The 72,089-nt window shown below is 43.6% G+C and overlaps 1 protein-coding gene across 3 annotated transcripts; it reads right to left on the bottom strand.

The window, feature by feature from the left end:
• Positions 1-40,018: 40,018 nt before the first annotated feature.
• Positions 40,019-67,975, bottom strand: TRAM1 (translocation associated membrane protein 1). Of its 3 annotated transcripts, XM_040994490.1 has the most exons (12): positions 67,806-67,969; positions 67,663-67,722; positions 58,303-58,366; positions 56,432-56,553; positions 56,190-56,306; positions 54,958-55,016; positions 52,312-52,396; positions 45,678-45,748; positions 45,455-45,559; positions 44,434-44,577; positions 43,988-44,148; positions 40,019-41,545 (listed from the first exon to the last, which is right to left on the bottom strand). In XM_040994490.1, exons 2-12 carry the CDS (start codon positions 67,690-67,692, stop codon positions 41,472-41,474), a joined length of 1,032 nt encoding a protein of 343 aa, XP_040850424.1. In that variant the 5' UTR covers positions 67,693-67,722; positions 67,806-67,969; the 3' UTR covers positions 40,019-41,471. The 3 variants fall into 3 exon arrangements, with proteins under 3 accessions (XP_040850424.1, XP_040850404.1, XP_040850414.1); XM_040994470.1 differs by having other exon boundaries at positions 67,663-67,975; XM_040994480.1 differs by having other exon boundaries at positions 56,432-56,550; positions 67,663-67,968.
• Positions 67,976-72,089: the final 4,114 nt, after the last annotated feature.

Here is a 72,089-nt window from a genome sequence, read left to right as displayed (position 1 = left end):
TAGCCAGCCCTGCCTATAGGATTTTGATATGGCATCTCAATCCGATGGATTCATAAGAGCCAGACTGGAGGAGAGAGTGGAGAAGTGAGTGGGGGGATGACAAGAGACTGCTCTGTCATGCAAAAGTGCAGGCAGGTAGCTTGTGGACACCCCCTAGAAGGAGTTGCTTCAGCCAGCTCAACACTATCCGCTGTTGAATGCTGAAGTTGGCAAAGCTAATTGTCAGCCTTCTTCAGAGAGACGACATTTTAGTCGCATAAGGCATCTTGGCGGGAAAAATGGTACATTTATTGTACAGTAAAAGGGAAGTGGTAATATGAGGCACTGTTGAACTCACCTATTCCACTATTGTAGGATAAGAACCCACTCCCATCACAAATCATTTTTTAAAAAGAGAGAATAAAAAATATCAAGCATTGGGCCTGGCAGCGTGGCCTAGCGGCTAGAGTCCTCACCTTGAACACACTGAGATCCTATATGGGCGCCAGTTCTAATCCCGGCAGCTCCATTTCCCATCCAGCTCCCTGCTTGTGGCCTGGGAAAGCAGTCGAGGACGGCCCAAAGCTTTGGGACCCTGCACCCACATGGGAGACCTGGAAGGAGTTCCTGGATCCTGGCTTCGGATCGGCATAGCATCGGCTGTTGCGGTCACTTGGGGAGTGAATCATCGGATGGAAGATCTTCCCCTCTGTCTCTCCTCCTCTCTGTATATCTGACTTTGTAATAAAAATAAATAAATCTTTTTAAAAATGTATTTTTTATTTTTGAATTCTGAATTATGTGGTACAATTTTGTATAGGCTGGGATTCCCAGCTCCCCAAACTTCCACCCCCCCGACAAAGTTTCCCCATTTTACTAGAATAGTGTAGTCCTTCATAAGGAATCATAATTCTATTAGTCTCTTATTTTTTAAATCTTAAAAAAAAATACCTACGATGGCTGGGACTGGGCTAGGCTGAAGCTAGGAGCCAGGAATCAGTGTAGGTCTCCCATGTGGTGGCAGGAATCCAATCACTGGTCATTACTGCTGCCTCCCAGTCTTCCTCCAGAAGGAAGCTGGAGTCAGACGGCAGAGCAGATTACTAAACCTGGGAACTTGGATGTTTGCCTCGGAGGTCCTAACTGATGGCCCACTGCTAGGCCAAACACAAGCCCGTAATTTCTTTTTAAAAATCAATTAATTTATTTAAAAGGCAGGATTTGCAAGCAGAAAGAAGGAGAGAAAGAGAGCGAGAGAGAGATTTTTCATTCAGTGATTCACTTCCAAGCTGGAGTTAGGCAAATCTGAAGCCAGGAGCTTCATTGGGACTCCCATGGTGAGGTGCATGGGTCCAAGCCCTTGGCTCATCCTCCATTGCTTTCCCAGGCCATTAGCAGAGAGCTGGACCAGAACTGGAGTAGCCAGGATTTGAACTGGTGCTTTCAGCAGATGCAGGTGTCACAGGTAGCACTTTTACCTGCTAGACCACAATGCCAACTCTTTGCCCCCAATTTCTTTTTGTGTGTCAAAGCAAATGTTGCTTAAAACCCTCATGTGGTACATGTTAAACCTCACCTGGTACCTTAAGAAATTCGTTTATTTGAAAATCAGAGTGACAGAGAGAGAGTGACAGAGATTTTCCATCGACTAGTTCATGCTCCAGAAGGCCACAAGGCCGGGATTGGGCCAGGCAGGTATCCGATGTGGGTGCAGGAACAAATGCACTTGGGGCATCATCTCCTGCTTTCTGAGGTGCAGGAACAAGCAGCTGGTTCACAGTGCAGGAGTCGGGCCTCAAGCTGGTGCTCCTGTATAAGATGCTGGTGCTGTGAGTGGCAGCCTAACCCACTTTATCACATCACCAGCCCCACTTCCTGCCTTGTCAGATGAGAGAGCTGTAGGTTGATCACTGCTATGCCATAATCTGAAATTTGAAATCTGAAATGTTTCAAAGTCTGAAATGTTTTGATCACTAAGATGAGGCCAAAAATGGACAATTCTACACTCTGAAATTCTGTGTCATGTACAAACTTATTAAAAATACTACACTAAATAACTTTCAGTCTATGTGTATGTAGTATTAAGAAGTATAAATGAATTTTGTGTTTAGATCTGGTATCTCCATGATACTTCATTATATACATGCAAATAAACTCAAATCTGATAAACTTCATGATTTGAAACACTTCTGTCCCCAATTATTCCATTATTAGTTATATTCGACCTGTATTACTCACAGAGAATAGTACTGACGTTGCCTCATAACTTACTGGCAGTGACCAGTGCAAAGTTTAGGCATCATATCACAAAAGCACCCCTTCGCTTCTAAATCCCATTTGTGGATTTGTGAACTCTGTGTGTGTGTGTGTGTGTGTGTGTGTGTGTGTGGCCAAAACACAGGCTGAGGACTGTTAAGACAGATTGCTGGTTGTAATGGTTCATTCCAGACACTGAACTGTTGGCTGGTCTGGTTTTCGTTGAAGCATTCTTTGACATTTGACTATCACCCCCATACAAATGTGTTCTTTTGAATTCCTTACTTTCCCCTGCATGATTTCTGTCCATACATGGGGAAGGCAGCATTATTCCTAATGGACTCTTGATTTGTTCTTCAGAGCCCTGGTTTTTAGCGAGTGCACAAAAACACTATTCATCCACATCACTCCCTTACTCTAAACCTTCTTTGTTAAGTTAAATTCTACCGGGCTGGGCAGAATAAACATGGAAGGGAAAAAATCATTGTAGCGTTGCTTCTAAGAATCCAGCACCAAACATTTCTCAAAGGTTTGTTTAAATAAGAAATGTGTTCAGAGAGAGCCATTTTTCACAGCGATAATGGCCTTGATCACAGAGGGCACACGTCTGAGGGCTTCTCAGTGCGGGAACAGGAGGCTGCCAGGGACACCTTCCTCCGGGGAGAGCCAATGGGAGGCTTCTTGATTCTGAGAGCTCGGGGACTTTTAGCTTTCCTAAGGGGAGCTGTAGCTTTTTCAGACTCGGTGTATGTCCATGCTCAAGGAGATCAGAGAAAAACAGTAGGAAGTGAAAATTTGCTATAAGACTTCAGGCAGCTACTTTGGCAAAAATCATGCTAGTCAAAGATTTTCAGTCAAGTGGGTCCTAATTTCCAAGTCTTCCATTTCTGGCTTGATCCCCTAAAGCAGCTCAGCATTGAGGGCTGCCCGGGGAAGTGGGGGCCCCAGCACCATTTTGAGCAGTAACCCTGTAGTCACTGTCAGTCCTCCTTTCTCCCCTCGTGACTGCCCATTCCCATGGCTTCCTCTCCCTCTCAGACCTCTGTGCACAGCCACCTTACTGCCAGTCATGACTCAGATTTTAACCTCATCTTGGTCTTTAATATCGTGTGTGTATGCTTTATTGAAGCATTCACAGGTTACCTACAGAATGATTAATTTCTTAGAATTTTTGTATTTCTTTTATTTGAAAGGCAAATTTTTACAGATAGGAGAGACAAAGAGAGAGGTCTTCCATCTGCTGGTTCACTTCCCAAATGACCGCAATGAACAAACCTGAGCTGAACTGAAGCCAGGATTCAGGAGCCTCCTCAAGGTCTCCAATGTAGGTGTGGGGTCTTAAGGCTCAGGGCAATCCTCTGATGCTTTTCCAGGCCACAAGCAGGGAGCTGGATGGGAAGCGGAGCAGCTGAGACATGAATCAGTGTGCATATGGGATGTCAGCACTTACAGGTGGAGGATTAATCAGTTGAGCCATCATGTCAGTCCCAACTTGTAGGATGTTCAGAGCTGACATTACATCATCCATCTATCCATTCATTTATGTACTATAGACATACTTGTGATTTGAGCCAAACTGTCTCAGCCCCTCAAGTAGCTTCTATTGTAGCAAAATAGAGATGCAGAAAGGTCTTTGTAAGTCACTCAAAGTCAGTCATGGAGATGTAAGAAGGATAGTTAGAAGCCAAGACCATCTATTCAGGAGGCCGCTGAGACGGCTTCACAAACTGAGCTACCAGAGGGTCATATTGAGAGCACAGGGATTTGGCTCGGGTCTTTGGATACAAGGAGGGTGCCAGGTTCATGAGCCCCAGGAGCAAGGCATCCAGTGGGGCTCAGCTAGGCTGGTCCACGTCCTTGGGCTGCCTACAAGTGAGAAAGGTGGAACAGTAGATGCAGACCCTGATGCATATGGAGAAGATGGCAGCTCCTTGGATATTATTGCAGAGGAAGGAGAACTGAACAGAGTGGACAACTATCCCAGTCAAATGATAACAGCAAAGATCTGGGTGAACAGAGACTTGAGGTCAACTATGTCAGCCAATGGACATTGGGAGGACTGCCTCACCCTTGGATAGGTGAAATAGACAGCATTTCAGAACCATACAAACCACTTGGGCAGAACCTTTGGACCATACACTACATCATGGCCCTGGGTTGATATTGGTTGGTGGTTCCCCATCCCTGGGTACTGGGATATTTGGGAGGCTGGGTGTGGCTTCCCCCTTCCCCAGAGACAACAAGAAGAAGCAGAACATTCAGAAGCATTGATATTCCCCACTCCTCTTTCACCCTTCTCTTCCCACCCTGATCAACCATGTAATCATCATCATTAAAAAAGGCTGATTGTAGCAATGAGGTGTACCGTGAACTGGTTAGCCACTGCCCAGAGTCCAGAAATGTAACAGTTAAAGGAAAGGCCTTGAATGCCATGCAAAGAAACTTCCATTTTAAAACTGGAGGCAACGGACAATCGATGAAGTTTTCTTAGCAGATCATTCTGGCACTGAGGCTGTGGATGGGGTGGCAGGAGGAAGCAATGAGGTGTAAGTCAGAGCCATCTAGAAAGCCTATTGCAGTAGTCCCGGCAGCTGAAGATGGAGGCCTGAGCCATGCGCTGCCTCTGAAAGCAGTGAGTAGGGTTCAAAGACCAATGGGGTAGGGAGAATGCCGAACCTAACATGAATCCTAACAAGTTTGCTTGGCTTCGTTGGTTGGAATTGTGCTGGCACCATTCATCTTTGGGAAATCAGCAGAGGAGGGCTGATTGAAATAGTAAGTTCAGTTTTGTGCCCCTTGGATTTGCACTGTCAAGAACAGAGTTGTGATGTGTTCCACACTGAAGGCAATAACTAGTTGACTCAAAGGGTTTAGGAAACGCCTAAGCATTTATTTTACTTACTTAATTTATTTGAAAATAAGAGAGCTGCCAGTGTGTCTGTGATCCTGATGCTCATGTCAGGATGCTGGTTCAAGTCCTGGTTGCTCTGCTTCTGATCGTGCTTCCTGTGAATACGCCTGGGAAAGCAATAGAAGATGACCAAGTGCTTGAACTCTAGGCAGGCCTAGATGGAGTTCTGGACTCCTGGTTTCATTCAGCCTAGCCAAGATCTGCCTATGGAGGCCATTTGGGAATGAAATCAGCAGATCAGCAGATGGAAGAACTGTGTCTCTGTTGTTTCCTCTCTTCTCTTTTTCTGTCCCTTTGATTTCCAAGTTAAAACAGCAAAAAAAAAAAAAAAAAAAAAAAAAAAAAAGGGGGGGGGCTTGGTTTTTTGTTTTTGTTTTTTTAAAGAGAGAATTCCATCTGCTGACTCATTCCTCAATGCTTATAAGAAACAAGGCAGGCTTAACCCCAGGCCAACAGCCTGACACTCAATTTCAGATTTCCCAATTAGGTAGCTGGGACTCCACCGCCATGCATGACCTGCTGCTATCTGGCTGTGTGTTAACAGTAAGCTGGAATCGAAAATAGAGTTAGATTTAATCCTCAGTGTTGGAGATAGCATCTCAAGTAATTGCTATGCCAAATGCCCATTCCCAAATTCACGCTTCAAAAAAAACTTTTATGTATCTATTTATTTATCTGAAAGGGAGAGACATAGAGAAAGGTCTTTCAATCGGTGTTTCATGCCCCAGCTAACCCCAATAGCCAAGGGTGGGCCAGACTGTAGACACGCTCCAGGAGTTTGATCCAGGTCACCTGCCTGGGTGGCAGGGGCCCAAGCACCTAGGCCATCTTCTGCTGATTTTCACCGATCATTAGCAAGCAGGCAGACAGGAAGTGGAGTAGCTGGGACTTGAAGTGGCACGACATGGGATGCTGATGGTGCAGGTTATGGATTTGCCTGCTATGCCATAACAGCAACCTCTAGGGTTCTTGTTGCTACCAAGCTCTTCAGGGGATTCTGGGAAGCAGCTAACACTGAGTACTGCTAACAGCTGTCCTCCACCAGCCCTGCCCTACCCCGGCTGCCCTATCACAGATTAGGGCCTGATTCCCACGGGCTGGGATGATGCTTCTGCTGTCTGAGAGCCCGTTTGAGTCAGGCTGATTCCTAGGCCACCATGCTGCCTTGTTTGTGGGAAGCACTGCTCCACCAGAACCCTTTGTTAAAGACACAGGAGAGGGTGTGCACTTCCTGTGTGTGTGTGTGTGTTTCCCTTTTGTGTTTGTAATCGATTCAAATCTCTGCGACTGTAAACCTGGCTGAGTTGTTGATTGGTAGATTGCAAGCGAGATCTCCCAAGTTTATGAAACTGGCTTTGAAATAATTCTATTTTATATAGCATTCTCATGAGTGAAGAGAAAATGTGTTTTCACTGGATGAATCTATCATTTTGTCTACCGGCTTTTTGCAGAATCTGATCTTTAGCTTAATATCTTTTTATAAATTAATTCATGTTTTATTGAAAAGGCAGATTTAGAGAGAGCAGGAGAGACAGAAAGGAAGCTCTTCTGTCTCTTGGTTCACTCCCCAAGTGGCTGCAATGGATGGAGTTGAACCGACCCGAAGCCAGAAGCCAGGAGCTTCTTCCAGGTTTCCTGCATGGGTGCAGGGCCCCAAGGCCTTGGGTCATGCTTGATTGCTTTCCCAGGCCACAAGCAGGGAACTGGATGGGAAGTGGGGCTGCTGGGATTGGAACTGGTGTAATATGTACGATCCCAGCATGTGCAAGGTGAGAACTTTAGCAGTGAGGCTACCTCACCGGTCCCCAAAATGTCCTAGTTTTATATAAAAGATGCTAACTGCAAGAAAAATGGTCAAAATCTTTCAATTTTTCTTGAAGAATTTCTGAGTGGGTGATCACTAGATATTGGGAATTAGAATCTCATTGGCTGTGGGAGATGTGACTGACTAACGATTATCAAGGTTTCTCTGCAGTTCATTTGTTGTTCAGTGCATATGTCCTCTTGGGATTAATCACATAAGCAATAAGCATATGCAATGTATGTAAGTGTTCAACAGAACTAACATGCGAAGGCTCTTTACTTTCCCTGCTTTCTTCCCTTGCCCCACAAACTGTGACACCTTGTGTTGAGATGGTCATGTCTCCCAAGTTGGCAGAAATTCTGCTAGTCTGGGCCATGGAGGGACTATTATGGTCACTGAGAAAACCAAAATACAAACACGGTAAACAACCCTAAGCTATAGGATTTTTAAATTAATTTATTCGAGTAGGAGAGAGATTCCACTTGCTGATTCTCCCCCAGCTGCTCCCAGCAGCTCGGTTAGGCAGCTCAGCGGCTGAGAGGCAGGTTCTCAATGCAGGGCTCTCACGGAAACTGCAGGAACAAAGCCTGAGCCATCACCTGCAGTTTCCCAACATGCATGTTATCAGAAGTCAAGAGCAGAGCTTGAACGTGAACCAGGCACTCTGGTACAGAATGCAGGCATCCCATCCAGATTCTTAACCTAGAGATCAAACTATTGTTTTAAGCCACTGAGATTTTGTTACCACAGTGTAATTTAGCTTAATCTTACTAATGCCTTGACCAATGAGAAAAAAAAAAATGCATAGGAAGCAGCTGAGAACACAACCCCAGAGGTGTTACAAAAGGGAAAGCTTTTCAAGGTTTGTTGTCATCATAGCAGGCAATGCTGGTCAACTGGAATAATGGGAGATAGACTGGACAGCGTTCAGTTGGAAATTTTTGGTAGAAACATTCAGTGTTGCGCTCTTGCAATTGAAAAGGGAACATGTTTAAAGGCAAGGTGCCAATCACTCAAAGGCAGTTGGCTGGAAAATTGAAAGGATAGCTTTAGTGGATAGTCAGTTGACCGGGAGGAATTGTCACAATCCTGTAATTCCACTGATTGAAAAAAATGCAAGCAGAGAAGTGGGGCAAATGAAAAGCATGTCTGTGTCATGAGGTAATGGTTACACTGCTCTCTGCAGTGACCAGAGCTGTAAGAGCGGGCTGTGGCTGGCTCCAGGCTCCAGAGTTCAATGGGAATTGGGAGAATGTGGAGAGAGCTCAGAGGAAAAGAACAGCCATTCAGTGACCTGCAGACAAGGGCTGAAGAAGTGAGGATTGCTACAGGGCTGACTTAAGGATGATCGGCCTTGCACTTCACTTCTGGAGGATGATAGCTGTTGATTCTCTGTTACAAAGGGCACAAAAAGAAAAGGCTGATTAAAGCTCAACTGAGCAAGAATTCCCTGGACCTTGGGCTTGTGTGATGCCAGATCGGGCTGGCAGTTCCTCTCTGGAGGACTTTGCAAGTCTCAGGGTTCCTTGTAATGCACTGGATTTGCTGGGTGTTTCCTGAAGTGAAGAGATGGAAGGTCTCTGTCTTCTGTCCTGACCCGGATGATGGATTGTGTCCACTGTGGAACACATGCCATGCTGTACCAACATTTTGCCCAATTCCCAACATGCTGCTGGTAGCTGCATCTCTTTCTCTTCCTTTCCTCTCAAGGAAAACAAATCAATCCATAAACAGATGAGGGCTAGGCAGGGAGCAGGAGCACCTTAAGTCCTCTCTCAAAGGAAGGTAAATGTTTTATGAAGTGTCAGTTTTTTTAGAATATTCTTTGTAAAAATAACTTGTGCCACGATCATTCAAATTTACTTAACAAGTATTTTGTGTGTGTGTGTATGAGTGTGTGTGTGTGGTATATACAAGTGTTGGGGAGTGTGTCAGGCTAAGTGAACATGCATTTTTTAAAAGATTTATTTATTTTTACTGGAAAGTCAGACATAAGGAGAGGAAGAGAGACAGAGAGGAAGATCTTTCATCTGATGATTGATTCTGCAAGTGGCTGCAACGGCCAGAGCTCAGCCAATCCAAAACCAGGAGCCAGGAGCTTCCTCTAAGTCTCCCATACAGGTGCAGGGTCCCAAGCCAGGGCCATCCCTGACTGCTTTCCTAGGCCATAAGCGAGGGGCTGGATGGCAAGTAGAGCAGCCAGGACACAAACTGGTGCCCATATGGGATCATGGTACATGCAAGGCGACAACTCTAATGACTAGGCTATCACGCCAGGCTCTAAATGAACATGCATTACAGTTCCACGTGACAAATGCTGTTCTATGAGAAAGATGATATTGCTGAGACCACGAGGAAGGGTGGATGAGCACAACGCGAGATGTATTAGATGGGCAGAACAAAGTTGACCCATAGAAGAGGCAGGGCCATCAGGCTGGAGGGGGCAGGGCTGCGCAGGTCCAGGGGCTAGAAGCACAGTCAGGGATCAAAAAGTGAAAAATTTGCTGAATGCAGCCTTGAGTCCGAGTGGGTGAGTGGGTGATGGTCAGAGACGAGGCTGGTATGCAGAAGGAAGCACATTTGGAGTCCCACTGTCTGTGTTTCTGTGTTGGCCAGCTTGGGTTCCAGCCCGGAAGCACAGTGAGGCCAGGAACTTTATTTATTTATTTGTTTAATGTGGGGAGAGATCTCAGCTTTAGGTTTTAGCAAGATCACTCTAGCTGCAGTGTGGAAAACTGGTTAGAAAGACTGAAATGACTCTGTCTCAAGTCGGAATCTACCTAACCTGGCCTGAATTTGAATTTATGGTCCTCATGATTAAAAGTTGGTGATGGGTTAGTCACCCTCACTGGAACTCAGTTTTGTCATCTGTAAGACAGCAACAGTTGGCTCCATCGGGCAGAGGGACTCTGAGGACACGTTTCAATGCTTCTCAGGAGCTGATAATCTGGCACGGCTATGCAGCAGGCCTTGGTCCCTTGTCTATGAGTTCATAGTCTATTAGCAAATGATAAATGCACTTGACATGCCGCAGAATCAAACACCCATTCTTTTCATTTGAGAGTGATTATTAAATGGGCAGTTTCTACAATCCCTTAAAAAGTGTAGAGAGCAGACTAGATTTTCCTTCAGTCCTTTAATCATCTTTGTGGTCTTCACAGAACCCTTTACAATTTTTCAAAATTCCACTTCAATTGTAGAGACCACAGCTAGATTAGTCACTGCAGAGAACTCATTATAATTAGATCAACACTGTGCAGTCACTTAGGCGGCTGGCTGGCTCCGCCATGTAGCCTGGTCAGCTGGTCCCCACCGACAAATAGGTTGTGTTCCAAGAGTCCCTTAGTAAGTTGGTGTTTGGAACACAGAAAGCCTCTCCCATAGAAACAGAATTATAGATGGTGGCTTGTTTCCCAGGCTGGTGTTAAAAAAAAATCTATTTAATGCACATACAGCTGAATCAAGGCCTAGCAATCATAATAGCCCCCCTGCCACTCCTGCCTCAAACCGTTGCCTTGCCTAAACTCCAGTAGCCTAACCCATACTAAGGAGTCCCTCTGATGTGCAGGCCTGAGCCCTGAGCCCTCCTTAGGAGGTGAGATCTGGGCTGTCGGTCTTAAATTGAGGCTCACGTGCAGCACAATTATGAAGAAGACTTCATTACAACGGGCCTTTGCCTGCAACGGTGGTGGTTGTTATATAAGCAAGGAATCCGAAGCCTAAGATAAATGTGGCACACTGGATGCCTTACTGAAATCTCCCTGGATTATCTTTAACCGGCATGATATTCTTGCGAGAGAAATCGTCGTCATCTTAGACTTCACAGCTTCGGCGGCGCCTTAAGGAGATGATAGCCCAGGATGAGGCAGGTAGGAAGTGTCAGAGCTAACATGGAGCTCCGTCTTCTGGCTTGCAAAGCTGAACTCTTTCTGCTGCACAACACTGCCTCCCAGTGGAGCGCGCGCGACACACACCTAGCTTCACCCTTGATTGGATAGTTTCCCAGAGAAGTAACAAGTTCTCCTTTCACACATCTAACAAAGAATCTTTGAGTGCTTCGCAGGAGCCAGGCCTTGGGAGCACAAAATCAAATCAGAGTTGGAGTTCTTGCAGCGTGGTGGGGAAAAGGAACAAGCACATCAGCGATGGAATCTAATGACATGAGACTGTTCTGATTTTAAAAAGTTAGTATCTCAGGAATCCACAAGGGATATGTGTTCAAGGATTAGGGTGATGGTGGTTGATAGGGAAGGCTTCGTGCAGGAAGTGACAAGTTGTGAAGGATAAGTTGTAGCAACTTATAAAGCTGTGTGACACAGGACCAAAGGATGCTATGCAGAAGCAACAGCGTGCTCGAACCCATGAGAATAAAACGTATTAGGGGACGGAAGTCTGTCTGGCTGTCTGCATCTCAGATGGGAGTGGCAGGGTCGGGTACCTGGCTGGAGCTCCTGACTCCAGCTTCCTTCTGTGCAGACCCTGCGAGGCAGTGGTCACGTCTCAAAGTCGTGAGTTCCTGCCAATAAGCAGGAGATCTGGCTTGAGCTCTGGACCCTTGGCTGTTGCCAGCATCAGGAGCGTGGACCAGGAGATGGGACGCCTCTCTGCCTCTCTCTCTCTCTGCTTTCAAATTAAAAACAAAAGTTAGACATTTTTTCATCCATCTGCTTTTGTTAGCGTGTTGTAGAAGCAGAGAAGTGGCTAATCTGCACAGATGAGTGAAAACGAGACTGCAAGATAGCTTCAACTTGCATCTCTTTGATGGTGACATTCTTTATTTAAAATGAACACTTGGCTTTTTTATGGTAAATTATCTGAATTTATCATAGATTTTTCTTTTTATGGTATTGCTCACTTAACAACTGATCTGTAAGAAATCTCAATCCATTAGTTCGAGTTTTTAACAAAAATCCTCTTCTAAAGAGTTTTCTCAACTCTATTTAGAAAAAAACATTTTCTATAAGGATACATTAAAAAATCACTGAAAATGAAACTCAAAGATTATTTGATGCAAAAATGTTTGAAATCCTGGCATACAAAGAATCTTGCAAATTTTACTGAAAATACACATTGTGAAACAAATATGTATGGGTTTTGCACCAGGCACAATGGCCTAGTGGCTAAAGTTCTTGCCTTGAACACACCGGGATCCCATATGGGCGCCGGTTCTAATCCCGGTAGCTCCACTTCCCATCCAGCTCCCTGCTTGTGGCCTGGGAAAGCAGCAGAGGACGGCCCAAAGCCTTGGGACCATGCACCCGCGTGGGAGACCTGGAAGAAATTCCAGGCTCCTAGCTTTGGATTGGCACAGCATCAGCCGTTGTGGTCACTTGGGGAGTGAATCATCGGACAGAAGATCTTTCTCTCTATATATCTGACTTTGTAATAAAAATAAATAAAATAAAAAATATGTATGTATGGGTTTTACAAACCTTTTACACCCAAATAAAATTACCATTAAAAATGTATTTATCTGTTAGAGAAGCCAAGGAACAGAAATAGAAATGAATACATAAGTAGATAGATTAATAGATAGATACAGAGAGACAGACAGAGGGAGCATGTGTAAACCCTACAACACAACACAGGCTGAAAATAAAATTGAAACACACTGGCGCAAAGCTAGCAACCTAAAGGGACAAGAGCTCAGGTGACTTTAAAGATAAAACAGAGAGCCTAGTGCGATAGCCTAGAGGCTAAATGCTTTCGCTTTGCATCAGCCAGGGCCCCATTGGGTGACTAGTTCATGTCCTGGCAACTCCGCTTCCCATCCAGCTCCCAGCTTGTGGCCTGGGAAAGCAGCTGAGGATGGCCCAAAGCCTTGGGACCCTGCACCTGTGTGGGTTTCCTGGAAGAGGCTCCTGGATCTTGGCTTTGAATTGGTTCAGTTTTGGCCATGGCAGCCCCTTGGAGAGTGAATCAGCAGTCAGAAATCTTCCTTTCTGTCTCTCCTCCTCTCATAAATCTGTCCAATAAAAACAGACAAACAGATCACCCAAGCCCTGGCAGCCTCCTCACCCATACCTCCTAGGACTGTCAGCCCACAGGTCCTGCAGGTCTGTCCAGCCTTGCCACCAAGCAGCCACAGGTCATCACACTTCCCCTACTGTCCTTCAATCCCCCCAACCCCCTTGAAACCCTCACTCCCAGCTTCCATGTTACAGAGTGCCACACACCCTCTGCCTCATTCCTGAAGGTTTGCCGCCCTTTCTCAGCCACTAGGCGTGAGACTGCCTTCCTTCATCATGGATGCTTCCAGCCCCTTCCTCTTCCATCACCTATCCACTCAGCCCATCTTCACCTCACGTCATCAGATTGTCACCTACCTTCTACAACACCCTGTGGATGAGATCATCAGCTGCTCCAGGGTCTCTCCCTTCATGCTGCAATCATTTTAGCATCTGGCTCATTTCCCTCCCCTCTCACGTTCCCTCCCCTCCCAGGCCTCTCAGTGCCCTGGACTTTGCTCGTCACCTCCCCTACCTCAGCTACCTTACGGGGTCATTCTCTAGATGTCACTCTGCCAACATCCCTCCGCAATCTCAGGTCCTGGTTCTCTGCATTCTGGGCCAGACTTCCTATCTTTCTGGCTCCTTTTTCCTATAACTGCACTCCAAAGGACGTACCTGCCTGTCACGGTCCCTTACTCCACACATGGCCTGTGTTTTTCTTCCTACTGAAATGGAATTCCATGGTGGGATGTTTTTCTTAAAAAAGGCTTTTATTTTAAAAACAGAGTTACAGAAAGGAAGCAGAGAGAGAGAGAGAATCTTTCATCTTCTGATTCACTCCCCAAATAGCTGCAATGGCTGCAGCTGGGTCAATCTGAAGCCAGGTGCTTCCTCTGGGTCTCCCATATGGCAACCTCGGCCCCAAGCACTTTAGCCACCTTCTGTTTCTCTCCCAGGCCATAAGCAGGGAGCTGGATTGGAAGTGGAGCAGCAGGGACTTGAACCAGTGCCCATATGGGATGCCGGTACTGTAGGCAGAAGCTTAGCCAACCATGCCATGGCAGACCTCAAGATGAAATACTTTTAAATACTCCCTTCTGTGCACTCTGAATTTCTTTGCCTCTTTCTTGCTTCATATACCATAGGTGTAAGAATGCCTTGTGTGTTCGTATCTGGCTTCTTCAGCATGGTTTTTGAGATTTTGTGTTGCTGTTGTTGAGTATAGCAGTTGTCTGCTTATTTTCATTGTTGTGTAACCCCTTCTAGTGTGGTTATCCTACAGTTCATTTCTCCATTGTTCTGATAAACATTTGAGTTGCTTCTTGCTGTGACAGTTCTTGCCCTTTTCTTCTGGCGCGTGTTTGCAGGCATTCCTGCCTGGGCGAAGTGACTGAGTCCATGCATTCTCAGCTTTAATAGGTCACGTTAAAGTGCTTCACAAAAGTTGTGCCAACTTATACCCTCACTTACAGTATACAAAAGTCCCAGTCTCTATTATCTTCCCTGTTGTGTGTACACTGCCAGTGTTTTTCATTTTAACCATTCTTGTGTGGTTATAATTACACTGACATTTTAATTTAATTTCTCTGATGATTAAGGAGGTAAAATCATTTTTTCATCTAAGTTTTTCTTAAAATTTACCCATGATGGAAACACACAGACAGACAGACAGACAGACAGACAGACACACACACACACACACACACACACACACACACACACACACACAGAAATAAATTCTCTGCTGGACTCAATACAGCCACATAGGTCATCCTTAGCACAGCTACTGTGCTCAAAATCGAACTCAACCCAGTCATTACTACAAATTGTTGAAAATATCTATCCTGAAGAGAAAGCAAATTAGGAGAATGATCTAAACAATTCCTCAAAACCACACATTTATAAATATTGTCACATTTAAATCCTTGAATGTTGGGGTTCGTGCAGTGGATGTGAGGGACACGAAGGTGTGAAGAGTATTGTTCCATTGCAGGCAGGGCCGCAAGGAACTTCCCGCTGTTTGGCAGGGCCCACGGATGTCTCTACAGCCACCTGAATGCAGCTCCACCTTTGCATGGACACCCACTTGATCATGACATAAAAAGTCTGAGCCAGAGTTGGACTGTTTCTGTATAAATAAAGTGGACAGCTTTCCCGCATTGTCCATTGTGATCATGAATTCGTAGTGGTCCATTTCTTTCCTCTTTACGCCTCATCCACGCACCCTTCTCGAGTTCCGAACTCAGCTGGAGCTGGACTCTGGCACTTGAAAGGTATGAGTTCTCCATCAATGGAAATGCAATTTTCTGTTGGAAACAGAGAAGTCACAACAACACTTTACCAAATGCTTTACAGTTTCGAAGCTGGGCTGTCTCTGGTGTACAGGCTGAAGCCACTGCCTGTGCCCCAGCATCCCATATGGACATGGTTGCTCCACTTTCAATCTAGCTCCCTGCTAATGACCTGGGAAAGGAGCAGAAAATGGTTCAAGTTTTTGGCCCATGCACCCAGACGGGAGACCCAGAAGAAGCTCTTGGCTTCTAGTTTAGTATAGACCCAGCTCTGGCCATTGCAGTCATTTGGGGAGTGAACCAGTGGACGGAAGATCTCTCTCTCTAACTCTGCCTTTCAAATTAAAAAAATAACAATTACTGTTTTAAAGATTTCAAAGTTGTACTATTTTGGATTCATGCTTAAATAGTACTCTTGTTACAATAATGACTGCAAATTGGGTAACACTTTGTCCTCATTGGGCATTTGGATATCACTTTTGTGAAGTGTCATACTCTTTTGGTACTGGTACTGGTCATTGCTGACTGGTCTCCATGAGTTCTTTACGTAATTACATATGAATTAAATGGGAATTGTTGTGGGGAAGGCAGCTCGTTCAGGTTCATGAGCTTTGAAACTGTAAAGCATTTGATAAAGTGTTGTTGTGATTTCTCTGTTTCCAACAGAAAATTGGCAGCCATGCCCCTCCACTCACCAATCACCACCTGGAATCTGAGAGGGGGCAGTATTGCATTGTTGCATAACCACTCGGCACAAGCCCCCATAAAGGCCTGTGATAGGAAGGGTGTACTCTCCTTGCCGTGTGCTTCCATCACTCTGGCACTCCTGCTCTTGGCCTCTCCAGTACCTGCTTGCTCGCTGGCTTCCCACAGACAGACTCCAAGGACAGGCAGCCCCTGAGCATGGCTTCTGTGTGTCTATGTTCCTCACCCTCTGTTCATTGCTTGGGTTGGTGAAGATGCAAATGCTAAGATGCTTTTTATTTGTAATGTGTGTACTTTCAAGAGTTTCAGGAAAGGTGAGGCCTAGCAGTAATGGAATGTGGGCAGAGAAGCCAGGGAAAGGTGAATGTCTGCAGCTTTGTAAGTGTGTCCAGGTTGTTCACTGTATGTCTCTTGGGATAACTTATATTGCTGGGAAAGCTGGGACGTAGGTCTTCAGTTTAATGGATGAACTTCAGGGTAACGACCATTTGTTCCTCTCGGGGTTTTGCTTCAGACTGGATTGCCATATGGACTTGTCACTTGCTAATTCATAGTGGGCCCTGTTATCATCAAGCTAGCTAATAAAGACTCCTTAATACACCCTAGACTTGTGTGGCATGATCTCACTTGTACCCCTCAACAAGAATGTCATTAATTTCTTTTGCTGCTTGCCCTTTAATTCTCTTGCCTTTTAGATTTTGTTTACTTTTGTTTTACTTGAAAGGCAGAGAGAGAGACTCTTTCCTCTCCTGGTTCAGTCTCCAGATGCCTGCAACAGTTGGTGCTGGGCTAGGCTGTAGCCAGGGGGCCATGACTCAATCTATAACTCCCCTGTGAGTGACAGATGCACACGCACCTGTGCAACACTGCCTGCTGTGCCAAGCGCATTTGCTGGTGGCTATATCAAAAGCAGCACTTCAGACATTCTGTCTCTCCTCTTTCTGTAAAAATTTGTCTTTCAAGTATGAATACAAAAAATTCAAAGTTATTGTACACATAAATTGCAAAATTGTAAAAACCAAAACAAACAAAGAAACGGTGGGGGTGAAAGATCTTCCATCTGCTGATTCACTCCCTAAATGGCTGCAATGACTGGAGCTGTTGATTTGAAGCCAGAAGCCAGGGGCTTCTTCCAGGTCTCCCACAGGGTGCAGGGTCCCAATGCTTTGGGCCATTCTCTGCTGCTTCCCCAGGCTACAGGCAGGGAGCTGGATGGGAAGTGGAGCAACCAGGTGTAACAGCGACAGACGTATAGGGTGCTGCAGCTGCAGACAGAGGATTAACCTGTGAGTAACCATTCTTCTCACCGCCCTCCCTGCCCCCGCTTTTGTGCTGTAAACACAAAAAGTTGACATGCTGTATGCAGCTGGGAGCCTATCTCTCCATAGCTGATAACATGGCAGGAGTTTACATTAACAAAAGATATATCTGACCTCAAAACTGTATTTGTCACAGCATTGTGTCCATTTGCACTAAGTAGGTGATAGCTTTAGGCTTAAATACACTTCTTCAGTAGTCTCTCCTGTCTGCTCCCTGTTTCTTTTCTTCCCTCTTTGTTAGATCATTATTCCATACTCCCCTCAATTAGTTTGGAAATTGTATACTTATGGATTATCCAAAAGATGGTACCTTCGTCACCCATGTTGATGTCCCAACAAGGGAGCACCCCTTTTTGACTTGTCAAAGTCTGTTATCAATGAATAGTTTTACCTCTTCTCAGGTAGAACAAGGACTTTCAAAAACTTTATTTCCATTTGCTCTGTCATCTAATTTTATGGCACTGTGGTCAGGTCTTTTCTATTTTAAACTTCAAAGTTATGATTTTTTTAAATATCATGCTTGCTCAGATTAACCTGAAAGCTACCAGCTCCATTGCTCTTTATCCCTTTCTGCATCACCAACCTTTCAGCTTTCTGCCAAAAGCAATCTTCGGGATTTTCAATATCCAATGTTCTCTAGTGTTAGAATCCTTGAAAAAATTGCCTTGTTTAGCTTCAGTTCTTACAGGATATTTCTGCTGGAACTATAAACCTAACTTGAAATATTTGGCTTGTCCAGTTTTTTTGTGCCTTAAGGATATTATTGTGTTGTCTTTTGGCTTCTATGGTTTCCCTTGGAGAGATCAACTGTGAGTTTAAAGAAGCTTCCTTAAATTTAAGTGCAGCTTATTTTTTTTTTAGGCTGGTTTTAAAGACAATCTCAATTTCTTCCTTTTTGAAGTCATATTTTATATTATTTTCATTATAATGTGATTATGCATAGACTTTTCTTTTCTTTAAGATTTGTTGGATAGGCCCGGCACAATAGTGTAGTGGTTAAGATTTGTTGGAAGGGCAGATTTACAGAAAGAAGGAGAAACAGAAAGAAAGAGCTTGCATCTGCTGATTCACTTCCCAAGTGGCCCCAATGGCTGGAGCTGAGCCAATCCAAACCAAGGACCCAGGGCACTTTTCTGGGTCTCGCACGTGGTGCAGGGGCTCAAGGCTTTGGACTGTCCTGTAGCACTTTCCCAGACCACGAGCAGGGAGCTGGGAGGGAAGTGGAGCAGCCAGGACATGATCCAGCATCCGTACGGGATCCTGGAGCATGCAAGGTGAGGACTTCAGCCACTAGGCTATTGCTCAGGGCCCCAGACTTCTTTTTTTCCTTCTCATCTTTTTAAAAAATTCATTTTTGGATATTTTAGAGGTTCAAAATCTGCTCTTTATTTATGTTAGTCTCCATAATCATCTCTTCAAATATTATTTCTGTCATCCTCCCCAGTCTCTCCTTTTAGTACACGTGAGTCATCACATGTACTAAATTCTATATTCTCTTTGCCTCTTGCATTTTGCAACTTTTTGCCTCTGCATTTCATTTTGGAATTGCTTTTGTGTTTTCAAGATTTATTCATTGAGCAGCAATTTATTCATTTGAAAGGCAGTTAGAATGAGAAAGCAAGACAGAAAGAGAGAAAATGAAAGAGAGAAAGAGAGAGAGGTTTTCCATCCACTGGTTCACTCCACAAATGGCCAACAGTGGTCTGGTCTGAAGGCAAGACCACTGCTTCCCCAGGCACGTTAGCAAAGAGCTGAACCGGAAGTGGAGCAGCCAGGGCGTGTACCGGAGCCCACGTGGGATGCTGGCATTTGCAGGCAGCAGCTTTATACACTGCCCCACGGTGCCAGTCCTTGAAACTGTCTTTTAATCTCTTCCTAGACACTAAATCTCTTTTCAGTTGTTTTAATCCATTGTTAAATTCAATCTATTGAGTCCCTGATTTTAGTTAATTTTTTTTCAGTTCTAGAATTTCCATTTTAACTAGTTTCAAGTTCTTTGCCAAACTTCTCCATCAAAGATGTTACACTTAGCTACTTTAAAGCTGTGTCTGAAAATTCTACTACTTGAAGTTCTTGAGAGGACTGTTTTCATTGTCCTTGATCTTTGCTGTTTCGTTTCTTTTCTTTTTTAAGATTTATTTTATTTTCATTAGAAAGCCAGATTTACAGAGAGGAGAGTCAGAGAGAAAGATCTTCCATCTGCTGGTTCACTCCAAAAGAGAAAACAATGGCAGGAGCTGAGCTAGCCTTAAGCCAGGAGCCAGGAGCCTCCTCTGGGTCTCCCACACGGGTACATGGTCCCAAGGCTTTGGGGTGTCCTCTACAGCTTTCCCAGGCCACAAGCAGGGAGCTGGATGGGAAGTGGAACAGCAGGGCCATGAAGAAGCGCTCATATGGAATTCTGGCGGTTGCAACATGGGTATAGCCACTATGCTATCACGTTAGGCCCACTGTTTCATTTTCATATTTCTCCTCATGTGTGTGATTGTTTCTTGTTGTGTGCTAGTCATTTCACTTCCAAACCAGTGTGCAGGCACAACTGAGAGAACCTGCACGTAGGGTCACTAGTACTGATCAAGTTGAACAACTTAGAAATTTAGAAAGTTAGCTGTAGCTCTCATCTAGGCTGATGTTCTTCAGTTCTTGCTGGAAGTAGTTTTTCAGTTCTTAACCCAAAGTGAGGAGATGTTTTAGGGCTGACGTCACTAGTGGACTTTGAATTTCAGTCCCTTTATCCGCAGCCCCGGAAAGCTGTGGAAAGCATGGAGGAGCTTTCTGATCTTTGGAAGAGCTGTCCGGGATGCGTGGCCACTCTCCAGGTCCTTGGTGCTTCTCCTGATTTTCCCAGCAGGTCTTCCCTGGCTTGTGAGCTCTCCTCTTGCAGAAGATGATCCTCTTGCAGAAGATGATCCTTGCATGATGGCCAGCTCTCGCGGTTGCCTCGGGGAGAGTGTTTATCTGAGACACTTACTCGGTCATTACCAGAAGTGGGACTCTCTGCTGTGTTTAATTGCTGATCATCTGTTTCCTCATTACTCTTAATTTTCTAATATTCTCAGATAGCCTGAGTTGTTTACACTTCAAGATAAGTGTTTGCGGTTATACTATCAATTGGAATTTTAATTGGTAATGGAAATGGACTTACATTAAAACTGAAAGCGAATTTGAGGAAAATTGATAATGTTATGAGTTTTACATTCAAAAGCATGATGTGTGGCTGAATGTGTTTACATTTTTTGAATGTCCTCTTAGGAAGTTTTATAATTTTCTTTGCATGATCCTTGGTCACTTCATTATAAGTGTGTGCTTCAGTTCTTTCAATTTTGCAATTGTGACTGGAATAATTCCTCCATTACATTTTTAGCAGTATAATGGTTCTTTAAAGGGAAAACACCGATTTCTACACGTTAATTTTTAAGTAGTCATTTTATGACTTTGTTTTCTCTTTTTCATCATAAAAATGTTTAAGTATATAGGTGATGACTTCTTTGCAGATCTTTATTAAGAACAGTAATGTATAAAAGCTTTTTCCAAATGTGAGTTTTTGTCAGTGTTGCTGTACATTAAATGTGTTTTATGAATTTTGAACTTTATTTTCCTTAATCAGATAATGTGAACTTCTCAGTTAATGGTGTTGTCATATTTTCCTCCTTAGTATATATGATGCCTTTTTTGGATACATAAAGTGCATAGCTCACATTTCTATGATTTTCCTGGTTTTTCATTTATGTAATAAAGATTCTATAGATGGACTCATTTTATTACATGTAAATTTCTTTTTAAATTGTATTTTTAACATGTTAAAATTTTATCTTTAATATTATTTATGTAATTGAGAGGGATGTAATTATTTATGTGATTATTTATGTAATTGGAGACCATGTTAGTCTCCAATAGGGTGAGGAGCATTGACTTGTGGAGGAAGGTGAGTGGGACAAATTGGTCCAGCTTGTGGATGAGAAATCATTCCTTCCCTGTCAAACATGTTGTCAGCTACTCCCACTCCAATATGTTCCCAAACCCCTTCCCTCAGCAACCTGCAGGTGCCCAAATGATCCCACTTGTCTTTTTTTCTTTTTAAAGATTTTATTTATTTTAATTGGAAAATAAAATTTACAGAGAGAAGGAGAAGTAGAGAGGAAGATCTTTCATCTGCTGGTTCACTTCCCAAGTAGCTGCAACATCCAGAGCCAAGCCAATCCAAAACCAGGATCCAGATGCTTGTATCGGGTCTCCCTCACGGGTGCAGGGTCCCAAGGCTTTGGTCCGTCCTCGACTGCTTTCCCAGGCCACAAGCAGGGAGCTGGATGGGAAGGGGGGCTGACAGAATGGGAAACATACGAACCTGAGCTCATATGGGATCGTGGCGTGTGCAAGGTGAGGACTTCAGCCACTAGACTACTGTGCCAAACCTTTCCCCCTACACACTTATCTTTAAAAACAAAACAAAACAAAGGGATGGAAGAGAACAAGCAACTATGCTGGCATGCTGGTATAATTAACTAAAATTCAACATTAACCAGGCCCAGCAAACCTGCCAGCAATTACCTGCTTTTCTCTCAGCAGTGCAACACTTGGCTAGGTGCAAGGCAACCTAGGCAGGTGCCTACAGCTGGGAGTCAATTGTAGTTCTAAAAGCTTTTTAATCTCCTTTGTGCTTTAGCTATTTTTGGTACCATATTAGTTAATGAATAAGCATGAAAGAAATTTTTGAATTTTGTATTGGTTATATATAGTAGAAATGTAAATAGCTTCTATCCTATTGTATAAACTGTGAATTGTTGGGAAAGGAAATCAAATAAGGAAAACTAAACACTCGAGTGCTTGTTATATGACAAGTACTAAATCAAAGATTGCCAGTATATTTTCTAATTCTTTTATTTTTAGAGTAATTTCCTTTCCTTATGTGCTAGTCATCTTCTCTTCTACATACTAAACATTGTGTACAAATATGCTATTTAAAAAACATTTTTGGGGGATGGCTAATCCTCTGCCTCTGGTGCCAACATCCCTTATGGGTGCCAGTGTGTGTCCTGGCAGCTCCACTTCCCATCCAGCTCCCTGCCTGTGGCCCGGGAAAGCAGTCAAGGACAGCCCAAAACTTTGGGACCCTGCACCGTGTGGGATACCCGGAAGAGATTCCTGGCTCCTGGCTTCGGACCGGCATAGCATCGGCCGTTGCGCTCACTTGGGGACTGAATCATCGGACGGAAGATCTTCCTGTCTGTCTCTCCTCCCCTCTGTATATCTGACTTTACAATAAATAAATCTTTAAAAAAAGAAGAAGAAAAAGAAAAAAGAATGTCCCAGGAACTCCCCTCCTGTCATTACAGCTTTTGGCCTTTCCAAAAGGGGTCCTCTTCCAACAGCACAGAGGAGTTTTACATAGCTTTGGGGTTTAGGTGAATGACTATATGGCATGTGCACTTTGGTGTCTCTGTCCTTTTGTGCAATGTCATGTCTGTGAGATTCATCACACAGGCGGACCGAGCTGCTCTCTGCTCATTTTGCTGCTGAGTAATGTTGCATTCATTGAGGGTCTTCTAGGGCATTGTGTACATTAGAAGAATCTCAAATAGCTCTGCTATGAGTACTCTTGTACATGCATTTTGGTGACTGTCAGATTGTATTTTTGTTGGAAATATACCCTGGGGTGGAACTTTTGGGTTACAGAATAGTTTTAGATTCTAAAATTTAGAAGATGCTATTACATGATTTTATGAAGTGGTTGTACTAAGGTACACTCCCAGAAATTTTGTCCTTTAATTGTAATTGTGACCGCTGTCATGATCAAACCATATTTTGTGGTTGTATTTTTGGTGTTCTTGCTGTCTTTAAAATTCAGTTCTCTTCTAGTATAAACACAACTTTGCTTTCTTGTGTCTTGCAATTAATTTAGAGAGCAGAAAATCTGCATTTAATTTTACTAATAGTTACCATAAAGTGATTCACAACATTGCATTTTTAAAAAAGGTTTATTTTATTTTTATTAGAAAGGCAATGTTACAGAGAGGAGGAGAGACAGAATGAGAGATCTTCCATCCACTGGTTCGCTCACCAAATGGCCACAATGGTTGGTACTGAGCTGATGCGAAACTTAGAGGTAGAAGCCAGGAGCCAGGAGCTTCTTCCAGGCCTCCCATGTGGGTGCAGGGACCCAGGGACGTGGCCATTCTTTCCCAGGCCAAAAGCAGGGAGCTTGATTAGAAATGGAACAGCTGGGACCCCACTCAACACCCACATGGGATGCTGGTGCAGCAGGCGGTCTTAACCTATTATACGACAGACGTCACAACCATTCTTACAGATTGCTTTAATTATTAAAATTAGTATGAAATCACTTACTTCAAGTCACTATTTATGAAAGACAAAGTTGGAAGTGCTTTTACTTTTGTCCCCCTCCCTGACTCCTGCCTTCATAAAATTAATGTGATGTCATAAATCCCATCATCCAACATGTAGCCTGTCATGGAGGGAACAACCTGTAGGACTTGACATTCATCCACATTAAATTGACCAGATGGCATGATGCCACTGACTCAGTGCTGTTCCAAGAAAAGCCGGATGAAATCACAGCTCGTAATTCCCATGCGGATCTTCTTGTTCCTTGTAATACTGTGTCTTCTCAATGAGGCAGCATTCTAGACTGAGAAATCATGCTTTTCCTAAGCAAAGTAGTCTGGTTTTACCTACGTACACAGATATCACCACTTTAATAATATTAGAATATATTTCTGAAAAGGATTTTGAACCTTTCTGGAAATGAGACAAAACATGAATCCAAGTGGCAAGGCAAAGATTTCTTTTGTATCAATGGTTCTAAGTCATCTCCAGGGAGAGAAGTGAAATTGGGAAGAGTGAAGAATGAACGGAGGTTTTTTTTTTAAGTTTTACTTTATTATTATTATTTTGTTGTTGCAAAGTCAGATATACAAAGAGGAGGAGAGATAGAGAGAAAGATCTCCCATCCCCTGGTTCATTCTCCAAGTGGCCAAAATGGCTGGAGCTGAGCTCGCTTTCCCAGGACACAAGCACGGAGCAGGATGGGAAGTAGAGAAGCTGGGACACAAACCAGCACCCATTTGGGATGTCAGTGCTTATAGGTGGAGCCAATAAGGCAATCGAGGCATTGTGCCAGCCCCCTTCTTACAGGTTTTGATGATGGAAAGTTCAGGATCAAAGTGGTAGTGGATCTGGTGTCTGATGAAGGCTGCTCCCTTAGTTTGCAAATGGCTGTCTTTTCCTTCTGTCCCAGATGCTGGAGAAGAGAGAGAGGAACAGCAAACCCTTTTTGTACCACAGAGAGACACAGAGTGACACAGACACACAGACAGACACACACACACACACAAATAGAGAGAGAGAGAGAGAGCTTCTGTCTCTCAAATGGTTACAATAGTGGGATTGGGGCAGGCCAGAGCCAAGAGCCTGGGACTCCATCTGGGTGTCCCGCTAAGTGGCAGAAGCCCAAGCCCTCGGGCCACTCTGCTGCTTTGCCAGGCTTATTAGCAGGGAAGTGGTTTGGAAGTAGAACATCAGGGACTTGAACTGGCTCTACAGTATGGGATGCTGTTAGAAGGCGGTCACACTTGGTACACTTGGTGAGGCTAATGACGGGAAAAAGCGAAGTTGAGGGTTTCTGGGACATTCTCCATCTGGATGCTGGCTCCAAAGACTTGTTTCGTTTATGGAATTCATTGAATTAGTTTATGGAATTCACTGAATTACTTCACTCAGTGATCTGTGTACTTTTCCAGATGTATGTGATTTTAAACAAAACATATTTTTAGGAGCTGGTGTTGGGTGCAGTAGATTAAGCTACCACCAACGACTCCCACATCCCATAGGTGTGCCAGCTGCTCCACTTTCAATCCAGCTCGCTGCTAATGTGCCTGAGAAAGCAGCAGAATATGACCTAAGTGCTTACAGCCACATGGAGATGCTAGCTTGGTCTGACCCCAGCCCCAGCTTATCTCTCTTTCTTTGTCTCTCTGCAGCTCTGCCTTCCAAAAACAAATAGAAAATTAAAACTTTTTTTTTGTTGTTGTTTTTAAACAGGAAAGTCAGATTTTATGCAGGGAAGGAGAGATAGGAACAAAGACCATGTGTCTGTTGATTCACTCCCCAAGTGATTGCAATGGCTGGAACTGAAATGTACCAAAGCCAGGAGCCAGGAGACTCTTTTGGGTTTCCCATGTGGGTGCAGGGTCCCAAGGCTTTGGGTCGTCATTGATTGCTTTCTCAGGCCACAGGCAGGGAGCTGCATGGGAAGCTAAGTGTCCATATGAGATCCCCGGTGCATGCAAGGCAAGGGTTGAGACACCAGACTACCACACCAGGTCCCAATAAATATTTTTAAAGCATTTTAAAAATAATGTATTTATCAACAATACCCAGTTACTTGCTATGTAAATGACGACAACTAACACAAAATGAAAGGAAACAAGCCTAAAAGAATAAGAAATGAAATGGATGACTCATAGGGGACGATTTGCCTTGTACTAAGACACTCTTCCATGTGCTTTCCTTATCTGATTTTATTTCCTTTGCCAATATCTCATACTTTTTAATAATAAAATATATTTATATTTCTAATATAGTCAAGAGTTTATTACATATTTGCTCATCTACTGATACAGTATCAAAAAATAAGTAAAGCAAAAAATTGAGAGATAAAAATAAAGATTTATAGAGATACAATTTAATCCACTGCAGCACAAACCCAGCCTTCTTTTGTGCCTTTTCTAAAGCGGCACTTTTGTGGGGACTCTATTTCCAATGAGGTCATGAACTCCTGAAGTTCTGAGTTAGGATTTCAGCACACAAACTTGGAGGGTCAGGCTCAGTCACTAAGTCCATAACAGACCTATAGCCACCTGTTAGATAAAATAATCGTTTAAGAAATACTAATAAAAGGTCCCGGCACAATAGTCTAGCAGCTAATGTCCTCGTCTAGCAAGCACCCAGGATCTCACATTGACGCCAGTTCTAGTCCCCGCAGCCCCACTTCCCATCCAGCTCCCTGCTTGTGGCCATTTAGGGAAAGCAGTCGAAGATGGCCCAAAGCCTTGGGACCCTGCACCTGGGTGGGAGACCCAGAAGAAGCTCCCGGCTCCCAGCTTCGGCTTGGCTCCGCTTTGGCTGTTATGGCCATTTAGGGAGCGAACCAACAGATGGAAGATCTTCCTCTCTGTCTCTCCTCCTCTGTATACATCTGAATTTCCAGTAAAAATAAGTAATTTTTTAAGAAAGAACATAAATGATGGAAATCGTTTTAATGACAATTTTGGAGGGCAGCCATGTAAACGTCTAATAAGGAAAATGTGGGGGCTGCACACATGCCTAGTTGAAAAGGTGCCAGAATGTATCATCAGATGAAAACAAACCAAAGGCAGCAAATTGCAGCTATCGTCCACCTTTCACACTCACACAGGAGTCTGCAGATGGCATGGATGTGTCTGTGCAAGCAGAGGGGACCTTCGGGGAGAATATGGGACAGTGACTTCCCTGAGAAAAAGGCTTGGAGGTGGACAGTGGCAATTTCCCTTTTTGTATTCCTGTAATTTCTTTTTCATATTCGGCGAGCCTCTGGCTGGTTTTTACTTCTTTAATAGGTTTTCAGTAATCCACAAACATCACTTGCCTCACACATACTTAAAGCAGACAGGCAATTACTTTTCAGTGGGAGTGATAATTTATTTCCTTTTAACTTGTTTATGGTGGAAAAAAAAAAAAAAACGCCTTGCTGTACGAGGTAACAGGCGCGAAACCACATTCCACAGTGAATTGGGTTACAGAATCAGTTTTGCAAAAGTCCAAATAAACCGTGTCAGAAGCGTCTTGTGGGTGGGGTGTTTGGTCCAGCAGGCGAGACACCAGCGTGCCACTCTTCAGCACGAAATGTAGACACTAGGTGTCTGCTAATTCCAGAGACGAGAGGACCCTTCCCTGGACTCCAGTTGCAACTTCTCTGGCCATCCCTATCCACATCTAACAAGAAGTCCATGTGGTCAAAGGGCTGCCCAACCCAAATCTGTATTCCTGGCTGTCTACAGGATACTCCTGGTATCAGGGACTCTTTAGTTACCTGCCTAAGTAACCCCATGCTCATGTCCAGGGCTTAGTTTGGCCACTACTTTTAGAGTGTCGTCCTGGGATGAATTACATTACCAGTTTGTGCATACTTGGAACTAAGGTGTGGCCTTCGAAAGACTGCTTTAAGGGGTTTAGTTGGAGCTGTACATGAGCTATGAAGGTGGGTGGGGGAGGGCTGGGTGCAGGCCAGGGGCAGCAGTGGAGAGAGCAGGAAATGCAATGACTGCAGGGCAGGGCCATGTCAGGGCAGATTGGGCAGCTGGGGGCCAGGAACAGGCTTCCGATCCATTTCGTTCAGAAGAGGAATGCCAAGGAATTCAAGAGCTCTAAATGCGTACTGGTCTTGGAAGTCTGAAGTTTGCTAGCAGTGTGGAACATCTTCTCCAGTAGTTAATTAGGTTGATTTGCAACTTCAGAGTATTCGGACACATGGTTTGTGAACTACACTGGGCCCATCTTCTGGACCCGGTAAACACAGGGGCAGCCAATTAAGGCAGACTCTGCCAACCCAAATAGAGCAAGCTGTTTTAGGAAACACCGTTGGGACTGATTTAGGGACCATGATGAGTAGATAAACTTGTGTTGAGGGAGGAAGAAGGGCAGTGGTCCCTGCTGCCCAATGCTGCTGGGAGGAACCTGGTATGAGTGGGTACCAGAGAAGGGAGCTGGGGGATGCTGAAATGGGACTGGATATCCAGCACAGAGGAAAGCTCACAGCCGTTTTTGGTTTCTGTTGTCAATTTTGGATCCTTGAGTGAATTAAAAGCCTAGGTTGCCTTCCAAGCCACTGAGTATTTTAAAGTGATTTTTGTGGATTTTAGCTTAGTTGCACTTGATTGATGATACCTCTTGCTTTTTAATAGATTTTTAGACAGGGAGAGACAAAGAGAAATCTTCCATCTACTGATTTAGTCCCCATGTACTTGCAACAGCCAGTGCTGGGCCAGTTCAAAGTTAGGATACTGAAACTCCATCTGTGTCTCTCACATAAATGGCGGATGCTTGGATCAGCATCTACTGCCTTGCAGGTGTATCAGCAAGAAGCTGAATCAGAAATGGGCCAGGGAGGGTGGCCCGGTGGCTGAAGTCCTTGCCTTTCATGTGCTGGGATCCCATATGGATGCTTCTTCATGTCCCTGCCACTCTGCTTCCATCCAGCTTCCTGCTTCTGGCCTAGGAAATCAGTAGAGGATGGTCCCCAAGTGGCCACGATGGCCATAGCTGAGCAAAGCCAAAGCCAGGAGCCAGGAGCTTGTTCCAGGTCTCCCACATGGGCACAGGGTCCCAAGGCTTTGGGTCATCCTCCACTGCTTTCCCAGCTACAGGCAGGGAGCTGAACGGGAAGTGGGGCTGCTGGGATTAGAACTGGCACATATATGGGACCCCGGTGGAGGATTTAGTTACTAGGCTACTGCACCAGGCCCTCACCCTTCCTTTTATACTTGACTATAATACCTGTTACCTATTAATAGTCTGTAAGTCTTATACATCTTTTACTGTATGTATTTTATTTACATATGTGTGCATATTTAGAGTATTTTAGAATTTTTATTTGAAAGACAGATTTTACAGAGAGAGAAATGAGACAAAAAACAAAAATAGTCTTCCCTATTCGAATTCACTCCCCAAATGACCATAACACCTGGAGCTCAGATCATCCGAAGCCAGGAGCCAAGTGCTTCTTTAGGGTCTCCTACGCAGGTGCAGAGTCCCAAGGCTTTGAGCCATCATCTGCTGCTTTCCCAGGCCATCAGGAGGAAGCTGGGCCAGAAGTAGAATAGCCAGCAAACAAAGCAGCAGGTATATGGAAAACCAGCACCACAGGTGGAAACACCCTGCTATGTCACTGTGCCAGCCCCTATTTATATTTATTTCTTTATTTTATTGGAAAGTCAGATACACAGAGATGAAGATCTTCCATCCCCTGGTTCACTCCCCAAGTGACTGCATGGCCAGAGCTGTGCTGATCTGAAGCCAGGAGCCAGGAGCTTCTTCCGGGTCCCCCAAGCGGGTGCAGGGAAGCAAGACTTTGGGCCATCCTTGACTGCTTTCCCAGGTCAGAAGCAGGGAGCTGGATGGGAAGCAGGGCTGCTGGGATTAGAACTGGCACCCATTTGGAATTACACACACACACACACACACACATACATAGACATGGGTATCTTAAACCTGTAGACTAAGCAGCCCTGAGATGAAGATGTATCCTCATCATCTGGCAGAGTTAATCAAGACATGTTCGCCTTTGCTCCCCCTCCAAGCTTGTGCTGTGACCCCTGCTGTCCGCCCAGTGCCTCTAGCTCACTGATAAGACCAGAGCTGTGCTCAACCCACCTGCACAGAAGTCCCTTTTGTGAAAAAGACTTTTAGGCTCAGAGGTTGCTTGAGTTTGCAGACAGAATGGAACAGCCTTTTGCTGAAGTTGTCATTGCTTACATCCGAGTTCCACACGAAGCACAGAGGCCACATGTGACTCAGGAAAGAGAGAGCTAGCGTGTGCACGTGGGTCTTATCAAACAATCCTTGCGGGTCCGGCATGATAGCGTAGTGGTTAAGGTCCTCGCCTTAAATGCACCAGGATCCCATATGGGTGCCAGTTCTGATCCCAGCAGCTCCACTTCCCATCCAGCTCCCTGCCGGTGGCCTGAGCAGGCAGTCGAGGATGGCCCAAAGCCTTGGGACTCTGCACCCATGTGGGAAACCTGGAAGAAGTTCCTGGCTCCTGGCTTTGGATTGGCACAGCTCGGCCATTGTGGTCACTTGAGGAGTGAATCATCAGACGGAAGATCTTCCTCTCTGTACATCTGCTTTTCTAATAAAAATAAATAAAACTATTTTAAAAAACATGCCTTGCAATTTATTATTTTTGTTGTTGTGGTGGTAACATATTCATATTCTACTTTTTTCTTTGAACTAGTTTCAGGTGACTTAGAAAGACATACTCAGACGTCTAAGTGCAAGAGAGCAGGGCTTTTGGTTCTTAGCTGCAGTATGAATTCTTAGAAATGCCTGGGACACGGCCAGTTCTCAGGGTGGGTGGAATGAAAGAATGAACAGTAATGTACTTTCAGAATCTGAATGGAATCCCAATTACCATAGGTAGATACTCAGTGACCTCTGGCTAGAGAAGGTGCTGTGGGTGCTGGGGCTCCCCCAGGTCTGCTCCTTTGTTTGGTGGAAAGTAGCGGGCTTTTCAAGGTCAAAATGGGGTTAGGTTTACCAGAAGGCATTGCCGGGTCCTAAGCTGTGTGTGTGTGTTTGGTTGGAGCTTGTACTCCACCCTCAGGGTCAATTGCATCAGGAAAGGTTGTGCAACAGGCTTTGAACTGGGTTCCAATGCTCATATGGTATGCCAGCAAGGCAGGTGTCGGCTTTATCTGCTACCCTGCAGCGCTGGCACCCTGGAACAGGCTTTAACTCCCAATTACATTCTCCATGGATTCAGATTATAGAGACATGATCTTGCCCAGGGACATGGAAAGGATCTTATTCAAGGAGTTTCAAACCTTTCTTTAAGGCATTGTTGGACTCTGCTTGCTCGGTGCACAGGGGCAGAGAGAGGCTATGGGAGAGCAGGCAGCAATGCAGCAATGGGACCCAAACCTCAAACTTAACGTGGGTCACCTTCTGACTCCCAACCCATCAAGCCTGCCCTTTTAATAAGAAGGGAAGTGCCTGGACAAAGACAGGCAGGGGTGTGGTGGATAGAAGAGACGAGAAGGAGCCGGAAAGGGCAGTGAGTGAAGAATGGAGTGACATCTCTATGTCCTGGTGCTGCCAAATCTCCCCCATCCGCAGTGGTGTCCCCTTCCAACCTTTCCTAGATTCTCTCTCAGAATCCCCTAGACACCTGCTCTTAGCCTCTCTCCTTGGCCTTGCCACACTCCCTCCTTCCTGCATCCTTGCAGGAGGGGTGGCCCTTTGCAGCTGCAGGGGTGGGGACAAGGGGTGGAGCTTGCTCTTGCTCATTGGATGCTGTGGCCAATCTTACTACAAGAAAAAACATTCAGTTTCAATCCAAACTTTTCCAGACGTTTCCTATTTCTAAATGAAGGGAAAGGAGGATTGGGATTGGTGGTATGGCTTTGTGCATTCATTCTCCTGAATTGCTGGCATCCCATACGGACACCAATTCCAATCCTAGCTGCTCCAATTGCCAGCCAGCTCCCTGTTTATGGCCTGGGAAAGCAATAAAGGAAGGCCTAAAGCCTTGGGACCCCGCACTTTTGTGGGCTACCCGGACAAAGCTCCTGGCTCCTGGCTTTGGATCAGCTCAGCTCTGGCAGCCATCTGGGAAATGAAGCAGTGGATGGAAGATATTTGTCTCTTTGCTCCCCAACCCCATCTTGTGACTCTGACCTTCAATTTAAATTAAGGAATAAAAATCTTTTAAAAAGAGAGAAAATAGAGCAAGAGTTTTAGGCCTCTGCTTCTCAATTGTCGCTAAAGAGATCCACCTGGCTGAGGTTTCCTCAGATGGGCAGGTAACTTAGATTTTTCCTGAGCCCATTAGGTGCTGCCATGTGTGTGCCAGGTTCTGTGGGTGGGCACAGTGTGTGAGCACAGGAAAGTTGAATGAATGCATTTTGAATTATATTTTCTATGCCTTTTAAAGTAAGCTACTTACTTGATTATTTACTGCATTTTATTTTATTGTGCCTCCCAGGGCACACATTAGCAGCAAACTGGAATTGGGAGTGAAGCCAGGACTCACACAAGGCACTCTCCTTTGCAATTCAGGCATCCTAAAGGACTGTTAATTGTTGAGTTAAGTCTGAGCCCCTCCCCCTTTCTGTACTCTTTTATTTCCTAAAGTTTAAATCCAATCCAGGAATCCTGGATCAAGGAAAAATCAATGTACTTTAATAGTGAAAAAAAGAAACATGTTATTTGATTTAGAGTATTAATAGGTTAGTCAGCAAATAGAGTTGGAAAAATAGCAGAAGGATGTATTCAAAAGTCTAACTAATTTAGGCTAACCCAAAACATCAGTGTGCAAGAACATCTTAGAATACAAGCAATGGTGAGGCAAGTTAAGCAGCTGCCTTTGATGCCAGCTGCGGTCCTTTACGTGGGCCAGCTGCCTTTGATGCCAGCTGTGGTCCTTTACGTGGGCCAGCTTGAGACTCAGAGGATCCATTTCCAATCCAGCTCCCTCCTAATGGGCTTGGGAAAGAAGTGAAAAGATGAGCCCTGTGCTTGGGCCTCTGCAGCCACGTGGCACATCTGGACGGTGTTCCCATCCAATGGCTTTGGCTTGATTAGCCCTGGCCTTTGTGGCCATTTGAGAGTGAACCAATGAACAAAAGATGTCTCCCTCTGTCTCTCCTTCTTTCTCTGTAACTGACTTTTAAATCTTAGAAGAAAAAATTTTTTATATTCAAGAGCTCTGAGCTTTGTCTTGGGAGACCGTACCCTGCCTCTCCACTCATGTTTCATTCCAAGTGGGCTGTTCTAAGCAATGCCTCTGTCCCTCTTTGCTTCCTACCATTGTGGGCCACCGTCCTTCTTCCCCTCCAAATTTCTCATAAACATTTGCCTCTACCTCCTGTGGCACCTATAATTTGTCATTGTATCGCTATTCATTGTAACTTGAATTCCACTCCATATTTGAAGCTTCTCAAGGGCAGGAACCATTCTTACACTGTCCATCCCTACGTAGTCCATGCATGCTTGCAAGCTTGGGAAACAGGCACCCATCTGCTAGTTCACTCCCCAAGTGGCTGCAATGGCTAGAGCTGAGCTGATCCAGAGCTAGGAGCCAGGATCCTCTTCCAGGTCTCCCACATGAGTGCTGGGTCCCAAGTGCTTTGACTGTTTTCCCAGGCCACAACCAGGGAAGGGAAGGGGGCAGCCAGGATTAGAACCAGCACCCATAAGGAAAGCAGGCATGCAAGGTGAGGACTTTAGCCATTAGGCTATTGCACAGGGCTCACACCCCCTCCCCAAAATGTTTAAAACCAAAACTTTGAGAGCAGTGAGTGGAGTTCTGGAATTCCCTTCAACTCGGTCCGCAGACTGACTATTCTCTGATAACAAACCCCAGTCATGGGCACGTCTTCCTTCTGAAATTCTGGATGTTGGTGTGTGAAATGTAACAGCACTATTTGACATGGAAGTACAGATCTTGTCTGCAAAACAGCTGAAGTTATCAATTAAAAATTGTCAAAGTAGTGAATCTGTGACATTAGTAAAAAAAAAAAAAAGCAATGTCAAGGGCAGCTGGGTTAATGAGCGCAGCGAGCACAGCTGCTCCTACTTCTGGGACTGGAGTGCTGACGTGGATGGTGGCGACTGCAGCAGTCCCCCGGGGGGCACTTACTGCCCAGCAGCGGAGAATGGGCAGTGATTGGCATCACTGGCTGAACAAGAGAGGCCGGACTGCAATTAGAACGTTGGTGCTCATCAAAATCAGTAAAACAAGAGGAGCGGTGATTACCAAACCTGAAGCTACAGCCCACAGAACGGCCTTGCTTTGTAAATTCTTTCTTCCATTTGGGTATTTATCAGAAAAAGAACCAAGAAAAAAAAAACCCAGCAAAAAGAACCCCCCAAAAGCAAAACCAAACCAAAAAACCCAGCCTGTGCAAAATCAAGGTACTGTATAACAGAAGGCGAGCCTCATTCTGTGTAATGGTCAGTATGCAGAGCGGGTATTGTACACATTTCAAAGAAAGTCACTGACACATGTTTTGTTTTTACTTCAGAAAGAGATGTCCTTTGCCTTGCTCGAGACTTCCCCATGGCTGTCTCACTCCTTCGTAGCAGCATTTCTGTGTGCAGAGTTGCCCCACCAGACACATCAGCAAAGAAATCACTTGTAAGTTTCAGCTGGCATTTCACTGGGAGTGTTCAATGATTGCGTAGTAATGCGTGTTCTCTTTGAGCAGAAAGTTGACTTCAAGCCTTCAATGTTTCCTTTTGACTTCTTCGGCTGCCAACATGTGTAAGGAACTGCCACTCATTCAAATTCTGGTAGTCTTCTAGGCTTTTTTTTTTTTTTAAGATTTATTTACTTTTTATTGCAAAGTCAGATTTTCAAGGAGAAGGAAAGACAGAGAGAAAGATTCTGGGGTTCACTCCCCAAGTGGCCTCAATGGCTAGAGCTGAGCCAATCCAAAGCTAGGAGCCTGGAGCCTCCTCTGGGTCTCCCATGTGAGTGCAGGATACCAAGGCTTTGAGCCATCTTCCTCTGCTTTCCCTGGTCACGTGAAGGAATTGGAAGAGAAGTGGAGCAGCTGGGTCATGAACCGGCGCCCGTGTGGAAGCCCAGTGCACACAAGGCAATGGCTTTAGCCTCTAGGCTACTGAGCTGACCCGTCTTCTCAGCTTTAATCCTACAGAATTGATTCACTTTTTAGAAAGCATCCTTGATTTTTCATTTTTCATATGCTTAGTGCCTACAGTGTAGATATTTTCCCTTCTGAATTTAGTTTCAAATAACCCGTGTCTTTTTGCATATTGTGAATTAAATTAGCAAGAAAAAAAAAGGCCATTATGGGTGGTCATGGGGTCATAGTGACCCAAATTAATTTAATTGCATTTTTTTAAAAATTAGATTTTAATGGTTCTCTAAGGAACTTCATTATCCTTTCTCATTTTGGATAGAGAGGAGAAGTCATCCTGCAAGTAACGGCTTCGTCTTTAGATTGCAGTCTGGTTCACACATGCTCTACACATTTATGTATATGAGGGTCTTTAAAATTCACACCAACATGGAAATAAAAGGTGTCTATTTGGTGCAAAAAATTTCAAAACCCACACATAGTTTTTTATGAGCTTGGAAAATTTATTTATCCGAGAGAGAACAGATAAATTAGAAAGCGTGCCCTTCCACTTTTACTTCTAAATGCTTGCTGTGGCTCTGGCGATGGCCCAAACTGGGAGTCAGGAGTGCCAATCCAGGTCTCCTGCATGGGTTGCAGGAAGCCCATCACTTGAGCCACTGCCTCCCCAGGTACATACTGAAGATTTCCTCCTGGATCTCATTCATACTGTTGCTTCCAGTCCTTTGAGCCCACTTCTAGGGAATGTAACTCCTGGGACACTTTGTGAGATGAGTTCAAACTTCTTGAGAAACATTATCCTGTAACGTCCTCATTTTCCTGGTGGATTTTGATTTTTTCCATTTGAAGGTAAAACAACGTCAAGCAGGCAGCATTTCTCTCTGGAAGTTTTATGTATATATTTACATATATGTACAATCTAAATGCAAATACGGCTTCAACAAGCAAAGAACTGGTATTTAGAAAATCATTCTTGGAAATTGTATGCTTGCTTTGATCATTGTGTCAGGTACTCCCAGGTGCAAATGATTTCATGAAGATATGGATGTTAAATGTGTGAATGTCTGTGCTGGTTAAATAAGCCTATGAAGTCTTTTGAGAAAGACAGCTTTGCCAAATGTCTTGTTAGCTTGAACATCCTAGACGCCAGTATTGGGCCCAACTGCCTGAGGACAGCAACCATGGACCACTGCACTTACCTTGCATAGGCACTAATGCTCAACAATGCTGAAAAACCTCAGTACAAAGCAAAGTGGTATATTACTTCTCCTTGTTACACAGGTATGAGCTAACATCAGACATAGAGCTATACTCCACTTTTATTTATTTATTTTAAAGATTTATTTCAGGGCCCGGTTGTGTGGCCTAGTGGCTAAAGTCCTCGCCTTGAACGCACCCGGGATCCCATATGGGCGCTGGTTCTAATCCCCGTGGCCTCCTTCCCATCCAGCTCCCTGCTTGTGGCCTGGGAAAGCAGTCGAGGACGGCCCAAAGCTTTGGGACCCTGCACCCGTGTGGGATACCCGGAAGAGGTTCCTGGATCCTGGCTTCAGATCGGCATAGCATCGGCATTGTGGTCACTTGGGGAGTGAATCATTGGACGGAAGATCTTCCTCTCTGTCTCTCCTCCTCTCTGTATATCTGACTTTCTAATAAAAATAAAACAAATTTATTGTTTATTATTTATTATTTAATTAATATTAATAATTAATAATAAACAACAATATTAATAACATTAATAACAAACAATTAAAATTAATATTAAAATTGTTTATTATTTAATAATAAATAAATTTATTATTTGTTATTTATTATTTAATAAATTTATTTTATTTTTATTAGAAAGTCAGATATACAGAGAGGAGGAGAGACAGAGAGGAAGATGCGCAACGGCCGATGCTATGCCAATCTGAAGCCAGGAGCCAGGAACTTCTTCCAGTTCTCCCACATGGGTGCAGGGTCCCAACGCTTTGGGCCGTCCTCGACTGCTTTCCCAGGCTACAGACAGAGAGCTGGATGGGAAGTGGGATTGCCAAGATTAGAACTGGTGCCCATATGGAATCCCGGCAGATGCAAGGTGAGGATTTTAGCTGCTAGGCCACTGCGCCGGGCCCATACTCTACTTTTATGGACTAACTCAAATCTCAGAAGTAACTCATGGGGCAGGTGCTGTTACAGATGTTCCTTAACTTGGTCTGGCATCACTTGCTGAGAACCCATCTGTTAATTGAATTGTTACGTTGAAAATGTGTGCAATACATGTTAACCTATATTCTAGCTTAGCTTATTCTGCCTGAAATGTTCTCAAAGCAATTAACATTAGCTGGGTAAAATAAGCTAACACCGGTGCTTCCCACATTGGTGCCAGTTTGTGTCCTGGCTCTCCATTTCTGATCCAGCTCCCTGCTAACACAGATGTGAAAAGCAGCAGAGGGTGGCCCAACTCTTATGGTCTTGGTGCCCACATAGGAGATTTAGAGGAAGCTCTTGGTTCCTGGCTTCTGACTGACTCTGATTTGGCCATTGCAGCCATCTGGGGAGTGAATAAGCAGATTTCTGTCTCTCCCCCTCCTGTATCTGTATCTTTAAATAAACAAACAAACAAACAAGTCTTGAATAATACAACACAAAATCTATTTTTATAGTTAAGTGTTGAATGTCTCATGTGATTTATTGAATTCAGTACTGCTAGTGAAAGCTAGAATGGTTTTACTGGCACACTTGCATCAGTTGAAAACTGTATTTACCATAGGAAAAGTGTGACACAGGTTATTCAATCTCACAAAGCTGATTTGAATTCTAGTCAGCTGGTCCTATCATTGTATAACTATTAACAACAATTGAACTTAATTAGGCCCCAGCTGTAGGCAACCGCCTAAGTTGCCTTGTACATAGTCAAGTATTAACACTGCTGGGAGAGAAGCAGCCAACAAATGGCAGGCATCATGGGCCTGATTAAGGCGAAATTTGTGTTAGCTATACCAGTGTGTGTAATATATATGTATATAATACATGCATATTTTATATGTATATATGCACACACACATTAAAGTTATGTGCGGAAGACAGGAAATGCCAGGCCAGGACCTGCCACAGCAGTTCTCAGGTGTGGGAGGGGGCTGTAGATCACTCGGGAACATATTGGATTGGAAGTGGTTAAGGGCATGTTTGACAGGGGAGGAATGACTTCTGGGGTCTTCCACAGACTGGACATTTGTACTCATAGGTAAGCAAGGGAACTGAGATGGGAGTGGTTTAGAGGGGGGAAGATGGAAAGCATGTCTGAGTCAAGTGAAGTCATATGGCCACGTGGGAGACCCGGACTGGGCTAAAGAGCGTTGCTTGCCACCTGTTGGCACATGCAAAAGCTGGAGCTGAGAGGCCATGCCTGGCTGGGCTAAGCTGTAAGACCCTCCCATGAGCGTTCGAACAGGGATGACCATGTAAGGCTGGGCCATACCACCCACCAGAATGCAAGAGAACTGGATCTGGGCAGATCCTACAGGACAGTTGTGGGCTTGCCTCTGTGGTGCTGCAGGACCCACTGGTTTGCATGGAGAGCTGGGAGTAGTGATTGGCTGAGCCAGCTGGACTGCAGAATTCACCTGACATGGGAACCAGGACTGGGAGTGGGCCAGGCTGGGTCAGGCTACACTACTCTCTGGCACTTGCAAAGGTCAGGACTGAAGACAGATGACATCTGCTGATATCTAGGAGATGTGAGTCTGGGAACAGGCCTGGTAGGGAAATTTAAGGGAACTCAGCCCGTTATACTGCAGATTCTGTTGGTGAGAATGAGAGCAAAGGCTGTGAGTAGGCTAGGCTAGGCTAGTCTGTAGAACCTGTTGGCGTTATGTGTGACTCAGGCCTGGGAGCAGGCTGGGCTTGGCCAGTGTACAGCATACAATGGCATGAGCTGGAGGCAGGACAGGGTACAGGCCAGGTTGGATTAGACCACAACACCTGTCAATTCACATGAGGGCTGGGACTGCTGCACCCACTGGTGAGAGCTGGAACTGTGGTGGGGTCCAGGCTGAGCCAGGCTGTAGTACCTACTCATGAGTGCCGAGACTGGGGACAGGTCATCTCAGGGTGGGCCACAGTACACCCGGCACACTCAAAACATGGGGCTGGGAGCAGTTCCAGTAAAGAAACCTTGGGGACTTCCTTGCTGGGTTGCAGTCTCCATTGGTGAGTGTGAAAGCTGAAACAGGGGTGGGCCAGTCTGGGTGTGGGCCTGGCTGGGCTAGGCCACAGCACAGCTGGCAAGTGCAGGACTGGGTGCAAGTGATGTCAGACTGCACCACAGTACCCCCTGGCAGGCACAAGATCCAGGAACAGGAGCAGTCCTGGTAGGGGAACTGTGGGCATTTCCCTACTGAGTTGCTGCTCCCTTGGTGTGCATGAGAGCCAGGGCTGGGGACAGGACAGGAAAGTCAAGGCAACAGCACACACTGGGTAAGTGTGGGCTGAATCTGGAGGCAGATTAGGCTGAGCTAATCCGCAGCAGTCCATTTTCTAGCTGTTGCACTTTCAGTCCAGCTTCCTGCTTTGGGCCTGGGAATGCAGCAGAGGATGGCTCAAGTCCTTTATCCATTGTACCCACATGGGAGACCCAGAAGTAGTTTCTGGCTTTGGATTGACTCAGCTCTAGATATTGGGGAGTGGCCATCTGGGGAGTGAATCAGCAGATGGTAGATCTGTCCCTCCTGTAACTTTGCCTTTCAAGTTAAGTCCTTTAAAAAAAAAAAGATTAATCTTACAAGGTAGTTAAAATCTCTTTTAAGCATTTACATAGACCACAACAGAGCAAGTAAATATGTTGCAGAAGGAATCTCAGACCCCAAAATGGGAAGACAACTAGTTCAAGATCACGCCGATAGCAGCTGCTGTGGTCCACAGTCCTACACAATTCCCATCAGGCTTTGACGTCTGACTGGAACGAGCCCAAGTGACAGCGGCGGCTTCTGTGCCACCTGGGAGCTGGGGCAGCGACGTCACGCAGGGCGACTGCAAGCAGGCGATGAGCACTGAGTTTATAATTAGACCGTTTCTATGTGTCTTATAAAGTAATAACTTCATACTCATGCTTTCTTTCCCCTTTTGTTAAACTCCTAGTGTTATATAATACAAGTGTTACAGGTATCTTGGTTCTAAAATCCTTGGTATACTAGAAAACACATTTGTATATCAATCATTTGAACAGTCCTGTAGGAAAGAAAAACTTATAAAACTTGTTTAACCCAACAGTCCCTGGATTTGCTGGTTACAATCACTTTTCCTGTAGTAGCCTCTGTTAAGTATTTTGTGGAAATGATTTACTTTGTTTTTATTTATCATTATTATTTTGCAGAGCACACCATTTGGAAAAGATGTTCCACAAAGCACCAATGCTAACAAAGGAAATGTCCAGGATGCAGCTTGTCAAAGTAAAAATTTTTATTTTGATTGATTTCTCAATGTATAGTTCAATATAATGCCAGTTTTTAAAGGCAAAAAATTTGGTTCCACTGAAACTCCATAATGCTACAGAGAGCTACTAGTTTTTCCAGGAAGTAGGTAAACAGCTGGAAAGAGAAAGCACAACTTTCTAGCAGCATGGCAACTTAAACCGAGACGTGAGAGGTCCGTAACTTTTACACTAAACATGGCACAAACGTTAGCTGGTGAGAGAATTGAGAAATGGGCAACGCGACAGCCACACCGAAAGGGGCACTGTATGTACTAGAACGACAACCAACTGACCAAGGAGAGCTCTAAGGGCTTCAAAGACTCATTATAGAAAAGGGAACCAAGTGTTTGACTCATATGCTGCTTAGAGCCTTTCTGTAGTTACAAATATATATATATATTTATCCAAAAATATGTTTTATACACATAGATGAGATCAAAGCTAGCTATAACATAGAGCATTGTCTTTTGTAAGACTATCCACCTGAATTTTCAAATTCTTTAAAGTTAGTGCATTAAATGTTTTCCAAATATATTTACCTGACATTTTTTATAGATATAAATCAAGTATGTATTATTTCTTAAAAGGGTTTGTATGTTAAACAATATTTTTCTAAGATGCTATGCATATCAAACTTACGATAAGCCCCATTAAGAATCGTTAACAAACATTATCAAAAAGGGCTTTATAAGTATTTACTCTTCATAGTAAATAGTTTGAGTTCCAGCTTACAAGTGTTGAAAATGCACAAGAATTATTTCATTTCACAAGTACTGTTATATTGTTTTGATTCAATATATAGGGCAATAATCTCCACATGTTGTAATCATTAGTATTTTTTTGTTTTGTTTTGGCAACTGGGATGTAACACCAACAACCACTAACTATAAAATAAAGCACACAATTGTTCTGGTGATCTTTATAAATCCTTTTTTTTTCCAGGTGTAAAGGCTACAAAAATTCCTAAAAATTAGAGGACACTGAAAACATATTAAAGTTTGACATCCAACTTTATGGTATTTCCATTTTACCCTGAAAGATAACCTAAAAAATATGACCTTGTTAGAATAGGTCACCTTGATAATATAAAAACTGGTGAGAGCAAGAAATTGTATCACTGATATGTGGGATAGTTTTTTCTCGAAATCATTATAAAAATGTTCAAAGATATAAAACAAAATAAAATATGGTGGTGGTCCCTAATCTATTTTGAAGGCAAGTAGCTTAGTCTGAGCTAAACTATATTTTCACTCACAATAATCCCCCTCCCCTCAAACACCCTTTAAAAAATGCATGAAACAGTACAACAGCAAGAATCAAAGAGCACAAACTGTATTTCCAAAGAACAGAAAAATATCTAGTGCTGAAAGATATAGTAAAAAGCAGATTTCTTTGGGGACATTTAATCAATTAGTTTATCATTCATTATGAAGATTTCTCTTTTCTATTACGGGGAGAGTCGGCTCCATTTGAAGTCACTGTTCCATTTACACCATTTTCTGAAAAAAATAAAAGGATCAGTGTTATCGTCCTTTATGAATGAATGCAAACAAACATCTTTGAATACAAAGTTATCTTCGGGAAAAAAAAAATCTCAAATTCCATATATACTCTGGCCTAGAGCAATAATGGTTAAAGTCTTTGCCTTGCATGCACCAGAATCCCATACGGGTGCCCATACGTGTCCCAGCTGCTTCACTTCCCTTCCAGCTCCCTGCTTGTGGCCTGGGAAAGCAATCCAGGATAGCCCGAAGCCTTGGATCCTGCATCCATGTGGGAGACCCAGAAGATGCTCCTGGTTCCTGGCTTCAGATTGGCTTAGCTCTGGCCATGTGGGCCACTTGGCTAGTTAACCAGCAGATGGAAGATCTTTCTCTCTGTCTCTCCTTCTCTCTGTAAATCTGCCCTTTCAATAAAAATAAATCTCTTTTTTAAAAATTCCATATATACTAGCATGAAATACATTTCCTGATGCTTAATCTTTACTAATATCTAACTAATCATAAAATCTGAAAGCACATTAACCACAAGGAACTGAAGGCATCAAATCAAAATTTAAAAATCTTAAAAGATTTAGTTAATTTACTTGAATGGGAGATGGAAGCAAACAGAAAACACACATTTTCATCCATCTGTTGGCTCCCTCCCCCAAAGAGCTGTAATGGCCAGGATCTCCACCCACATGGCCTCCCCACTGTGGGCTCTGCCTTTTCAAGAGCATTAGCAGGCAGCTGAATGGCAAACAAGTATGAGATGCTGTGGTTAACCAGCAGTGGCTTAATAGGGCAGATGTCATGCAGTGTGTCAAGCTACCTCTTAGGATACCCACAATCAAGTTTGCCTCTACTTCCAATCCAGCTTCCTGCCAGTGTGTAAACTGGTAGGCAGCAAATCTGTTTGGGTCAAGTACTTGCGTCCCTGCCCAAGTTGGAAGTCCTGGATGGAGTCCCTGGCTCCGGACTTCAGCCTGGCCCAGCCCCAGCTGTTGTGAGTATGTGAGATATGGACCAGTTGATGGAATGTATCTCTTTCTCTCGCTCAGTTACTTTGCTTTTCAATATGTTATAATAATATTTTATCAAAACAAAGCTGGCATGGCAGTTGTAAATTCAGACAAAACGGACAACTGATAATGAAGAAAGGAAATATTAAATGGGAAATCATTACAGTCTGAAAATTTGATGGAGCTAAGAGCATCTTCAAACAATGCAAAGCAAAACTTGCAAAAGTGGAATTCATATCAAGTTCAACAGAAACATTTACCAAAACTGGATCTAGATGGAACTGCGATGAAAGTCTTAACAAATTTTATGCAACTGATATCATTCAGAGGATGTTCATTTAATCACAGGCAGTAACAAAGAAAACCAGTACACGACCAAGCTTTGCAAATTAAACAATGCAGTTCCAAATAATCTTTGAGTCCACTGAGAAATCACAACTGGAATTACAAAACATTTTGAACTGAATGATAATTCAGAACTTGCTAAAGGAATACTGAGGGTATATTCCCTGACCCAAATAAAATACCGACCTGCAAGCATGGGTAACAAAAAGGCATTATAAATAAATCGATGCAAATACACTTGCAAATTTGTATAAAACAAATAACCTGAGAAGCAATTTACCAAAAAAATAGACAACGAAGTAGAGAATCTGAATAATTCTATTACCTGTGAATGAATGTGTAGCTAAAAGCCTTCCCATAAAGAAGACTCTAGGGGGTGGGGTTGTGGTGCAGTGCATTAAGTCACAGCTTGCAACACCAGTATTCCCAGTGCAGTGATGCTGGCTCAAGACCAGACTGATTACTGTTAACACGCCTCGCAAGTCAGCAGATGATGACCCACGTGCTTGGGACCTCATCAGCCTTGGGGAAACTTGGTTAAAGTTTCTGACTTTGAGCTGGCTGAGCCCTAGCTGTTATGATCAACTGGGAAGTGAGCCAGTGACGGAAGATCTGTCCACGCCCCTCTCTTCAATGTTCTGCTTTTTAAACTGAAAGACAAAATTATTCCCGTCCAGCTGAAGGCAGTTACTGACTCAACTCCCCCATGAACCATTTTACCATGGAATCATGAGGATATTATACCTATCATTTTGCTAAAAAGTAGAATAACTTTTTATAATATTTAGAAAATGAATAATAAATACCCTACAACAATCCCCCCTTCCCCAAATTTCAGCATGTTTTTTTTTTTTTTTTTAATATTTGAAAGGCACAGAGAGAGAGAGAGAGAGGGAGAAAAAGAAGATGGTAGTAACAGAGAGAGAGTGGGAGAGAAGATAGTAACCATAGCAGATTACAGGAACTCTGCTGTGGGATCATCTGTGTCCTGAACAGTGGATAAGTGCTGTGCCTTCACATCTGCCTCCATGCATTGTTTTCCTTGACGTTTTTCATCCCAGTGATTATAAAACACTGATCACTGAATACAAACCTGTTCCTTTTCTAGAAGCCCTGCCCTTAGTCACTGCTGGTTTCTTCTTCACAACTGGTGCCTGAAAAGTAGAATGCTCTCTCCACCGCCGAAGCTGGAAATTGATGAACTTCCACATCATGAATGCCTGGGTGATGCAAATGGATGCCAGAACAGCAATCCTGACAAGTATTAAACAAATGAAATATCAGAGTGTACACAGAAAAGGCCACAAAGTAGTCTGCATCCTAATATGACAGTTACTGCCGACTCTTAACAAGATTATACTCATTACATTAATAACTTATTCCAGAAGTGAAAATAAAATGTTTTATAAAACTGTAACAGGTGTGAAAATAAAATGAAATGAGTGTATTTATCCCTGTTAGATGAGTCACATCCTAGAGAAATTGGTAATATACACTGCACAGCAGCGTCAAGTGAGGAAAAGGCCCTGGCAGCTGTACCTGACAGCCAGCACGTTGAAGTTCCCCGTGCTGAAATCCAGCTTCTGGTTCTCTGCTCTTGCAAGGCCAAAACCGACAGTGAGCACGGAGAGAATCAACGTCAGAAGTCTTCCCAAAACAAAAAGAACTGCCCACAGAGAAAATCTGTAAGGAAAAATGTCAAAAATTCATTTCGCAAAACTATGAAGCAAAAACTATTCTACCAGAAATTAGACTACTACTAAGCAAATGCATTTTCTAAAGGTCCCAGAAGTTTCATACTAAGCAACAAATGTATATATGTTTGGAAAACAGTGTGCACCTATGGATAAATTCACAGTAGTCAGGATTTCCATTTCATTAATCTTTGTTTAGAACAGTCAAGTCCCTTTCTTCCAGTGCTTGAAGTGTATAACAGATTACAGTTAATGAATGTCAAAACATAACTTTTCTTCTTACCATTCTGCAAAAGATTCTACAGTCAAATGTTTGGGAACCACTACATACACTGCACACTGGAAGACATCGCACACTGAAGACGTGAAAAACCTGCTAGCCTATTTAAAGTTCTAAGATACTCAGCAGAGAAATATGCTTATTTGTTTTTTAACTTCATCTCTTTTTGCATGATGTGGAAGTACCGTTAGAACTACTGGAATTCCGGGCAATATTTGGAAAATTCTGTTCAAAATAAAAGCTGTGCTATAAAGAAAAGGATGTTCAAGAACAATGAGGGATTCCAGTTTCTTCTGAAAGTATCTTCTCTATCATTTCTTCTCCAGCAGGGAAACACACAAGTAAGGCAGGAGTTAGAAAATCCCCAGACCCCTGAAAACTACTAACTCCAACACAGCATCTTTTCACCAGAGACAGACTATTTTTGGGTGTAAAATACCAACTCTAAATTTTTAAATAGTTTTATTTTTATTAAAAATGCTACAAATAGCTTAAAACTTAATCTAACTGCAAAGAGCAAGAACTTTAGCAATTCAGATACTGACATTAATTACCTGCTAGATAAGGACTGGAATGCTTAACTTACCCTTTCTGATACTTTTCATCACTAAAATAAAACAGGCGGGAAATATGGAAAAGAAATTCAACAAAATAATGCAGCACCAGAAGAACAAGTCCCAGATGATTCAAGCTGTTAAAAAAAACACATACACACATACACTTAGAGCGGAAAGATGAATTATCAATGAGGACAGATTAGCATACTACCTGATCAACCCACTTAACACACCCCAGAGAGTTCAACTTACTTCAAAAGATAAGCTCCAGCAATGTGAAAGAGGTAAAGGCCAATGTAGACAAGCTGACGGGGAACATCTTCCTGCAACGAGAAATGTACATTATAGATCAAAGCACACTGAAACAGTTCTAGGAGAGAGTGAACCTGCCTGACTCTGCCCGACCGTCCCACCCAATGCCCTTACCAGCCATATGCTTCAGAACGCACTGAACCTTTGCAGGTCTCAGCTCCTTCAGCTGTTCAAAGTGAGGAGCTGGGTTTGCTTCAATTAGACAAACAAAAATCCCTTTTAGGGTTAAGCTCTATGGTAATGGAGCAGGTGTCGTGGCTTAACAGGTAAAGGCTGAAGCCTGCAGTGCCAGCATTCCACATGGGCACTGCTTCAAGTCCTGGCTCACCCACTTGTGATCCAGCTCCCTGCTAATGTGTCTGGGACAGCTGCAGAAGATGCCCCAAGTGGTCAGGCTCCTTATGATCCATGGGGGACACCTGGAAGAAGTTTCTGACTTTCAACTGACCTAGCTCTAGCCATTATGGCCATTTGGGGAGTGAACCAGTGAATGGAAAACCTCTCTCTGTGTGTATGTCTTTAATTCTGCCTTTCTAATAAATAAATGCATATTCAAAGAAAAATCTGGGCGCAGCGCAGTAGCCTAGATGCTAATCCTCGCCTTACATGCACCAAGATCCCATACGGGTACCAGTTTGTGTCCTGGCTGTTTCACTTCCCATCCAGCTCCCTGCCTGTAGCATGGGAATCAATCAAGGACAGCCCTAGGTCTTTGGACCCTGCACCCACATGGGAGACCCAGAAGAAACTTTTGGCTCCTGCTTTTGGATCAGCTTAGCTCCAGCTTGTTGCAGCCACTTGGGGAGTGAACCAGTGCTTGGAAGGTCTTTCTCTGTGTCTCTCCTTCTCTCTGTAAATTTGACTTTCCAATAAAGACAAATCTTTTTTTTTTTTAAAAAATCTAAGGCTTTTTTCTATTCAACATTAATAAAATTTTAATAAGCATAGTTATTTAGTGAGTTTAAAGCCCTTCTAATATTGTCCGCTAATTAGAAGTATGCTGCCTTTGTTTACATGAAATAGTGCTAATATTTTTTAGTTATGTGTTAGTCCCTTCACTGTCAAGAATTAAAACTTTATCTTCCTACTTATCATACCGCCTATTTGTATATCCTTTTCTCCTGAATTCCTCTGGAATCTGAAGTATCTAAATTTTACTTTTGTTTTTCTCTCAAAACTCTTAGCTAACCCAGTTATACAGAAACCGTCCCTCTGCCCCCATGATTTTTTTATTTCCTTGAAAGGCTAAATTTACAGAAGAAAAGGGAGCAACAAAGAGGGTCTCAGAGAGAGAGAATCTTACTTGCTGCTTCCCTCCCGAGGTGGTTACGATGGCTGAGGCTGAGCAGGTCTGAAGCCAGAAGCTTCTTCCGGGTCGCCCATATGGGTTCAGAGGCCTAACCACTTGGGCTGTCCTCTGCTTTCTCAGGTGTACTAGGAGCTGGACTGGAAGTGGAGCAGCCATCAATCAAACATGTCCATATGATATGCTGCCCCTGCAGGTGGCAGCTTCACTTGCTATATCACAGCACTGGCCCTAAAGAGAGTGCTTTTAAAAATACTAAGACATGGGCCTGGCAGCGTGGCCTAGCGGCTAAAGTCCTCGCCTTGAACCCGCCGGGATCCCATATGGGCACCGGTTCTAATCCCGGAAGCTCCACTTCCCATCCAGCTCCCTGATTGTGGCCTTGGAAAGCAGTCGAGGACAGCCCAAAGCTTTGGGACCCTGCACCCGTGTGGGAGAACTGGAAGAGATTCCTGGTTCCCGGCTTCGGATTGGTGCAGTACTGGCCCTTGCGCTCACTTGGGGAGTGAATCATTGGACGGAAGATTTTCCTATCTGTCTCTCCTCCTCTCTGTATATCTGACTTTCCAATAAATAAATAAAATCTTAAAAAAAAAAAAGACCCACCATGACATCAAGTTAGGGGTCACACCAGCAGCTTGTTTTAAAAAGGTCTTAATTGGAAAGTCATATATACAGAAAGAAGGAGAGACAGATATTCTATCTGCTGGTTCACTCCCCAAGTGGCCCACAATGGCCAGAGCTGAGCTGATCCAAAGCTAGGAGCCAGGCGCATCTTCTGGGTCTCCCACGTGGGTGCAGGATCCCAAGGCTTTGGGCTGTCCTGGACTGCTTTCCCAGGCTACAGGCAGGGAGTTGGATGGGAAGTGAAGCAGCCAGGATACGAAGCAGCGCCCATTCGGGATTCTGGTGCATTTAAGGCAAGAACTTTAGCCACTAGGCTACTGCACTGGGCCCAAAAAGCATCTTTTAAACTATGAAATAAAACAGAATATACCAGAGTACACAGCATACTATCTCATGAAGATTTTACTGGCCTTTTATTTGGAAGTGTTACAGTTCGCTCCCCAAGTGGCTGCACTGGTCAGGGCTGAGCCAGGAGCTTCACCCAGGTCTCTCACATGTCTGCTGTGGTCCAGGCACTTGAGATATCTTCTGTTGCCTTTGCATGCACATTAGCAGGGAGCTGGGTCAAAAGTGGAAAGCTGAGACATGAACTGGTGCCAAAATGGGAGGTCAACATTGCAGGTGGCAATTTGACTTGCTCTGCCATCAGGCTGACCCCTATTCCAGAAATTACATACCAAAATATCTTTTTTTTTTTTTCATTTTGGGTTTCAGAAAAAAGTTTAAAATAAAATTTTACTAACACAAGCTGACCAAATGGCTGTTAACTAATGAAAAGTCTAAACCTCCTTCCTATTCCCTATGCTTCTGGAAGTCTTACACACACACCCCATCACCACCCCCATCCCTGTACGATTCACATTAGCCTTGTTAGTACTATAACTATTGGTTACGATGATGAAAACGCTCTGCTGCTGGTGACCAACCACGCCGCGTTCCTCTAGAATCCCATCACACTCAGCTCCTGTGTCTAGCACAGTGCAGCCCAGGACCCTTGTGGTCGGCCATGTGTTCCCTTCATTAGGACAGAGTTTTTTCCACCAGACAGTCTAAGAAACAGTAAAGATTTTCATGTGTAGTTTTGAAATGGAGAATTTTCTCTGGTAAGACAAGCATAAAAATTAAGTGTTGAAAAGTAGAACATGAGACAACCTCAGTAGCAGTAATACATGGCATGGGACTTCAGGAACTTTCTGAAGGCATGATACCAGGTTTATGTGGGTTCTTCCAAAATGAGCCAGAATTAGCCCTGAAAATAAGTGATCTTAAGATCATAGTCACATCACTTTCAAACTTCTAATGAAATATTTTCCTTACAGAATGAAAGCAAGAAAAAAGGTATGGAGATAGCATGCTGAAGTTCAGGCACGAACAACTCTCTTCTGTTGTAATAATTTCAGAAAATGCATGGTATTACCAATGCAATCTCACATACTACAGATACAGACGTGTCAACCAGGTATGACTTGTGTGGAAAGGAAACTAAAAAATAAATTTATTATGGCAAAAAAATGTGGAAATCCAGCAACATGCTACTACTTTGATAAATTTCTATTTTTATAAGAAAATAATAATTTTGGGGATCAGAGTTGTAACACAGTAAGTTAAGCTATTCCTTACGATGTCAAAATCCCACATGGATACCTGCTTGAGTCCCAGCTGCTCTACTTCTAATCCAGTTTCCTGCTAATGCACCTGGGCAAAGCAGCTGAAGATGGTCTAAGTACTTGGCTCCCTGCCACCCAAGTGGGAGAACAACATGGGAGTTCCAGGCGCTCAGTTTGCCCTGTCTGGCTGTAGCAAGGAATCAATCACAGAACGGGAAATCTCTGGTGCTGTCTCCCTAACTCTGCCTTTCAAGTAAGTAAATCATCTAAAGAAAATAAAATGTTTTTAAACACCTACTAAGGGAATCAGTAAGATAAGATGATACACCCTGGAAAAACTTTGCTAGATAACTTCACAAAGTGATACATGATAGATATTAATACCCAAACTGCAAATAAACAGTATCAACAGCTTTTATGAAGCAGGAATGGGTTAACAAACATTATTTCTAATTTAAAACTTTTGTATCATATGCAACTGTATGTAAACATAATGAAACAAAAATAGAATATCAGAAATAAAACACTTGGCTATTTCATGGCTTCCCTAAAAGGTCATTTATTCAAGTCAGTGGAGAAATGATATTTTAAATCTTCTCATGGCAAAGTGGAGAGCTGCTCCTCATTAAAGTAGACGGCGCACGTACTTTAAATTTTCTTACTTAAAAACAATTAAGTCATCTGTGACTAACATACCTCTTGAACTGCAAAGAGCATGCCCTGCCTCCTCTGTCTGCAGAGCTGGTTCAAAACAGCCACTGCACTCATTTCTTCCAGTTAAGAATTCTTCCCAAAATAAATTTCATAGAGTAAATTTTAAGAAACTGTTTAACACATACGCAGCTGCTACTTCCAAATTATGCTAATTACTTGAAACAGTTACTTTCAACTGTCATATGTAGGTGTTAAAAATAGTTTCAGTTAAGTTTTAACTTATGTAAATTATTCCATAAAAATGAGATTGCATTTCTGGATAAATGCCATCTGGCAGAAACTGGTAAGAGAAGAGCTTCAGGAACTGAAATGAACAATTATTTTGAAATGTCCCTTAGAAGTTACCGCAGTCAGTGAATGGGATTTACACATGGACTAACAATGAAACTGACAGGTGTTATGCCCACTGGTACACAAATACCTAATGAAAGCTTAAAATATTTCAGCCACATCAAGAAACTGTTACACAGTAAGTAGCACTGTGTAATATTGCAATGACTGAAGTGTCCTACAGCTCTCCTGCCCAAACTCTCATCCCCCACAAACGTGGTCCAGGGGCCCCTGAAGCATGCCCAGAGTGCCCACAGTAGTTCATCTTGTTTTCATTTAATGATAATTAGTCATACGTTGTCTAGAAGCTACAGTTCTGGGCAGTACAGCTTTAACACAACTAGGATTCACAACAGGAGCTTACTAACCAGGAAAGGATTACTGGAAAACTGTCTTTGGCCTAGAAGGATCTTCATCTGAATCATTATAATCAACTTGGTCAGACACTGTATTTTGTTAAGAAAGAAAAAAAAAAAAAAAAGACTGTGTGCCATGGCACACAGTGCTATTTTCTGATGTGGTGCTGTTTCTTAATCCTAGCGGACATCAATGGCTGCAGACACAAGCCAGCAGCAAATCAATGGCAAAACCGTGAAGGGACCACAGGACACAGAAAAACAATTTGTAGCTTTGGGAAAAGCAGAGATAAACTGGCCACTCGATAGGCTGTTGCACTTATTAGCATGGCTTCTCAAAATACGCTTCTCAAAAATGTGTTTGATTTACACACACACACACACACACACTGCAACAGAGCACACTGAGTCCTCAGTCTCAGAACCTAGCCTTAGTTTTTAACAAATGACTACATTTGCTTCATCTGTATCTCTTCCCCATTTCCTCTCTTCCAAAAGTTTTGAAGTAAATCCCATATAACATTACATATACGAGGATTTATTTCTTCACAATACCTGATCATTTTATTAGAGGAAAAAGCTATTTCAGGAAAAACAGTTGGTATGTTGGATTAAAAAATTAGCGAAGGGGTAGATACTTAGGTGCTCTTGGGATGCCTGTATCTCACCCGGAAAGCACCTGTCTGAGCCTCACACACCCTCATTCTGGTCCAGCTTCCTGCTAACCAGTCTGGGAGGTAGCAGATGATGCTCTGACTAGCTGAGTCCCCCTCCCACATGGCTCCTGCCTCCTGGCTCAGCCTGGCCAAGCTCTGGCTGTTGCTGGATTTCAGGCAGTGAACCAGTCACAGGAAAATCTAGGTTTCTATTACTCTTTCTTTGAAATAATAAATGAAACTTCACATAAGAAATCAAATTAGAGAATACGGATATACATGAAGTTCAAGAGAAAGGAGAGACTAGGGAAGAGGTGCAATAGCTGGGACAAACTCTCAGATCATTATGCAAGTGGCTTTTGTAGTTTATAACAAACAAAAGCCAGGACAGGTTTCAGAGGAGAGACTGTTAAAGGACACAAAGCTGACTTTCGGGAACCCAGAGCCTGACTTTAGAAGTGCCCAGAAAGGCAGCTGGTTCAGGGCTCCAGTAGTTTACTCATTTGTTCAAACACCTTTTCCACAGGCTAAAACAGGAAGGCCCCACCCCCTCAGGAGAGGCTAACTTGGTGAATATTTAACTATGGTTTTCTTTTTCCCAATGCTGAAGTTTTCTTTGGGATCAGGCCCACCATACTGCTAGCTGTAGAGTAAATTGACTAATCTTTTTTGTCTCGATAGTGAAATATATTGCAAAGGATATCAGTATGATGAAACTAAAATCACGTTTAAATTTTACTTTAATTTAGAATGTCCTAACAATTTTAAAATGAATTATTAGCATGTCAACCACAGACGATCTATCTCTAAATTAAAATAAGCGAAGGGTTTTTTTCAAAAAAATACTTGGAAGTTTTAGTTTTTAGGAAAGGGTGGTGCTGGAACAATGAAAGGGTCAAAGTGAGAAAATAGGAGGGAAGACAACAACGTGAAGACACAGTCAGTTTCAGAAACACTTTTCAATAATTTCCAGCTTACTTTTTTGGTTTTCTGGAAGTAAAGTTCAGGAAACGCATGAAACCAGTAAGCCAACTGTGATATGTAGAAAAACTTCATTTGAAATCTGCACAACACAAGAAAGTAAAAAAAAAAAATGCATTTAAAGTAAACAAATACTGGGTATCAGGATATAATAAGTAGCAGCCTCTGTGTTACCATCACCCCACAATTCACTGCACACCTGTAAGAGCTCATGTCTCGTGGGGACACTGCCACCATCAGTCCAATCCCTTCTCCCCTAAATTCACAGCAGGCAAAGGCTGTTCCCATAGATCCTAGGTGGATGAGCTGGAACCCCAGCAGTCATTAACTACTGATCAGCATGTCTCATTGACTACTGGAAAGAGAGGAAATAACATCACCCAAAGAACTATGAGACTTCCTCAAAATGAGGACAGGAAGCGCAAAAAGGCTAACATAGAAAGGAAGCACACAGATTAGCGATTACTTGAAATGGGAATAATCCCAATTTCAAGCATTTTCTGGCATTTTTCTTAGGGGAATGTAGTAATTCCATCTGGATGGAACATGAAGAGAATCCCAAACAAATAGAGGCAGGGCCAAGAAGGGCTGGGGTGGGGGGAGGTGCAGTATGTGCGGGGTGCGGAGGTGTGGCGTGGGAAGCAGTGTACTAGCAGAATAAGCCTCCTGCCTGTAGCACTGACATCCCATATGGGTGCTGCTTCAAGTCCCACCTGCTCCACTTCCTGCCTACCGGGTGGGAAAGCAGTGCATTATGGCTCAAGTCCTTGAGCCCCTAGACCCACTAGGGAGACCTGAGGAAACTCCTGGTTCCTGGCTTTGCATTGGCTTTGCTCTGACCATTGTGGCTATGTGGGGAGCAAACCAATGAATGTTAGATCTCTCCCTTTCTCTCTCTGTAAATCTGCCTTATAAAATTAAATCTTAAAAAGAAGAAGAAAAAAAAAAAAAGCACAGAAGAGTTCCTCAGGAGATAAATCCTAATCAGTTTAGAATCAAGTTTCCTACTTCACATGTAGACATTTATAGACTATTTCCAAAAGTCTAAAAAAAGTAGATTTTTCAAATATCCATTTGGCTGTAAAACATTTTTAAAATCCATGCATATTTTTGCAAAACAAACATTTTCCATAAACTTACTGTATACCAACCCTATGTATGTATTTAAAAATCTGTTTTTCTAAATCGAAATATACTTATTTTTACTTTTTATTTTAATGAACTTTTTAAAGTATCTTGGTATCTCTTTAGCCTTCCCACTTCCCCTTTAAGCTTCCTTTTCCCGCTCCTTAAGAAGTTGGAAACAGATGGTCTGCAAAAATTCACTGCTTAGTATAATTTTTTTTAAAAATCAGAGAATGGGGGCTGACATTGTGGTATAGTGGGTAGAGCCACTGCTTGAGACCCAGATATCTATGTGGGCACTGGTTCATTTCTGACCCAGCTCCCTGCTAACGGCCTGGAAAGAGCAGCAGGATGCTGCTCAAGGGCACAGACTCCCGTAACCACCACATAGGAAACCCAGAAGATGATTATGGACACCTACAACTTACCTGGAATAACAAAGTAACAGAATAAAAAGAGATAGTTGCTTCTGCCACTAACATATATTATAATATTGTTGGATAAAAATATGATCCAACTATAGAACAAGACAAAATATATGCCAAAATGAAGCATTTGGGGATACAAAAGGACAACGGAAATAATATACCAAGGAAAATTAATGTGGACCAATAGCACCAGAGCCAGGCTTCAGCAATAAGGATATTCTTGGGATGATTTTGTAACCACTGGACTGCTTGCAGCACTGTACAAAAATACAGTGGGCAGGCCTGATGCAATAACTTAATGGCTAAATCCTCACCTTATAAGCACTGGATCCCATGTGGGTCTCAGTTTATGTCCTGGCTGCTCTACTTCCAATCCAGCTCTCTGCTTGTGGCCTGGGAAAAGCAGTAAAGATAGCCCAAAGCTTTGGAACCCTGCACCTGCTTGGGAGACCCAGAAGAAGCTCCTGGCTTCAGATTGGTTCAGCTCCAGCCACTGTGGCCATTTGGGCAGTGAACCAGTGGATGGAACATCTTAAATTTCTCTGTTTTTCCTTCTTTCTGTAAATCTAATTTGCCTTTCAAAAAAAAAAAGGCACCGGTTCTGATCCCGGCAACTCCACTTCCCCATCCAGCTGCCTGCTTGTGGCCTGGGAAAGCAGCAGAGGACGGCCCAAAGCCCTGGGATTCTATACCCGCGTAGAAGACCTGGAAGAGGCTCAGGGCTCCCAGCTTCGCACTGGCGCAGCTCCAGCCATTGCGGCCGCTTGGGGAGTGAATCACAAGACAGATCTTCCTCTCTGTCTCTCCTCTTCTAGGTATATCTGACTTTCCAATTAAAAAAAAATAAATAAAAAAAAGGAAAGAAATTGGGTGGGACAGAAGAAATAGTCCCTAGGCTTGAAAGCTTATAGCAGGAAGTAAGGCAGGCATGAAACTGCACTGGGGACAGGACAAAGAAAAGGAGCAACAGAAGGAAGATGGGGTCCTTCAGAGGAGAAAGGAGAGCCATGTAAGATGGAGCACTCTCTCGCTAACCAAGATGTTGAAAAGACTACAGACATAAAAACCCTGCATAAATTACATGACTTACGTCATCAGGCTATGGGGATAAGCCCTCCACAAGATGGTTGGGTCTGAGATGTAGTTTTCCTAAGAAAAAAAAAGATAAAAATTAAACCCAGGGACAATATGCAAATTTCTCAGAAAATAATACAGTATTTTCATTCCTTAGCATTTATTTGGTGCAGGTACCAAAGAGTCAACTAATGTCAAACATATTAGTTATTTTCAATTCAATTTGAATTGCTTACTTAATGAAGTGAAAAATCAATGTGAGAGACAGAAAGCAAAATAAGAAATCATTTCTGGTGTTCAAGAAAATCTTTCAATCCAGTAGAATAAAAAACACACACACATACAAGCAAACACAAAACAAGGAACACACAGCAGTGGCACACGGCAGGGTAATGCCAGCTACAGGAGACGGCTTCTGGTGTGGGACAGCAGGGAAACACCTAAGGAAAGCATAGCAGCTGACGGGGAGGCAGGCTCAGAGTGCAGCCTCGGCGTATGAATCAAGTCCACAAAATACTGCCCAGCTCTTTTCCTTAGACAGGTCTGTTTCAGTGAGAATTACGGCATAGCTAACAACAGAAAACATCTTAAGAAACTTTTTCAACAGAAGTGAAACTGTTAATAAATTTTTAAAAAAATTTAAACTTAAGTTTACATTCTGATATATTTGTCAAGTATAATTAAAGTAGCAAAGTGAAAAAAAGTTGAATTTTTAATTTATCTCCAAAATTAAGTATTGTACTTTGGGAGATTTCTTAGCTTGCTATTCATCTCTGGCATGCTGATTAAAAAAAAATATATATCATGTGCCTAACAAAGTATGTAAACTATACAGGTGCCATATAAATCTGAGGGTTTATTACTGCCAATATTAAAGTTGATGTCCTCATTAGCTAAAGTGACATAATGAAGGCTTGATTACCCTAACAGAAAAGCCATAGTTTTAGATGGCTTAAAGTAGAAAAGGACTAGAAGCACTGTAACTCATGTAACCTAGTAAAGCACATCACTAACATCCTTTCTGCTGTTATAGCAGTATCTGTAAGTGACTATTAGATACAGAAACAGAGTATCAAAAGACGAGTAAAGCTTTCTGAAACTGTAATTTAGTCTAAATTTTTTTTTGCTTTTTGCTGCATAAAAACCAGAGAGAAATTTATGACAAAATCTCTTTATTAATAATAGTTTATCAGTAGAGTTCCAATTTTTATATGACAAAAGAGAATAATATTAGAGGGACATACTTACAGAGATTAGAATGAATGTGCCCCAAACACAAGCAAAAAGGTAGAATGCACTAAGTTGACCAGATTCATTAAACTTGCTGTGTTTCGTTTTGGAGAAGTGCATTCGCCTATTAATTTTCTAAAAGTAAAAACAGCCATAAGTAATGAAGAATAAAATATATGTGCATATATACATATATAGACTATCATACCAGGGTGAGCTGGTACTTTACAAAATATAGATTTCTGAGATTGAATACTTACATCCAACACATACTCTTGAATTATGGCATGAATAATTATCGCCACTAGCATGTAGAAGAAAACTGTAGCCAAATCTTTGATACCATAGTGATAAAGGGATGCTGATTCAGCAGCTTGTTCTTCTGAAGGCCAAAAAGGACACACATACACAAAAATATACGTAAGATTATAAAAACAGCACTGAGTACAACACAGTTATGGAAACAAACAAAGGAAAACTAACCTAAAAAAGTTACACACAAACATACTTTGCTGTTGGATATTTTGAATCTTAGGGGGCAATGGCAATGGAGGAAGAGACTGTCTAGAAATACAAAACTTCAGAAACTACTTACAAAGACTTGACACATGTTAGTCACAGCCATCAATGACCAAAAAACGGGGGGGGGGGGGGGGAATATTTTATAAATTGGTTATTATCCCAGGGTTATAGATCACATTGATAAAATTGTAATTAGCCTATCTGCCCACCTTACCAAAAAATTCAAAATTTCCCAACTCTACTTTCAAAGTAGATACTACATTAAGACTCAGATGGAAAAATTGATTGACTTGTATCTGATTTAGTTTGGAGAGGATCTTGAGATAGGGACACATATCACTTAAAATTGTTTTTAATCCTTGCAATTAATACATTTTGTTCAAAACAAATCTTAAGCAAAATCTTGCAAACTGCTGTCACATACTGTTCTCAAACTCTATGTTGACAGGGACCATTTAGGTAAAACGAATGCTGTTTGCTGGCATATTCAAATTTCAGGCCAACGGGGTACACATTTGGCATAGAGGTTAGGAGGCTGTGTGGGCTACTTCCTGGCCAGTTTCCCATCAACATGCACCTCACGGGCAGCAGGTGATGGTTCAAGTGGTGGGGGCCCTGCCACTCATGTGGGAAACTCAGATTGAGTTCCTGGTTTTCCTGGTTCCTGGGCACAGCCTGGGCCAGCACTCGTTGTTATGGGCATCTGGGGAATGAAACAATGAATGGATGGGGAGATTTTTCTCTGTCTCTTCTTCTCCTCCCTCTGCATTTCAGATAAATAAAAAGGACAGCGTTGTAGTGTTTTTTTCAGGTTGATATCAAGCTCAATAACCAATATTTATACAATTACATACAGCTAAACAAAAACCCAATTGAACATTACATTTGAAGTAGAAAACACGTGGGTAGATTCACTACCTGAATGTTAGTAGTTCAATACTCAACTATCTCCTATCTGTTACCCACTCTTGTTAATCTTATTATCATACTCAAGTACAATTCTTACAAAAAACAACCTGATTTTCACAGAGCATGACTTAGAAAAACTTTCAATATAGATTAAAAACACAGTTAATATGCTGTTACCAGATAATTCCTCAAGTTCCCTGACATTCTTTCTAATCCAAATAACTGCCTCTAAACAAATTTTCTTTCCCGCAACAGAAAGTGAAAATAAAATGAACTCCAAAGGATCATAACAGGGTCAAATTGTAACTTACAAGTCAGAGAAACCGAACGTTGAATATACTGCATTTACAGAAGGCTTGACAGAACAACAACACTTTAAAGAAATCTAAAATTTCTATTCCTAGACTTTTCTTCAGCAAAGATCAGAGGGCAGAGAACCCAACATAAAAGGTTCTTTGATAGAATTTCAAGTTCATTGACAAAATCATATAATAAATACTCCATATGTAAAACTGATGTTCATAAAAATATAGGATGAAGTCAATGGAAACCATCAGATCTTGCATTACAAAATTAATAAAAATAACCTTTAGCCCAACCATGGAAGAGATCTGCTGAAGATTAATACAGAACCTGGGATTTGTGTAAATTTCCATTTGAACTACTTAAAATAGAAAATTCTTAATAAAAAAGTACCTACCTGTTGCAGGGAGGGTCACATTGTATTGAAGAGTAACAAAAATAATAGAAGCCTTTGCTGTTATCTAGAAAGAAAAAAAAAAAAATCAAGTCAGTGTGGCCTCCCACAGAGACCTAAAGCAAAGACGTTACCAGCTGCCCCAGATCTCAGAATCACCAGCACTGGGGCACCTGTCAGACACAGTGAGAACTCCTGATTACAGAAACTTGGCAGCTAGCATAAGTTATCAGCCATTCTTTATTTTTTCTCACAAAGTATTTGCTGTACTTCGATGAGATGGTGTAATTCATCCCTAACTTTTGAGATTTCACAAGATACCTCCCTGGAGTTTCATAAACAGTGATTTGACATTTAATGACTGTCTATTCTAGACCTATCTAAACACTTAACACAAAGTTCCTGTCAAGACAATCTAAAATTAATAAAACGACCGGTTAATAAGACAATGGATCCCATGATCTGTGGTGTTTGTATGAAGCTCTCACATGCACGGCACCAAGGGTGTCTGTAGGTGTGCTACTGAACTGGGTTAGTGAAAGTCATCAGAGAAGTAAGTCTTTACTCTTTAACATCTGTAGGCCGGCAGGCACAGTGCTAGATAACACAGGAGAAAACAAAACAAACGCCAGAGCCCTTGATGACAAGAAGCTCAGCTATGTCCCAAGGACAGGGAAATGCACTGTAACGTGGAACAGTCAGTGCCGAGAGCTTATGCCATGAGAACACAGCATCAATGATGACTTTCTGCCTTTCTGTTTCTTTGCTGGCGCAAGGAATGAAGTCTGTTCTGGAAAGACTTCTTGGGCAAAGTGGAGCTGAGTCATGTCTTGTTGAAAAAGAGGTTCTGCAGGCTCATCTAAAGAAATGCAAAGGTTGGTCGAGATCTACACCGTGGCACAGCGGGTAGAGTTGCTGCGTGTGACAGTGGCATGCTATTTGAATGTTGTCTCATGTCCAACCCAGCTTTCTGCCAATGGCCCAGGGAAAACAGCAGAAGATCCAAGTGTCTGGGCCTCTTCCATCCACGTGGGAGAAGCAGATGTAGCTCCTGGATCCTGGCTGTGGCTTGGCCTAGCTTTGGCCCTTGTTGCCATGTAGGGAATGGACTAGTGGATGGAAGATTCTCTCCAACTCGGATTTTCAAGTAAATAAATAAAATCTTTTAAAAACAACCAAGAATGCAAAGGTCAAGTAGGTATAAACATCAGGTTAGGCCTTCAGCATACACCAGGGAGTGGTGGAAAAATGTAGAAAACCTTATACAATGCTGGAAAGGACACCGTTGAGCTAGGTGGTTTAGGCTTTATTTTAGCACCACTGGAGAGTTTTAGGAAGGAAAAGTTTATTTCTGCCTTGTAGAAAGACCTTGGGTTGTGTCCCCCAGAGTCCTTTGGCCCCTGGAATCCATTCTCTGTATGGCAGCCACAGGGATCTTGGCTCATTTACCACACAGGCACCTTTCTGCCTAAATCCCCTGACTCGATTTCCACCTTTCTAGGCTCATGTGGCCTACAAATTCTTTCTACTTGGACTCTTTCTTCTTGACCTGTACCCTTCTCTGTTAGATCACTTCTTGTCCCCTACATTTCCTACCAAAGGGTCTGTGCACGGGAGAACCTGTAGATCTCAAGCCAAGCACACTGTACAGGGAAGCCTTCTCATCTTTCCAGATTGGGTCATTCCCTGATGGAGCAGAGAACAGCATTCCTTTCCTGCACATGCATGCCCGAGGGGTAAGTGTATTAGCAATTTTTGCCTCACCCCTTAGAAAATAAGCTCCCTAAGAGCTGGGAACAGAACCCAGCATGAGGCTTGGCACATGAAGTAATTGGTCAATGTTAATGAGTGAATAAATAAATAAATTCCAGATAAAATTCAAACTGGACTAAGCAAGTGAGCCAAGTATAATATTTTTGCAGGACACCACATGAAATATAATAAGCTTTGACTGAAGCAGTGGTGATGGGATAGAGAGAGGTACTGCTAAGCAGAATAAAGCTTGGAAAGTAAGAAGAAAAGGCTAAACATGATCCACTGATGTTGATAGTTTGGACAATCGGGTGAAAAGTGATATAATTAATAAAAGCTCAGAATACAGGTGAATAGCAGGTTTTAGGTGAAAAGAGAAGAAATTTGAGTTTGACACAAAGAATCTTCTGTGATGCACAAGAGGCAGCTAAAAATCTAGGTCTAGAACTGAGAGGGTAGAATCCACTTTAAATATTAGAAAGGATCTATTTACATACAGAGAGCAGCGAGACCGTGTAAGTTCGCAAATCGTATACTCAAGGGCATATTATCCACATATGACATCAGATCTGTTGACACAGCAAAGAAAAGCCAAAACTTCACATTTTCAAAAGTGAGAAAGAAAAAATGATCAGAGATGTAAAGAGAACAAAGGCAGCCTGGCATCTTAAAAGCCAAGAAGTGGGGCCCGGCGCGGTGGCGCAGTGGTTAAGGTCCTCGCCTTGCACGCCCGGGATCCCATTTGGGTGCCAGTTCTATCCCGGCAGCCCTGCTTCCCTTCCAGCTCCCTGCCTGTGGCCCGGGAAAGCAGTTGAGGACGGCCCAAAGCTTTGGGACCCTGCACCCGCGTGGGAGACCCGGAAGAGGCTCCTAGCTTCGGATCGGCATAGCACCGGCCGTTGCGCGCTCACTTGGGGAGTGAATCATCGGACGGAAGATCTTCCTCTCTGTCTCTCCTCTCTGTATATCCTCTCTGTATTCCAATTAAAAAATAATAAAAATAAATCTTTTAAAAAAAAAGCCAAGAAGTGAAGGTTTCAAAAGATGCGGTTCATAAAGTTTGAAAAGAGATGTGGCAGAGAGGGCACCAGCCTGGATAATTTAAGCAAGCATCATTGGTCACAGTCTGAGTGACTGCAATGAAGGTGGTTGCAGCAGGGTAAGCTGCCACCTGCCATGCCTGCATCTAACATTCAAGTCTAATCCAGCCTTGCTGTCGCGTGCCTGGGTAAACGCCAAAGATGGTTCAAGTCCTTGGACCCCTGCCACCACCCATGTAGAAGACACAGATGGAGTTCTTAGCTCTGACCTGGACCAAGTCTTGCTGTGGTGGCCATAAAATGTCTCTCTCCCCCCTCTGTTCTTTCAAATAAATAAATGAATAAATGTTCATAAAAATGCAAAAAAAAAGTATATATATATAAAGGAACCCAAGAGAGACAAAGTAGTGGCTCGTAGATGTCAGGCTCAGATCTGTTAGTTTTGGGCTGGAAGTGACCAAGTTTATACTGGGGCAACAGGGAATTTGCCAGGAAAGGAGAAATGAGGAGGTGATAAGGATGGAAGGTCTTGGGTCTTGGTAGGGAACGAAATTCTAAGAACAGAGTACTCTTGAACAATGTTTCCTTTTTAAGACTGGGAAACAGGTAATAAAGGTTGAGTGAGTATTCCTTACCCTAAATGCTTGGGACTAAAACTTACGATTTCTTGGATTTTGGAAAATCTGCATTTATATAATGAAGTATCTTGGGGAAGACTCAAATCAAAACAGGAATTTCATTTGGTTCATCTTATAAACATCTTATTCAATATGGCCTGAAAGTAGCTCTGTACAACTTCTTTTGTGAGCCACAACATGGAGCCATAAGTGGAACATTCTGCGTGTGTTGTCACAGAGGCACTCAGATTTGGGGATATTTTAAAATTTCAGATTAGGAGGATGAGATTGAGAGGACAGGTAAAATCTAAGGGCAGGAAACTGAAGAAATCTGCATTTGAAAAACTATTTTCCCTGGGAGGAAAAAGCAATTTCACTTTTTCAGCCTAGGGAGAAATGTTGAGTATTTCTGTAATTCCTTTAGGGAAAGGAGTTGGTCAGAAAAGATAGAAAAGCTCACTGGCTATTATTCATTTTTGACACTAGAACCCCTGACTCTTCATCCATCAGCACCAGGGTCTGACTGTGTGTGCTAACCCTCAGCAGGCACAGACACGAGCGGAATAGAAAGGCAGCTCTCTCCCACTCACGGCTTCATCTTTCACAGTTTCACGTTCTGTAATCTGAAAACATTACATGGAAAATTGCAGAAGATAAACAAACTGTAATTTTCTAATTGCATGCCACTCTGAGTAGTGTGGTGAAATCTTCCTCATCCCATGGAGCATGTTACAGAAATCATCCCTTTTGTCCATGATACCCGGGCTGTATATGCTACCTGCCTGGGAGTCACTCAGTCGGGACTGTTGTGGCTACCTTTACAGAGCAGCCAAATACCATGTCACAATGCCTACATCACTACCTCACTCAGCTCATCATGAAAGCACAGTGGCATCTTCCATCATTCCCAAAAAGGTGAATGCACTACAATGAGATGTTGAACATACTCACCTAACTTTTATTGCAGTACCTGGTTATAATTTTTCTATTTTATTATTATGATTTATAATTGATAATCTCCCACCTTGCCTAATTTTTCAATTAAATTTTACCACAGGCACACAGGTATTCTATAGACAGTGCTTGGTGCCAGCTGTAGTTTTAGATAACAACTATGGGGGTCTTGGAACAGATAAGGGAAGACTGTTCTAGCAGAGCAAAACCTGTGGGGAGAAAAGCAAAGCAGTACAGTGGCTGACAGACTGGAGAAAAGGAAAAGCACCGTAAAACAATAAACTAGGGAGAAGACTGGCATCTAAGCAGTAGAACGAAGGAGGTAAACAAAACGTAGTTTGTGCCTCCACTCTGTGGAATTGAGGTTGTGAAAATAAATTAGAAGTGTATGATAAAGCCCTGGACATGAGCACTGAGGTGAGGGGCTGAACTGAGGCATCCTGCAGCATCACTTGAATGGGAAAAGGCTAGTACAGCTACTGCTACAATGTTGGTCATTCCCAAGGATTCGCATTAGAGTAGGAGGCTGGCATCAGTTTCTATGGCAACATTATTTTCACGTAATTACTTTCAATAAGGCTGATTACTAAACATCATTCAGTTTTTACATCTTTGTTTAGACTGTCTAAAGAAACACACACATACAGTCTCTCTCTGCCCCTCCCCCCCGCCACACCCGTTTCTAGTTAGCAGCATGAAGTCACTGCTATCACAACTATGGCAACTTGTGGTTAGAGTCCTTCACGAACAAAGATAAATTTAGTATTAAATTCTAAAAGCAACAAAAATTGGATTGTATATTTGTGCTAGGATTTCGAAAAGCAAAACCTTGCCCTCAGCTGGTTTAGCAGAATAAAAAGGGGAAAAATACAAGCTATATACCCCAAAAAGCTTAATCAAAAATTAAACCAGTCATCGCTCTTCTACCCATTTCTACGCTTCTGGAGTCTGACACTCTAGCCAGCAAATGCAGCATCACAATTGATACCAAGATATAGTTTAGAAAGCAAATATGCTACAGAAATTTATGCAGACACTCAGAAGTAAAAATGATAGTGTTTAGTTTGGGACATTTACACCACTGCTCTCCCTTTGTGAGAAGAAAAATGAGACTTCTTTAGATAGAAGATATGACACACTGATGGGCTATGTCAGTGTTGTATGCTACGTTATATCAGCACATGGTATCTTTAATTTTGTGGTCACTCATCGGTTGGAGTTTTCTGGTAGCTCTTCTCAATATATGAAGATGTTAACTATTTGTATGCGTTAACAGGAAGGTGTGGTTACACTACACACACTGACTTCCTGAAAGGTGACAACCAGTGCTCAAGTGAACTCTACCTTCCCACCAGCTTACCAGAAAATCCCCCTTCCCAAAGAAGCATCACGCGCCTGACCCCTGCTCTCGCGTGCTCATCCCACAGTTCCAGCAGCTTTACATTTTTAGACCATTAAAAATTTCCCAACTCAAATGTCGAGCCACTAATTACACATCACACTTTGCTGTAAGTGGACAGATACTTTAGTAAACTCAAGCTTCAAAACCCGTTAAGTAAATCCTAATATAACATTCCCTAGAATTGACTCTTCCATTTCTTGGCAATAGACTGCATATTTCTTTCTCACTCTTTTAAGTAAAATAATCTTTGTACATGTTGTTGGGCTCTTCTTTCATATTAAAAAATGCTCTTATTTTCCAATTTTGATGATTTTCCAAGAGCTAACACTAGCTATTACTTACTATACGTCTCTTAAAAACCAAATATTGAACTAGACCTCATACACAAGCGGTCTACCTCAGTCCAAAGTAACTTCCTGGGTCCACTTTATAAATAAGTAGACCTAAATGCTGAAGTGCCCTAGGCCAAAGAGCTCTAACTTGAACTTGGATCCCTTTAATTCCAGAAACTTCTTCATTTTGGCCGATCATTACAGTTCTTTGTTAATTTTACCATAAATTCCGACATTTCTTCAAAACACAGAAAAGGCTTGCCAGTTTTGCAGACATTAACTATACTATTATTTTGGCACAAATACTGCAATCCTATGTTGACTTTTGAGATTCAGCTGTACTTTTTATAAATAGCAAAACTAATCCAGGGTAGATAACACACTTTAGACTCTTAAAACTCAAGAACCTGTATAAACTTCCTTCTTCCTTGTACTACTTTACCATTACTCTCTGAACTGACTTTAAAAGCTTCTAGTACGCATTTTTATTGTGTCTAGATACACAAATTTTATAGATTTACAGAAAGGCAAAAAAAAAAATCTATTCAGTTAAACAAAAATCTTTAACCCCATAAAGGAGGTTGTAGGTGGTGAGCTTCCCTAGAAATCTGATAGAGGAATGGTAAATGCTACATAGAAGAAAACTCTACCCTTTCTGAGTGTCAGAACTTCTGATTTCTATTACCTCTCACTGAAAGCATTGCAAATACGCCTTGCAGGCAAGAGTATGCTCCCTCCTTTTTTTTAAAGTCAGGAATTCTTACCACGCGAGATGGGTCAGGGCAAGTTACACAAAACTGCTGAAAGTACAGCAAACACAAATAAGTATTACTTTTTAGTTTCAAAACAGAAAGTATATAAGTGTCAGATGCAGAAAATGTACAAACGTTTAGCCTTTTAAGGTCACACTGCTGTGTAAACTGTCAGATACCTTCAAACTGGAACTGCTGATTCTTGCCAGCAGTGCCTGTAAGAAGCCCAGTACAAAAGATAACACACGTGCATCCTTGGCGCAGGCGTGGCAGCAGAGTATATGAAGGTTCCCCATGAGGTGCCAGCATCCCATATGGACACCAGCAATTCATGTCGTGGCTGCTACACTTCTGATTTTGCAACCCCCCCCCCCAAAAAAAAAAAGCAGTGGAGTATGGCTCAGATCCTTGGAACCCTGAGCCCATTTGGGAGACCTGAAAGAAGTTCCTGGCTTGCTAAACTCCAGCCACTGCGGTCATTTGGGGAATGAACCAGCAGATGGAATATCTCTGACCCTGTCTCTTCTTTTCTCTGTAACTCTACCTTTCAAATAAAAACAAACTTTTTTTTTTTTTTTTTAAGAAAAAGAGGATATCCTTAATCAGAAACCTGCATTTTTTTTTTCCATTTGAAGGCAGAGAGAGAAAGGGCGAGCACCAGCACTCCTCTCTGCTGATTCACTCCCTAAAGGCCGGCCGCGAGGTGCTGAAGCCAGAAGCTGAAAACTTGGGCCAATTCTCTCCCCCAGGTGACAAGAATGCAATTGTCAAGCCATCAGTGCAGCCCCCATGGGTCCACATTACAAGAACCGAGAGTCAGGAGCCAGAGCAGCCTGGATCCCAAGCATTCCGAGGAAGAGGCGGGGGCAAACTCCTGCCCAAATAGTAAACTTGGAAGCACTGACACGATGCCCAAGAAGGTTGGGATTTTACAGCGTTTTAGACCTTGGATTATGGATGAAGTCTATACAAATATCCCCAAATCAGAAAATTCTTTGAATCACCAGGGAGGGAAGCACAATCACCTGGCTTAACGCGAAGCTGGCAACATGCTTCCTTCTGCCTTCCCTTCGACCCTCTGGACCTGCCACCTCTTCAGCCGGGGGTTTCAGTAACAGATAGGAAACTAACAGGAACAAAAAGTATCTATATCTAGCCACCGAAAAACCCCACTGAAGAGAAGTGAAAATACTGTGAAACACTACCCACTTGTAACATTAAAAAAAAATGAGTTCATTAAAAAAAAAATTCATCTTTTGGGCACTAGCAGTTTTGTTACATTTGTTTTAAGGATTTTTCACTCCACTCATTTATTTAGTACATTCTACATGGTCCAGGTACTATGGTAGGCACTGGAAATATTATTTGCTTAAAAAAAGAAAAAAAAAAAAAGAGTAACTGTCTATCTTTGCCAAGGCTACAAGCCGGGAAGGAGACCGAAAAAAATATGTTAAAAAGTCTCTGTTAGGACACAAGGGCTGCAGGGAAAAATAAAAAAGGTGAAAAAAGAAAAGGAATGGCTGTATGTATGGGGGGTGAGGAGGGAGAGAAGGGAGGCGGTTACAGGTTCACCTTGCAAAGTTTATTACCCACATTCAACAGCTGTTAAAGAAGTCATCAAAACATGGGAGATGTGGGAAGAGAATTTACACACTCCTGACAGGCTGCTGCTTCGGGAAACGGAATCACTTCTTTGCTTGACTCGCTGCACCTCCTTCGACCCAGCAGCCCCCGGTTGCTCGGGGGTGGGAGGCGCAAAGTTCGCTAACTGTCCGGGAACAGCACCGGTTGAAGGGACCAGAACGCCACGAGTCGAGCGTGCTTTCAGGGTGCCCAGCGGCCACCGCCCTTCAAGTAGGCAGCGAGACGCCCGCCTCGCCTCCAGCCCGGGTCTGACCAGGGTCCCTCCCTCTCCCCAGCAGCCCCCCGGCGTCACTCGGGGCCTGCGGCGACCTCGGGGGATGGGGTGGGGTGGGGGGTCCGCCGGGCCACGTCCTCGCACCCCCGGAGCCCGCCCACCCGGCCCGAGCCAGCACGCAGGAGCCGCCCCCGCCCGCCGGCCCCTCGCCGGCTGCCACGTAACCCTTCGCGGGAACCAGGAACTGCGCGGCGCGGCCGGCGGGCGGGGGCGGGCCGGGGGGCTCGGTGGGGGCCCCCCCACTCCCCTGCACCCCCGGAGGAGCTGGCCGGAGCCGGGGGGCTGGGCGGGGGGCGACACCGGGGGCGCCCCCACGTTTCCCGACACCCCCGGGGAGCTGGCAGCAACCGGGGGGCTGGGAGGGGGCCCACGTTTCCTGGCACCCTCGGGAGAGCTGGCCGCAGCCGGGGGGCGACGCTGGGGGGCCCCCCACGTTCCCTGGCACCCCCCAGGAGAGCTGGCCGCAGCCAGGGGGCTCGGCGGGGGCGGGCCGGGGGACACCACTGGGGGCGCCGGGGGGCTCGGCGGGCGAGCAAGGGCAGGCCTGCACCTTGTCCTGCACCTCCCTGACCCTGCGGTCCCCGAGCTGCGCTCACCTCGAACATGAGCCCCAGCAGGAAGACCATCGCCACACACGAGACGATGTCCGCGTGATTCTGCACGATGAATTCATGGCTCAGGACCGGGGGGCTCTTGGTGCTCTTCTTGCGAATCGCCATGGTGCGGCCGCCGCCCGTGCCTGCAGGTGCTCCGCCCGGGCTCCGCTCTTCGCAGCTGCCGCTCACGGACTCGCCGCCGCCGCCCCTCGGCTGCTGCTCACCGCCCCGCCGCAGCCGCTCGCCGGGGCTTCACTTCCCATCCCACAACCAGTACGCAGCCGCCGGGGCCGCCCGGAAAAACAAAAAAAAAAAGTGAGCCCTCAGCGGCGGCGAGCATGCGCAGCAGGCAGACGACGCTCCCGCGTGCCGCGGCCGCCCCGGCGAGCCCACAGCGCCACCTGTGGACCGGAGGTCGGCGGCCGGTGGGTAGGAGCGGCGGCAGCGAGCGCCCCTTGCTCCCGGCCAGGCCGGGAAGGGGGTGGGGGCATGGGCGGTCGTTTGAGGCGCGAGCTTCTCGAAGCCGCCGCGGCTCCGAGGGCGGCGGCGCGAGGTGTGCGCCCGGCGGCAGGCATGCCTTGCCGCCCTCCTGCCATCACCGGCTGCGTGGCGAATCCTACTGACACCCGGAGGATGGTCGGTTCTTGAAGCCGAGTGCCGGAGGTCCAGGTGACGTGTGTATGTGTCCTAAATACACGGAGGACATTTTCCCGGCTACCAATTGCCTGTAAAAGTCACCTCAGGGTTAGTTTCAACATGCCTTGGGAGCTTTCCCCTATTAAAACGTCACTGGCTTTATAAAGCAAAATAACTGCAACCACAAGAAAAACCCGCCCCTATCCTGGTCCGTTCCAATCCGCACCTCTGCTAGGCTTCAGGCTGAAAATGACGATGTCAGTTGGGGCTTGCTTACTTCACATTTTGTGTTAACAATTTTTCAGTAGTCCAAGGAGAGGGTGAAATAGGACTGTGTATTCCATGTTCCTGTGTATCCTTCTGCCCAAGCCAGGAGTCCTTCTTCATTCTTTTCGTCATGAATTGCATCACTATTTACCCATTGGCAAAATCTAGAACCTAAAGTCATCCCACGTGGGGCCTTGCCAGCATCTTTCCACTCACTTCATCAGGTGATTCGAATCCTTCCTGCCTCCCCGCCCTTGCCATTCCCTAACACCTTCCCAACCCCATAAGATAATACTTGCCTAGGATAATACAACTCTGGTGGAATCACTTAGTGTTGTAAGAATGAGGGTTTTTTTCTTACAGATTTTCTAAAAAATGTTATTTTTGTGAAAGGGAGAACAAGAATGAGAGATATATCTTCCATCTGCTGGTTCACTTCCCAAATGCCTGCATTAGCCAGGGAGCAGCCAGGCTGAAACCAGGAGCTACGATCTCCAGCCGGGTCTCCTGTGGAGATGGCAGGAGCCAAAAAACTTGATCCGTTTACTCTTGTTACTCCAAGAGTGCACAGCAGTCAGAAGATGGATGGGAAGTAAGCCTCAGACACTGGGGTATGGGCTGTGGATGTCTCAGACAGTGGCTTAAGTCACTGCACAACATCTGCCCCATGGGGAGAGAATATTTTCCCGAAGACCTGGGCGAGGGAACAAGCCACATGGCTGCACAGAGTGGAGGCCATGGAAATACAAACATGAACACTTAACATGAGATGATCGAAGGAAAGTTAGGGCTATATAAACATAAAGTGACCTTTTGTTATTTTTCTCTTCTCTGGGCAATAGCTAGTTTTACTTCGTTCCAGATCAACTTCCAATTCTCAGACCAGAATGATATCTCTAACAGGACAAACCTTGTTTTTTTTTTTTTTAAAGATTTATTTTTATTATTTTTTCATTGGAAAGGCGGATATACAGAGAGGAGAGACAGAGACAGAGAGGAAGATCTTCCATCCGATGATTCACTCCCCAAGTGAGCGCAACGGGCCGATACTATGCCGGCCCGAAGCCAGGAGCCTCTTCCGGGTCTCCCACGCGGGTGCAGGGTCCCAAAGCTTTGGGCCTTCCCCGACTGCTTTCCCAGGCCACGGGCAGGGAGCTGGAAGGGAAGCGGGGCTTCCGGGATTAGAACCGGCGCCCATATGGGATCCCGGGCGTGCAAGGCGAGGACCTTTAACCACTTGCGCCACCGCGCCGGGCCCCAAACCTTGTTTTTGCCCAGTGGTTTTCCTGCTCTGTGAAAAGACAGTGCAACTGGTAGCCTCTTGCATCTGGTTCCTGCCCATGCAGACTTGAGCCCGGCTTCTGTGGGATTGCACCGGCATTGCTGACTCCTCACACAGCGCACAGAGCCCTGTGCTTGCTGCTCAGGGGCACCCCTGCCTTTGTGCCTACTACTGCTGCTGCTTCTGGCTGCAGTATTCTCATATACCCCTGGAAGATGTCTATCCTCCCCTCAAGTTTCATTTACATGTGCCCTCTTTGTTAAGATGTATTGATTTTTATTGTAAAGGCAGGTCTACTGAGAGGAAAAACAGATCTTCCATCCTCAGGCTTACTCCCTGTGTGGCTGTAATGGCCAGAGCTGAGCCAATCTGAAGCCAGGAACTTCTTCTGGGTCTTTCACGCAGGTACAAATTCCCAAGGCCCTGGGCTATCCCCTACTGCTTTCCCAAGCCAGAAGCAGGGATCTCCACATGCAGTGGAGCAGCTGGGACATGAACCAGCACCCATACGGGATCTTGGTGCAGGCAAGGTGAGAGCTTTAACCACTAGGCTACCATGCTAGGCCCAACGTGTGCCCTCTTTGAAACCATTGAATTCTAGGATTGACCTAAAATCTTTTGTCCCCTTTTTAAAGGTTTATTTCTTTATTTGAAAAGCAGATTTTACAGAGAGGAAAGAGAGGTCTATCACTGATTTACTCCTCAAATGGCCCAAACCACTAAAGCTGAGCTCATTCAAAACCAAGAGCCAGGAGCTTCTTTCTGGAACTCCCACATGGGTGCAGCAGCTCAAGAACTTGAACCATTTGCTGCTGCTTTCCTGGGTCATAAGCAGGAAGATGGGTTGGAAGTGGAGGAGCCAGGACATGGACTGACACCCCAATGGGATGCCGGCACTACAGGTAGAAGATCAACTCACTTTTCCATCATGGCAGTCCTGATTCAATTATACTTTTAAAATTGTTTTATTGAAATATAATTTGTAGCAAATAACTTACCTATTTAATTGTACACATTTGTAAATTTGATCTATTTGTACAATTTGATCATTTTTAGTGTATTTACAACATTTTCCAACCATGATAATCTAATTTAAAGCATTTTTGTCATGATCAGGCACCGTCTATTTCCCTGACATCACTGGCAGCTCTTGACATTAATCTATTTTAATCTACTTTCTATTCCTCTCTATCTATTTTGGACATTTCATATAAATGGAATCACAAGTTTTCTTTTGTGACTGCCTTTTTTTTTACTTAAGGCAATGTTTCTGAGGGCCAGCCATATTGGAATATGTAGCAATATTTGTTGAGTTTTGTGGCCAAATGATATTCCGTTGAATGGATATGTCACATTTTATTTCAGCATTCATCAGTTGATGAACAATTGGTTTTTCTGTCTTTTGACTGTTCTGTGTATTATGAACATTTATGTTCAGGGTTTTATTTGAACACCTGTTTTCAATTTTTTAGAGTATATTCCAACAGTGAGATTTATCTTTTACCTTTGAAGAAGGTAAAGATTAGTTTTCAAAGTGGCTGGACCTTACCAGCAATTTGCATCATGCCCAACACTTGTCATTTTCTGCCTTGTAATTTTAGCTATCTTGATAAGAAATACTTTCTGTGACTTTGGTTTGTATTTCCTTGATGTTTGATAGTGTTGACTACTAGCCATTTCATATGCTTTCTAGTCATTTATGGAAGATCTATTAATTGTGGAGAGTGCTCCCCTGAACCAGACCACCAATTGTCCAAAGGACCCTGAATCTCAAACTTTCTCTACAGACAGAATTTTTCAGAAGGCAGACTTCCTGCTGAGATTTTGGGTCACTTTGTTGACAAACTGTGCATGGACAGGTGTGAGGCTTCTTCATTATCATCTTCCATTTCCTTTAGTGATTGTGGCATGGACATATTTGATTACAAACAAAGTTCTGTTAGATTCCTTTTCTAGTTAGATCTGTTTGTTTACTGGTATTGGATCCTGTAACTCATGTTTACTTATCCTGTTGCCTGAGACCTGGTGATTGTTCCCCAAATCCCTTGTGATCAATCATTGGAGTAGCTTGTATGCTATTGTTTAGTTAACTAGTAACTTTTATCTACCTGCTTGCCCTGCAAATTGGTGTAAGTTACCTCAGAAAAATCCAATAAAGTGCACTGATTCATCTTGCCTCTGCATCCCCTGCATCCCAAATCATTCTCAGCGTGGATGTCCCAACTTGAGTCCCCGTCCCCAC

This window comes from Ochotona curzoniae, unplaced genomic scaffold (genome assembly GCF_017591425.1).
Source record: "Ochotona curzoniae isolate NIBS_2020 unplaced genomic scaffold, NIBS_Ocur_1.0 contig_1071, whole genome shotgun sequence".
Lineage (NCBI taxonomy): Eukaryota > Metazoa > Chordata > Mammalia > Lagomorpha > Ochotonidae > Ochotona > Ochotona curzoniae.
This window is presented reverse-complemented; position numbering and strand designations above follow the sequence as displayed.

Excerpts from the sequence above, each read along its gene's own strand:
- TRAM1 (XM_040994470.1), bottom strand. The coding sequence starts at position 67,785 with ATGGCGATTCGCAAGAAGAGCACCAAGAGCCCCCCGGTCCTGAGCCAT. Across the intron at positions 55,017-56,189 it reads GCACATTCATTCTAATCTCT|GAAAACTACATCTCAGACCC; the intron begins GTAAGTATGTCC and ends TTTTTTTCTTAG. Across the intron at positions 41,546-43,987 it reads GGCTTCTAGAAAAGGAACAG|AAAATGGTGTAAATGGAACA; the intron begins GTTTGTATTCAG and ends TATTTTTTTCAG.